This window comes from Gopherus flavomarginatus, chromosome 12, assembly GCF_025201925.1.
Source record: "Gopherus flavomarginatus isolate rGopFla2 chromosome 12, rGopFla2.mat.asm, whole genome shotgun sequence".
Classification (NCBI taxonomy): Eukaryota; Metazoa; Chordata; order Testudines; family Testudinidae; genus Gopherus; species Gopherus flavomarginatus.
In genome coordinates, this window is record NC_066628.1 from 2,603,962 (window position 1) to 2,667,779 (window position 63,818).

General features: G+C 55.3%; 3 protein-coding genes and 1 long non-coding RNA gene across 17 annotated transcripts; 2 read left to right on the forward strand and 2 right to left on the reverse strand.

Annotated features, from left to right (window-relative positions):
• Nucleotides 1-8,878: 8,878 nt before the first annotated feature.
• Nucleotides 8,879-42,630, reverse strand: LOC127032955 (uncharacterized). 13 transcript variants are annotated; one of them, XM_050920628.1, is made up of 6 exons: nucleotides 35,521-35,618; nucleotides 34,231-34,439; nucleotides 33,385-33,537; nucleotides 33,064-33,206; nucleotides 24,620-26,644; nucleotides 8,879-10,043 (listed from the first exon to the last, which is right to left on the reverse strand). In XM_050920628.1, exon 6 carries the CDS (start codon nucleotides 9,943-9,945, stop codon nucleotides 9,043-9,045), a length of 903 nt encoding a protein of 300 aa, XP_050776585.1. In that variant the 5' UTR covers nucleotides 9,946-10,043; nucleotides 24,620-26,644; nucleotides 33,064-33,206; nucleotides 33,385-33,537; nucleotides 34,231-34,439; nucleotides 35,521-35,618; the 3' UTR covers nucleotides 8,879-9,042. The 13 variants fall into 13 exon arrangements, 6 of the variants coding, with proteins under 6 accessions (XP_050776585.1, XP_050776586.1, XP_050776583.1 ...); XR_007768980.1 differs by having other exon boundaries at nucleotides 9,941-10,043; XR_007768979.1 differs by lacking the exon at nucleotides 8,879-10,043 and adding an exon at nucleotides 17,651-17,704.
• LOC127033099 (WAS/WASL-interacting protein family member 1-like) lies at nucleotides 38,786-40,648 on the reverse strand. Its single transcript, XM_050920902.1, has 4 exons — nucleotides 40,592-40,648; nucleotides 40,182-40,454; nucleotides 39,847-39,976; nucleotides 38,786-39,445 (listed from the first exon to the last, which is right to left on the reverse strand). The coding sequence occupies exons 1-4, from the start codon at nucleotides 40,597-40,599 to the stop codon at nucleotides 38,786-38,788; spliced, it is 1,071 nt and encodes a 356-aa protein (XP_050776859.1). The 5' UTR covers nucleotides 40,600-40,648.
• Nucleotides 42,631-46,139: 3,509 nt separating the features above from the next.
• Nucleotides 46,140-55,101, forward strand: LOC127032965 (uncharacterized). Of its 2 annotated transcripts, none has more exons than XR_007768986.1 (2): nucleotides 46,140-49,338; nucleotides 54,423-55,101. It is a non-coding gene; the product is annotated as an uncharacterized LOC127032965 (long non-coding RNA). The 2 variants fall into 2 exon arrangements; XR_007768987.1 differs by lacking the exon at nucleotides 46,140-49,338 and adding an exon at nucleotides 52,919-53,033.
• A 2,282-nt stretch (nucleotides 55,102-57,383) lies between these two features.
• Nucleotides 57,384-58,626, forward strand: LOC127033100 (myb-like protein X). Its single transcript, XM_050920904.1, has 2 exons — nucleotides 57,384-58,433; nucleotides 58,502-58,626. Exons 1-2 carry the CDS (start codon nucleotides 57,470-57,472, stop codon nucleotides 58,624-58,626), a joined length of 1,089 nt encoding a protein of 362 aa, XP_050776861.1. The 5' UTR covers nucleotides 57,384-57,469.
• The last annotated feature ends 5,192 nt before the right edge of the window (nucleotides 58,627-63,818 follow it).

The window sequence follows — 63,818 nt, forward strand, 5'->3', positions numbered from 1 at the left end:
GGATATTTCTGTGTCTGTGGGAGGGTGTTCTGGGGACATCTTGAGGGATCAGAAACAGCAAGTTGTGGCGAGAGACACAGGGAGGCAGGAGCCCGGGTTACTGTGTCTGTCTGTCCCCTTACAAGCCACCTGCTGGGGCTGCTGGGGGGGGATGAGTACAGGGCACTGCAGGGAGCCAGAGGATTTGGGGGGCTGGGTGCCGGCAGATAGGTTCACGGGGCTGGGATGCAGCTGGCAGACTCTGGAGGATGGGGGGAATCAGTCATGGGCTCTCAGCTCCCCATTTGAGGCACTGTAGGGATGAGTTTGTGGAGGACTCAGCCTCGCTGGGAGAATGAAGCCAGTGAAAAATGAAACGTTGGGGTACAGTTTTCCTTTACTTATGTAGAAGTGAGTCAGTTGGGCTCCGGGTTCACACTGGGGACACAGAGATCGGAATCTGGCCCTGATCTGCATGCCTAGGACGCCTGGGTTCCATCCTGGCTTTGGGAGGGAAGTGGGTTCTGGTGTTTAGAGCAGGGTGGAGTGAGAGCTGGAGCCAGGCCTCCTGGGTTCTCTCCTGGCTCTGGGAGGGGAGTGGGGACTGGTGGGTTAGAGTTGGGGGGAGGGGGCTGGATTAGCTGCAAACACAGGTGTGGGGGCGGGATTTTAATTACACTCAGGGCGAGGTTGTAGCTGGACTGGGGGATTGTATCTCCGCACCTGGCTCGTCTTCCCCCTTTGCTTGCAATAAACCTCTGGCTCTGGCTGGACCCCATGACGTGGAGCTGTTTCCAAGGGGCGAGACCAGAGACTTTAACTGCAGAGCCCGAACGGAGGCACATCCAACAAGCCACTGATTTCACAAGCCACGACTTTGAGTCTGGCCTCTTAAACTGAGGGGTGCTGCACTTAAACGTGCAGCAAACGGGTCGAACACAAAAAGGTTGGAGGAAAATGTTGGGAGAAAATGTTGAAACCAGTTGGGTCTGGCCCCATTTACTCCAATGGAGCGACGGCCGATCCCAGCTCGTGTCAGGTGTCCCATGGGGCACTCGCTGACATCGACCCTGATGCTCTGGCCTCGCGTTGTTCCCACCACATCCCCTCTCCCATTACTGTGGGGAATTGAGACGCAATACGGCACTCAGAGCCCGAGTAATTGGGGGAGGGGGCTTCGGCATCAAGGAACCCAGGCGTCCAAGCTGACTCTATGTCCCTCCCCACCCGAGAGAGAGGGAGGGTGTCAGGGAAAAGCCCTCACCTCCCCATCCCACCCTGCAATCCCCACTCCAGCACCCCACACATACCCAGCCCCCAAACCTTGTAACTAGCCCCCGACCTCCCATCCTCTGTATCCAGTCCCCCATGTCCTGTACCCACCCACCCCCTAGTGCCCTGGATCTAACGCCCCCATCCTCTGTCCCCTCATAACTAGCCCTCCCACCCACCTCCACAATTTCTACCCAGTCCCCTCCCCCGACACTCTACATCTAACTTTCGATTTCCCCATGGAGAGTAATTCACCTTCCTCCTGGGTTCAGTCCAACATGTGGGACGGGGATCGGTTTCACACTGCAACAGCTGGGCTGGCTTGTGTCCCTGAGGGGAACCCAGATGTTCGGGTCCGCCCTTCGTGCTATGTTTTGTTGCCCTTTTAAATGATTTGTTCTGTACACATGCACACACAGCGCCAGTGGGGGACTGTGACGAACTGGGAAAGTTCTTAATGTTTTCTCTGAGTACTGTGTTGGTGCCTCAGTGTCCCCATGGCAGTTCTTAATATCTGGCAGAGCAAAGGGCCAGTGCACCTAAATGCCTGACACTCTATCTCCTGGCAACTGATGGCCTGGGCCCCTCCTCTGCAAAGGTGCCAGCTGAAGGTGTTGGAGACAAAGGGATCAGGTGACCTCCTGGCCCGGGAAAGGGGCTGAGCAGAGAGGAGGGGCTGGGAGGGGTGGTTAGTCTGGAGCTGGCTGAGGGCAGACGTGGGGGTCTGGCTCACTGACCCCCAGAATGAACCCGGCTAAGGGGTCCGGTTCTCTGTACCTACAAGCTCTGTTTTAGACCCTGTCCTTGTCATCGAATAAACCTCTGTTTTACTGGCTGGCTAAAAGTCACGTCTGACTGCAAAGTGGGGGTGCAGGACCCTGTGGCCCCCCCAGGATCCCGCTGGGGCAGGCTCGCTGTGGGAAGCGCACGGAGGGGCAGAGGATGCTGAATGCTCCAAGGAGAGACCCAGGAGGTGAAGACGTGTGAGCTTCTTGCCCTGAATAAGTCTGCTCCAAGGGAGAGGAGGCTCCCCAAAGTCCTGACTGGCTTGGTGGGGAGCAGTTCCGGAGCATCGCCCGGGGACTCCGTGACAGGGACGCACACCAGGGCGCTGGAACAGGGGTGCTCGGGTGTTCCCATCATCCTGGGGATCAATGAGGGATGATCAGACTCCCCTGTGCTTGGCTGTTGCTGGTGCCTCTTGCCTACAAGCACTGAGCAGTGGGTTCAGACAGCCGGGGCTCCTGGCTGCCATCCCCCTCCTGCTCTAACCACTAGCCCCCACTCCCCTCCCAGAGCCAAGGAGAGAACCCAGGACTCCTGGCTTCCAGCCCCTCCCCTGCTCTAACCACCAGCCCCCACTCCTCTCCCAGAGCCGGGGAGAGAACCCAGGAGTCCTGGCTCCCACCCACCCCGCTCTAAACACTAGGCCCCAGTCCCCTCCCAGAGCTTGGGGGAAAGCTCACGGCTGCTCCTCTGCCCAGCGGGGTCCAACTGGGGAATCAGGGTCCCTGTGAGATGATTCTCATGGAGCAGGGAGTGAACCCAGCACCCTGACTCCATCCTGTTTCCTCCTAGTGAGGATACCTGGCACCTGGCCCTGGAACCTGCCCAGCTCTAACCACAGGTGTTGGGCAGCCCCGTCCCACTCCGGAGGCCAGGCAAAGGCTCCCTCCCCTGGCTACAAGCAGGAAATTAACCCAGGACGGCAGCTGACCCTCAGCAGAACCCTGGCCTGGCGCTCGTGTTACAGTGGGGGGGTCTAAGCCCCAGAGGCAGCCGCATTTGCTCACGGAGCCCCTGGAGAGGGCAGGGAGCAGCCTCAGCCCGACCCGACAGGGACGCTGAGCTGGACGGGCAGGGAGCCAGGGCTCAGAGACCTTCCTGGAGGGGCGGTGTGGCTGGGGAGCTACAGGTGCGCTGAGTCAATGCAATGAACCTGGGGCCCGAGAGGAGGAGAGAGGCTGGAGCCATTGTGATGCTTGTAAAGACTCACGGACTTTTTTTCAGGGGACAAAGCAACACGCCACATTTATTTAAAATGCTACACAAGCATTACAATCAGTGTGTGCATATATTTATACACACACAGACACAGACACACACACCACACACCGAAAAGGCTCTGCAGCTGGGGTTATAGGTACCGGTCCTTATCATTGCTCAAGTCAGCCCAGTGGCCAGCGCGACCGAACACGAGTGGTGAGCCAGGCCCCTGTCGGACACGTCTGATGCTCCGTCGTTGGTGCAGAACAAACCCAATGACTCCTGGCTTCCGCCCATCAGTGTCTCTCATGTAAATCTATGGATTTTGCAGTGTCCGCTGGGATTAGATAATCACAAATTTGCCGTTCTCACAGTGATCTTCCATCAGTGACGCTTGGATCCTTAATCACAAACTGGGCGCTGGGTGTTTACACAGCTGCTCCTCATCTTATACTTTGTTTTTAGTTTGGGGCGGTCGCCTTTGCACTTCAGGGCCATATTTGTACCACTTGGATCACCAAGGCCGGGTGGTGCTGGCCTCTGGATTTCCTTCACTCTTTCTCCTGTAATTAGGCTCATCTGCTACTAATATCCTATCTCTTATTTGCTATACACACACACACACACACACACACACAAAGACCAGCTACACATTTTTCTACCGAAGGAATTAGAGGACACAGCACAGGGGCTGTTAAACAATTTTCTAAGGAACAGGTTTGTAACAGAACATCATAGAATCAGAAAGGGACCTGGAGAGGTCATCTAGTCCGATCCACTGCAGTCATGGCAGGACCAAGCATCATCTAGACCATCCCTGACAGGCATTTGTCTAACCTGCCCTTAAAGACATTGAATGTTGGAGATTCCATAACCTCCCTGGGCAATTTATTCCAGTGCTTAATCACCTAGACAGTTAGGAAGTTTTTCCTAATGTCCAACGTAAACCTCCCTTGCTGCAGTTTGAGCCCATTGCTTCTTGTTTTATCATCAGAGGTTGAGGTGAAAAATGTGTCTCCTTCCTTCTTTTAACCTTTCAGGTATTTGAAGACAGTTATCATGTCCCCTCTCAGTCTTCTCTTCTCCAGACAAAACAAACCCAGTTCTTTCAGTCTTCCCTCACTGCTCATGTTTCCTAGACCTTTCATCATTTTTGTTGCTCTTCTCTGGACTTTCTCCAATTTGTCCACATCCTTCCTGAAATGCGGTGACCAGAACTGGACACAATACTCCAGCTGAGGCCTGATCAGCGCGGAGTAAAGCGGAAGAATTACTTCTCGTGTCTTGCTTACAACTCTCCTGCTAATACAGCCCAGAATGATGTTTGCTTTTTGTGCAACAGTGTTCCACTGTTGACATATATTTACCCTTTTATCCACTCTGACCCCCAGATCCCTTTCTGCAGTGCCCCTTCCTAGGCAGTCATTGCCCATTTTCTATGTGTGAAACTGATTGTTCCTTCCTAAGTGGAGCACTTTGCATTTGCCCTTATTGAATTTCATCCTGTTTACCTCAGACCATTTCTCCAGTTTGTCCAGATCATTTTGAATTCCTGTCCTCTAAGACACTTGCAACCCCTCCCAGCTTGGTATCATCTGCAAACTTCATAAGTGTGCTCTGTGTGCCCTGAGCTAAATCATTGATGAAGACATTGAAAAGAACTGGACCGAGAACTGATCCCTGCGGGACTCCACTCGTGATGCCCTTCCAGCATGACTGTGAATCATTGATAACTACTCCCTGGGAGCGGTTATCCAACCAATTATGCACTCACCTTAGCTCCATCCAGGTTGTATTTCCCTAGTTTGTTAGTTAGAAGGTCATGTGAGACTGTATCAAAAGCCTTTCTAAAGTCCAGGGATATCACATCTACCACTTCCCCCGATGCACAAGGCTCATTACCCTGTCAAAGAAAGCTATCAGCTTGGTTTGATATGATTTGTTCTTGACAAATCCAGGCTGACTGTTACTTATCTCGTTATTATCTTCTAGATGTTTGCAAATTGACTCCTTAATGATTTGCTCCATTATCTTACCTGGTACACAAGTTACGCTGGCTGGTCTGTAATTCCCCGGGGTTGTTCTTATACCCCTTTTTATAGATAGGCACTCGATTTGCCCTTTTCCAGTCTTCTGGAGTCTTTCCCGTCTCCCATGACTTTTCAAAGATAATTTCTAGTGGCTCCGATATCTCCTCAGTCAGCTCCTTGAATATTCGAGGAGGCATTTCATCAGGCCCTGGTGATTTGAAGACATCTAACTTGTCTAAGTAATTTTTAACTTAATCTTTCCCAATTTTTGTTTCTGATCCTACCCCATTTTCACTGCCTTCTTGAAATCCATTGTCTTAATTTTGCTGTTTTCCCTCCTACCAGTCCTTAGAATCATGAATTCAATCATAGATTCATAGACTCTAGGACTGGAAGGGACCTTGAGAGGTCATCGAGTCCAGTCCCCTGCCCTCATGGCAGGATCAAATACTGTCTAGACCATCCCTAATAGACATTTATCTAACCTACTCTTAAATATCTCCAGAGATGGAGATTCCACAACTTCCCTAGGCAATTTATTCCAGTGTTTAACTACCCTGACAGTTAGGAACTTTTTCCTAATGTCCAACCTAAATCTCCCTTGCTGCAGTTTAAGCCCATTGCTTCTTGTTCTATCATTAGAGGCTAAGGTGAACAAGTTTTCTCCCTCCTCCTGATGACACCCTTTTAGATACCTGAAAACTGCTATCATGTCCCCTCTCAGTCTTCTCTTTTCCAAACTAAACAAACCCAGTTCCTTCAGCCTTCCTTCATAGGTCGTGTTCTCAAGACCTTTCATCATTCTTGTTGCTCTTCTCTGGACCCTCTCCAATTTCTCCACATCTTGCTTGAAATGTGGTGCCCAGAACTGGACACAATACTCCAGTTGAGGCCTAACCAGCACAGAGTAAAGCGGAAGAATGACTTCTCGTGTCTTGTTTACAACACACCTGTTAATGCATCCCAGAATCACATTTGCTTTTTTTGCAATAGTATCACACTGTTGACTCATATTAAGCTTGTGGTCCACTATGACCCCTAGATCTCTTTCTGCCATACTCCTTCCTAGACAGTCTCTTCCCATTCTGTATGTGTGAAACTGATTGTTCCTTCCTAAGTGGAGCTTTTGCATTTGTCTTTATTGAACTTCATCCTGTTTACCTCAGACCATTTCTCCAATTTGTCCAGATCATTTTGAATTTTGACCCTGTCCTCCAAAGCAGTTGCAATCCCTCCCAGTTTGGTATCGTCCGCAAACTTAATAAGCGTACTTTCTATGCCAACATCTAAGTCGTTGATGAAGATATTGAACAGAGCTGATCCCAAAACAGACCCCTGCGGAACCCCACTTGTTATACCTTTCCAGCAGGATTGAGAGGCATTAATAACTACTCTCTGAGTACGGTTATCCAGCCAGTTATGCACCCACCTTATAGTAGTCCCATCTAAATTGTATTTGCCTAGTTTATCAATAAGGATATCATGCGAGACCGTATCAAATGCCTTACTAAAATCTAGGTATACCACATCCACTGCTTCTCCTTTATCCACAAGACTCGTTATCCTATCAAAGAAAGCTATCAGCTTGGTTTGACACGATTTGCTCTTTACAAATCCATGCTGGTTATTCCCTATCACCTTACCACCTTCCAAGTATTTGCAGATGATTTCTTTAATTACTTGCTCCATTATCTTCCCTGGCACAGAAGTTAAACTAACTGGTCTGTAGTTTCCTGGGTTGTTTTTATTTCCCTTTTTATAGATGGGCACTATATTTGCCCTTTACCAGTCTTCTGGAATCTCTCCCGTCTCCCATGACTTTCCAAAGACAATAGCTAGAGGCTCAGATACCTCCTTTATTAACTCCTTGAGTATTCTAGGATGCATTTCATCAGGCCCTAGTGACATGCAGGCATCTAACTTTTCTAAGTGATTTTTAACTTGCTCTTTTTTTATTTTATCTTCTAAACCTACCCTCTTCCCATAAGCATTCACTATGTTAGACATTCCTTCAGACTTCTCAGTGAAGACCGAAACAAAGAAGTCATTAAGCATCTCTGCCATTTCCAAGTCTCCTGTTACTGTTTCCCCCTGGTCACTGAGCAGTGGGCCTACCCTGCCCTTGGTCTTCCTCTTGCTTCTAATGTATTGATAAAAAGTCTTCTTGTTTCCCTTTATTCCCATAGCTAGTTTGAGCTCATTTTGTGCCTTTGCCTTTCTAATCTTGCCTCTGCATTCCTGTGTTATTTGCCTATATTCATCCTTTGTAATCTGACCTAGTTTCCATTTTTTATACAACTCCTTTTTATTTTGTAAGTCATGCAAGATCTCGTGGTTAAGCCAAGCTGGTCTTTTGCCACATTTTCTATTTTTCCTACCCATCGGAATAGCTTGCTTTTGGGCCCTTAATAGCGTCCCTTTGAAAAACTGCCAACTCTCCTCAGTTGTTTTTCCCCTCAGTCTTGATTCCCATGGGACCTTACCTATCAACTCCCTGAGCTTACCAAAATCCACCTTCCTGAAATCCATTGTCTCTATTCTGCTGTACTCCCTTCTACCCTTACTTAGAATTGCAAACTCTATGATTTCCTGATCACTTTCACCCAAGCTTCCTTCTACTTTCAAATTCTCAACAAGTTCCTCCCTATTTGTTAAAATCAAGTCTAGAACAGCTTCCCCCCTAGTAGCTTTTTCAACCTTCTGAAATAAAAAGTTGTCTGCAATGCAGTCCAGGAACTTATTGGATAGTCTGTACCTCGCGGTGTTATTTTCCCAACATATATCTGGATAGTTGAAGTCCCCCATCACCACCAAATCTTGGGCTTTGGATGATTTTGTTAGTTGTTTAAAAAAAGCCTCATCCAGCTCTTCCACTTGGTTAGGTGGCCTGTAGTAGACTCCCAGCATGACATCACCCTTGTTTTTTACCCCTTTTAGCCTAACCCAGAGACTCTCAACACTTCCATCTCCTATGTCCATCTCCACCTCAGTCCAAGTGTGTACATTTTTAATATATAAGGCAACACCTCCTCCCTTTTTCCCCTGTCTATCCTTCCTGAGCAAACTATACCCATCCACACCAACATTCCAGTCGTGTGTATTATCCCACCAAGTTTCAGTAATGCCAACAATGTCATAGTTGTATTTGTTTATTAGCACTTCCAGTTCTTCCTGCTTATTACCCATACTTCTTGCATTTGTGTGTAGGCATCTAAGATACTGGTTTGATCTTGCCTCCCAGCTTTGCCCTGACCCTCCTTTCTCTCTGCCATTATAGCCCGTGCTCCCTCCTGTTTCCGACCCATCTCCCAGGTCTTCATGTTCCCCATTTACCTGTGGGCTTTGCTCACCTGTCCCCGTCGATCATTTCCTGATCACTTTCACTCCAGCTGCCTTCCACTTTCAAATTCTCAACCGGTTCCTCCCTATTTGTCACAATCAAATCTAGAACAGCCTCTCCTCTAGTAGCTTTCTCCACCTTCTGGAATAAAAAAATTGTCTCCAATATCTTCTGAGAACTTGTTGAATAATCTGTGCCCTGCTGTGGTATTTTCCTAACAGATTTCTCCCCCCACCCCCACTTTGCCACTCTGGCCACTCTATGTTCCCCTCCCTGCTTTGCCACTCTGGCCGTGCTGTTTTTGTTTTGTTTTTTTCCCCTGCTTTGCCACTCCGGCAGCCCCCTCCCCCCCTTTTTTTTTGCTTGGGGTGACAAAAAAGCCAGAGCCGGCCCTGGCCTTCACCACAGGGGGCCGATGTTCAGGGCGTGGTGGGGCTAGTTGCCGTTGAGGAACCGCACGGTGCGGGCCCACAGCCCCGATGCCCGGATGCGGTAGTGGACGTGGCCGTCCCGGTCGTCGTAGACGTTGATCTGGTTCCCCCCAGCCCCCGCAGAGAACCTTAGTGCCTGCCCAGCGCAGTCCACCACCATCCTGGCGTCGTCCTGGATGCAGAACGGCTCCTCCGTGAATTTCTGCACCGCGAAATCCAGGCAGCCTCTGAGCTCCTCGGTCAGCGCCCCCCATGCCTGGAGCCGGTGCCGCACCGTCAGCAGCTCGTCCACGCTCAGCGGCTCCGGGCGCACAGCCAGCCTGGCCAGGTACAGCTCGGCCGTCCGCACCTCCACGCTGTACCGGATGCGGTGGTGGAGGAGATAGACCGAGATCTCGCAGTCCCCCTGGCCGGAGAGGAACTCCAGTGCTCGCCCCGCACACTGGATGCTCAGCCGGGCGTTTGCCTGGACCGCTGGTGGCTCCTTGCTGAACTCCTCCACGGCCCGATCGATACAGGCCCAGAGCTCGCTGCTCGCCTCGTCCAGGCCCTGCAGCCGGTCCCGGTGCCTCAGGAGGTTGGCGATGGTCAGAGGCTCCCGGAAGGACAGCAGGGCAGCGATGTGGAGCAGGGCGTCCCGGAGGAGGGTGAGGACACCCTTGGGGAGGTTCGGCGGACGGATCATCAGAGCCGTGGGGTCCCCGGCGCTCGGGAGGGAGAGGCCCAGCGTCTCCTGGTGCAGCATGGGAGCAAGGATGCAAAGGACAATGGAGACCAGCATCATGGCCAAGGCCACCATGAGACACTTTCGCAACAGGTGGCCCATCTGCCTCCTGACCCAGTCCAGGGGCCACCGGAGGAGCCAGTTAATGGCCCAGCTGTAGCTGATGGTCAGTGGATGAGCCATGGACCTCCAGTCCCTGCCCCACAGCTGGCTGGGTGAGGGGTCAATGCAACTCAGTGTCCGGATGACCAACTCAGCATGGCCTGGCCACGGCCTGAGCCCTAAGGAACGGGGAGGAGACTAGATCAGTTCAGGTGCCCCTCACTTCTGCCCCACAGCCCACTGCTAGCCCAGCCCTGCCCCCCAGACCTGCCGGTGCCCCTCACTCCTGCCCCACAGCCCCCTGCTAGCCCAGCCCTGCCCCCCCAGTCCTGCCGGTGCCCCTCACTCCTGCCCCACAGCCCACTGCTAGCCCAGCCCTGCCCCCCCAGCCCTGCTGGTGCCCCTCACTCCTGCCCCACAGCCCACTGCTAGCCCAGCCCTGCCCCCCCAGTCCTGCCGGTGCCCCTCACTCCTGCCCCACAGCCCCCTGCTAGCCCAGCCCTGCCCCCTCAGCCCTGCTGGTGCCCCTCACTCCTGCCCCACAGCCCACTGCTAGCCCAGCCCTGCCCCCCCAGCCCTGCTGGTGCCCCTCACTCCTGCCCCACAGCCCACTGCTAGCCCAGCCCTGCCCCTCAGACCTGCCGGTGCCCCTCACTCCTGCCCCACAGCCCCCTGCTAGCCCAGCCCTGCCCCCTCAGCCCTGCCGGTGCCCCTCACTCCCGACCCACAGCTCCCTGCTAGCCCAGCCCTGCCCCCTCAGCCCTGCTGGTGCCCCTCACTCCTGCCCCACAGCCCACTGCTAGCCCAGCCCTGCCCCCCCCAGCCCTGACAGTGCCCCTCACTCCTGCCCCACAGCCCACTGCTAGCCCAGCCCTGCCCCCCCAGCCCTGCTGGTGCCCCTCACTCCTGCCCCACAGCCCACTGCTAGCCCAGCCCTGCCCCCCCCAGCCCTGACAGTGCCCCTCACTCCTGCCCCACAGCTCCTTGCTAGCCCAGCCCTGCCCCCTCAGCCCTGCCGGTGCCCCCCAGCCCTGCTGGTGCCCCTCACTCCTGCCCCATAGCCCACTGCTAGCCCAGCCCTGTCCCCCTCAACCCTGACAGTGCCTCTCACCCCTGCCCCACAGCCCCTGCTAGCCCAGCCCCGGCTCCCCCCAGCTCTGCCTGGGCTGCAGTTGGGAGTGAGGGGCACCAGTGGATCTGAGGTGGGGGGGGGTCAGTGATATTCCTACCCCAGCACTTCCAGTGTCTGCTGTTCTCTCAGCACAACTTGCTTCTCTGGCTCTGGCTCTGCTGCAGGAGGAATTAAAATTCCCGCCCCCCCGCCACGTCTCCTGTTAGTTTCAGTTTCATTTCTTCCTCTGGAGCCAGAGATGGGGAGGGGGGGCAGGAGGCAGCTGGTTCTGGTCTGTCCATCCTCTCCCCCTTGTGATCTGTGTCTCCCTCTCATCGCCACCTGCCCAGGGGGCCCTGCCCCCTTTCCCGGGGGGGATGTCCCAGACTCCCAGCTCCATCTGGCTCCCCTGCGATTTTCCATTCACAGGAGATCTGGCTTTTTTCCTAATCCAGTTTTGATCTGATCTGGAAAACGACCCCCCCCGCCTGCTTTCAAATTCCCCACAAACCGCAGCCCCTCAAAAGTTTGAGAGCCAAAGGCCCTGAAAGGCTGGACCAGAGCCCTGCTGAGGGGGGTGAACGAGCTTTCCCGGGACAGGGAGCCGGGGAGGGGGAAAGCTTCAGGCCCAGGCTGTATTTACGGTACATGAACGCACCCCCTCTGCCCAGGAGCCCGCAGACCCCGCTGGGTTTGCCCAAGTGATCGGCTTCGGCTGGGGTCGGGTCACAAGCGACACTCATTCCTGTTCTGGAACTTGTTACAGGGGATGGACCAAAATATCTGGACACTGATATTTTAACTGCGTCGTTCCGTGTATTAACCTTAACGTGGGATTGTGCAGGTTATATCCTGGGCTCCCCCAGCCCTGCCGATGCCCCTCACTCCCGACCAGCAGCCCCTGCTAGTCCAGCCCTGCCGGTGCCCCTCACTCCCGACCCGCAGCCCCTGCTAGCCCAGCTCTGCCGGTGCCCCTCACTCCCAACCCGCAGCCCCTGCTAGCCCAGCCCTGCCCCCCACCCAGTTCTGCCGGTTTTCTGACTTTTAAACCAAGCCTTGTACGGCGGGATAATGTTCAGCATTATGCCAGGGTGGACAGAGACTCTTTCTCTGACCTGTGTTTTAGATGGTTTTGCTATCAGGTTTAATCCAACACGGAGATTTGAATGCGGGGCGGGGAAACGTTGTTCTCTTTTCTGTTCTTACCCTGGGGGCCGCCCTGAACTGGACTGAACTTGCTGGATGCCAGACAGCCATGAGCGGAAGGAGGGGTGAGGACAGAGGAGTCCCTGCTGGGAGGTGTGGAGTCTACCTAAGGGTACGTCTACATTACCCGCCGGATGGGCGGGTAGTGATCTATCCATCGGGAGCCATTTCTCACGTCTAGTGTAGACGGGATAAAATTGGTCCCCAATCGCTTGGCCGTCGGCTCTGGAACTCCACCGGGGCGAGAGGTGGAAGCGGAGTCCACGGGGACCCATGGGTTGCCGGTGGCTCAGATTCCCTCTCCCTCCCAGCGCAGCAGCCTCTCCGTCCCACGCGATTCTTCTCATTGCCGGCGGGGGCGCCGGGGGCCTGGCAGAGCTCCGCAGCTTCACTTAGCACACGTGGCACGAGCCCCGCGACGGCCGACAGCAGGGCTTCTGGAGCAGAGGTGAGCTGGGGGGGGAGCTGCCACGGGGGGGGGCACCTCAGGGAAGGGGGGTGCTGCTACGGGAGGGGGCACCTCAGGGCGGAGCTGCCACAGGGCTTGGGGGGGTGCAAGGTGGCAGTTTCACCCAGGGCGCGAAACTTCCTTGCACCGGCCCTGAGTGTAGCCAAGTGCTAACCCAGTCCAGGACTCCTGATTCTCCCAGCCCCCTGCCCCCCTGCCCTAACCCACCAGGCCCCACTGCCCTTCCAAAGCTGGGTTAGAACCCAGGTGTCCTAGGGATACAGCTCAGGACCAGATTTGGATCTCAGTGACTCTGGTGTAAATCCAGAAGCCAGTGGAATTGCTCCAGCGGAATTACTGGTGAAATCAGACCCAACAATTCATTTTCCACCAGCTCCATTCCCCCAGCGAGGCTGAGTCCTCCACACACTCATCTCAGCTGTGCCTCAAAGGGAGATCTCAGACCCCATGACCTGTTTCCTCTCCCACTTTCAGAGCTTGTGAGTTTGTTACCAAGTTCCCATCCATTCCCATCAGCCAGCAGCACCTGGAACCAGTGCGAGGGACCAATGGATCCCTGTGCCTCGATTTCCACCCGCCCGGGGGTGCTGAGCATGGAGAACATCGCCACGGTGCAGATCAGTTGGCATCTCTGGGTGGCCTTTCTCGCCCCATGCAGGAGTGTCTGGACCACGTGCTGCTGACGTTCAGCCGGGAGGTCGGCTACCTACAGGAGAAGACCCGGCTGGTGATCCACTGCGAGGGGCAGGAGCTGGTGTTCTTCTCGGGCCAGGGCAAGAACAACATCGAGGTCTCCTACATCCAGGGGGTGCCCCACTATTGAATGCAGCTTCCCCAGCAGAGACGTCGCCCAGCGGGATCTTGGTGCTGAGCCTGGCGAACCTGGGCAAAGTGATGGTTTCAGGCCCTGGCCGCAGGGCTTCGGGCTCTGGCCATGGGTCCTGTCTCCTGGCCGTGGGGCTTCAGGCTCTGGCCCTGGGTCCTGTCTCCTGGCCGTGGGGCTTCAGGCTCTGGCCCTGGGCCCTGTCTCCTGGCCGTGGGGCTTCGGGCTCTGGCCCTGGGTCCTGTCTCCTGGCCGTGGGGCTTCAGGCTCTGGCCCTAGGTCCTGTCTCCTGGCTGTGGGGCTTCTGGCTCTGGCCCTGGGTCCTGTCTCCTGGCCGTGGGGCTTCGGGCTCCAGCTCCCTTCTGCCTCTTCTGACTCCCCTACCCCATCACCCCTGACCCCGCTGCCTGCCCCAGATCTCCATCCATCCCCCCGTCGCCCTTGGCCCCACTGCCTCCCCCACACCTCCATCCATCCACCTGTCACCCCTGGCCCCACTGCTTCCCCCACACCTCCATCCATCCCCCTGTCACCCTTGGCCCCACTGCCTCCCCCACACCTCCATCCGTCCCCCCGTCACCCCTGGCCCCACTGCCTCCCCCACACCTCCATCCATCCACCTGTCACCCCTGGCCCCGCTGCCTCCCCCACACCTCCATCCATCCCCCTGACCCTCCTGCCTCTCCCACACCTCCACCCTTCCCCCTGGCCCCGCTACCTCCCCCCCATCTCCATTCACCCCCCTGTTGCCCCTGGCCCTGCTGCCTCCCCCAGAGGCCACCAAAAATGTGTTGTGAGAAGCCCTGCTCTGGAGTTACAGCAACGTCAGAGTTCATTCCTGAGCCCACGGACATTTCAGGAACTGGCTTTTCTTTTCCTCTCTCCTGGCCGTAAAACCTCAAGAGACAAAATCGCTGCTGCAAGCAGTGTACAAATGTGTGCATCATTCGGAAACTAAAAGTAAATGTCATGTGTTCTGGGTGCAGCTAAATCTTCTCCGCTGTCTGTGATTCTGGGAAGAGAGGGAAAGCGCAGAGCGTGTCTCGTCTCTTCGGATCGTCCCTGGCTGGGTGAGTAGTGAGATTTCTTGCTTTCTCGGTCTTTGTCTTTCCTTCTCGATTCTGCTTCCAGCTGACCTGAGGTGCATTTCCCGGTGGAACAGGCATATACGTCTTGCAAAATGTATGGTCATTGATGATTCCCTCCTTAAAACGTCAAATCAGGGAGCCAAATCCTCGAAGCTAACAGCTGCTGTCTTGGTCGATGGCAGGGATCCAGTCGGTAACCTCCAGAGCGAGGCTGATGTACCCCGAGAGCTTGAAGTGAAGAACCGTCTTCTACAGCAGGGAGCCAAACTTCACTCGTGTGCTCCTGAAAGAGACAAGGTAGGTGAGGTAATATCTTGTATTGGACCAAGCTCTGTGGGGGAGAGAAACAAGCACTTTCGAGCCACACCCAGCCCTGCTCTGGGTCTGGAGATGGGAACCAGAGAGTCTGAACTTCTTACAAAGCTGGTTAAGCCTCCGTGTTGTGAGGGCGTTTCTTCAATCACGGGCGGTGGGTATCACAGGCCAGGGCAGGCTTAAAACTCCCCTAACCCAGGTCGTGGCCCCACCCATGATCCCCCTCTCCCCCGAAGCCAGCGGGGGCTCGGCTTGGGCCGGCAGCCGAGAGCTTGGGGCTCAGATGGCTGGTGGTTTGGGCTGGCCGGCAGGCCAGGGTGACTCAAGCCAGTGGGTGGCCTTGGTTTAGGGCGGTGCTTGGGGTCGTCTGGCGACCCGGGGGTCAGGGCGGTTTGGCCAGGGCTCCTCCGGCCATGAGGGTGGGGCCTCCAGGCTCTGGTGGAGGGGGGGCTTGGGTGGGAGGAGCAGGGCTAGAGAGACTCGCCTCCTCCAAAAGGGAGTTTTCAAACACCTCCCATGGCTTTGGGGGTGACGAAGAGATCACAGATGAATCGATCGCTTTGTGAAGAGCGTTCACCCCCCGGGTGATGTTGTTTTTGTCTTTTACCCTCTGTGAGTTCACTCGAGAGTGCGGTGATTGTCTGGTGGTTGGGGCATTGCATGCCCTGGCCGAGGTACTGCAGGTTTTGTGGTAGGCAGGTGTGGGACTCTTGGATCCTTTAAGGTGTGTTGTGGTGTGTGTGGGGGAGGTACTGCTCATCGAAGCAGTGGAGATACAGCTGCAGGCTTTGCCTCTGTTGTCCTGACCCAGAAGTTGATGGCAAAGTTTTAAAGATCCAGGATCATCACTTAAGAAACGTGCACCCAGGGTATTACAGAGCTGGATTCCCTTGTACCTGGGAAGCGGATGGGATGTGAGCCGATCTCCCAGGCAAAGCTGACATGCGTGTGCCTCTCCTGACTCCATGAATTCTGTTTTCCCTGCTGGTCTCTTTGGTCTGAAATAAACGTGTGTTGCACTCCAGTGCTTACGAAAGACCCAGCACCCAGCAGCCTTGCTACTAGGGTTCACTTCCCCTTCCCTCGGTTGCTGAAGAAGCAAAGCGCACGTCCACACTGAGCTTGCAATCCCCAGGCAGCGAACAACCCCCGCTCATGATGGGTGCTCGTGTCATGTGAGCTGTCATGGGACAAGAGGGAAGGTCCTCTCCTGGGTCAGTAACTGGTTCAAAGACAGGAAGCAAAGGGTAGGAATGAATAGTCAGTTCTCAGGATGGAGAGAGGTAAACTGTATATTCCCACGGGCCATTCGTAATGATCATGCATGCCCGTGTCCCAGCTGCTGTCCTCCAACTTTGGGTAATTGTTTCCTGCCACCTTGTGTTATTGGCACTCGCACAAAGCCTGTGCAAATTAGGTATCAGCTCTCAAGAGCAAGTGGAGAATCCTGATCTGGTGAAAACTCATATTGACACCAGAATAACGACCATGTGAGGCAAGGGGAGACTCAGCCTCCTTAAGGACAAGAGAAATATCATTTCTATTCTTTTTAACTGCGTTGCAATTCCGTATGGTTAAAGGTTTTGGCCTGTAGTCCCACCTGAGCCCTCGACTTCCACCCCACATCTCTGCTGGTGCCCCTCAATCCAGAACGGCAGCCCTCCTGCTATCCCAGCTCGAGGTGCCCCTCCCAGCTCTGCCACTGCCAGCTCCATTCTTGTTAACACGCTCACCCTAGTGCTCCATTTCTGAGCTGTCGTAAGCAGGGACGATTTCCCTCCCCAGAACATATAACCGAAGTCTGTCTCCTGCAGCTCTGGGTTCTTCAGTAAACTCTGAAGTGGCAGGAATTCAAACTCAACTCGTTCTCTGGGAAGTCGCTTTGCAAGTCCTGCAACATCACTTGGCCATAAATGAATTGTTCAATGACGGGTTGATTTTGTTTTTGTTTTCAGGCCCAGCTGCAGCAAGGTGGGATCCTCTCGGTTAGTGAGCCAGAGTCTGAGTCAATTAAGACGGGGCCAGCATGGGTTCTCAGTTGGGCAAGACCCATCAGCTGAGCACTGGTAGCCTGCGGGAGGTGAGGAGGGAAATGGAGTCCAGCGACATGATGAGCGAATCGCTTGACAAGATCTTCCAGTGTGCGGAGGAGCATTTCGCCAAGGAGCCCGACTGCGTGAAGAACAACGCCAAGATGACGCTCCACTGGAACGGGAAATCGCTGGTGTTTGTGTCCGGCCGAGGAGTATGCGAAATTAATGTCTCGTATAAACAGGGCTCTGGGAAACCCAGCTATAATGTCACCTCGCATAGCTTGAATATCTTTCTAGGGAGGATATCAGCTGGCCTGAGGGTCCTGAGCCTCGCAAACCTGGAAGGAGCCCGGAGGAGCCTGGATTTATGGGAGGAGACACCGAAGAGTCTGAAAACCTGCTTTGACTGCACCATCTGGGGCTTCCGGAAGGAGCCCGCGTGTGTGCAGGAGAACGCGAAGCTGGTGATCCATTGCAGCAGGAGAAATCTGCCGTTCATCTCTGGGAAGGGCGAATGTGAGATCAGCGTGTCCTACAGTGATGGGAAACCGGTCTACACCGTCAACGAGCCCACAGGGGAGGTTTACCTGGCACGACTCGGCACCCGCCCTGCACCTCTGAGCGTCTCGAGTGTAGTGAGGGCTCGCAACAAGTTGGAGTCCTTTGGGGTGATGACGCAGGAGCTGAGGGGCTGTTTTGAATATGCTCTGGAAGCGTTGGAAGAGGCACCTAAGCGTGTTCAGGAGAATGCGCTGATGTTGCTCGATACCACCAGAGGCAGGATGATGTTCAAGTCTGGGAAAGGGGAGATTACAATCACCGTCTTCTCCATGAACGGGGAATTCACGCATGACGTCAAAATGCCCAAAACCAACCGCCCGCCGAGAAAGTGAGGAGGAAAAGAAAAGAAAATTGGAATTTGCCAAGAGGCTTTGCCCTTCAGAGCAGGATTCAACCTGAGAGTATCTTAGCTGGATCTAGTGTCACCAACTTTCTCCATTTCATTGCCATATTTTGTGTTATGCTCAAAGCCCCCAGCTCCAAGAGTCAAGTGATTTCCTGAGAATCTCAGCTTTCATTTTTTTAAAAATGGAGGTTGCGTGGAAAAGCCAGAAAAGTGATGCTGAAAATTGCAAAACCAGGCAGTAAATGAGCTGGATGAAACATGTGTTGTTGTTGTTGTTGTTGTTGTTTAAAATCTCACCATTTTTAAGCCAGTCTCCTGCTTTCTGGGTCCTGATTCGTGATTTTTGATCACTTGGGCTTGGCAAGACTGGGACTAAAGGAGAAACCAACACTTTTCCAAGGATTCCTTCACATCCTCCAGCTCCACGTGTAGAGATGGTTGAAGTTTTTTATAGAGAAACTTTTTTTCTAACCTCGACAAATATTTTTTTCACAGAATCCAAAAGATTTTTCCCAAAACTTTTTTTTTTGAGGAATTTGTAGGAAATTAATTGTACATGAACTTAAAAACACACACAAACACACTTTCTTTCAGTTTTCATTTTCCATTTGTTTTTGGTCACCATAGTGTGATGCAGTGCAGAATGAAATTGTGACCTCTACATCTAAAACAGGACAGGTCTACATTAGCTCCATGATTCGGGTTGGTCCAAGATTTTGTTTTGTTTTCTCAGTCACCTTTGCCTGAAAACCAAAAATGAATTTTGAGATTGACACATTTTCAGTTGTTAAAGTGAGTTACCCATTATTCAAGTAGAAGAAAGAGGTGTGTTATTCACTCATGTTGAACGAACCCAAGTTAATTACCTTCTGTTACGAGCTTTCACTGGAAAAAAGTGTGTTTTTACACCCGAATAGCAATTTTAATGTAAACTCTTTGGGTATGACTAGACTACCCGCCGTATCGGCGGGTAGCGATCGATTTCTTGGGGATCGATATATCGCGTCTCATCTAGACGTGATATATCTATCCCCGAACTAGCTCCCGTCGACTCTGGAACTCCACCAACCCAAACGGCAGTAGCGAAGTCGACAGGGGGAGCCGCGGACGTCGATCCCGCACCGTGAGGAAGAGAGGTAAATCGATCTAAGATACTTTGACTTCAGCTACGCTATTCACGTAGCTGAAGTTGCGTATCTTAGATCGATCCCCCCCAGTGTAGACCAGCCCCTAGTGATGTCAAAGGTGATAGTTTTTACCTTGCCATAAGAAGTTTAGGTGAACCAACATCCCCGAGTAGTGATGCATAGACAGATGGAGCTGGTTGGACAGACAGACAGAGCTGCAGCTGGATGTTTTAACTAGCTGATTACTGAGCACATTCTTCAAGATCAACTTTAAGATTCTTTTAACATCCCATCTTAATGAGGCAAAGACAGCTTTTAGGGTGGAGCATAACATGAAACATCCAAGCCGCTGGATGCTTCTTAATGACTCATGTTAGGAAAACACAATTAAGCCACGCTAGCCCTGTTAAAATCTTTGAGAGAATTGCTTGCAGCTTTGACTCTATGCACCCATTTACCTATTATTGAAATCCTTGTACTGGCATGTGTACGTATATTTACACCCACTTAGCTTTGAAATAGATTATCTGCTGAATATTGTCATGCTCTGCTTGGTTTGCAGGAGGCTAAGAGGAAATGAAAAATGTGTGGATGATTTTGAAAACATCTTATCTAGCTGCCTGTGCAACTGCACCATGGTTTATATGACTTTGAAACAATGACGTGTGCTGATGATGGGAGAATTTTAACAATAAAATTGTCCTACAAATATGATACCAGCCCTTTTTCCCGTCAGATTGTTACTTCTTAAAATTATTCTGCACTTATAACAACTTGCTTAATAAAAACCACAATAACTCTCTACTGATCAGAGCTTTCATGACTTTCATTTCTTGAGAGTGTGGGGTGGGGAGTGGGTTGTCCTTATGGTAGCCCAGATTTTGAAGATTCATGGTTAAAAATTGGCTATCAAAGAAAGAAAATAAATCAGGGGCATGCCCTTTCTTGCTTTTTGTTAATGGCAAAAAAAATGCAAGAGCTTTGTGATGGGGTGTGTTAGGCTCGGAGGTCCTACCGCACCACATGCCAGGAAAAGAGCAGTAGAATTGAGTCCTCCAGGTGGCCTAGAGCAGCTGCGGGGAGCAGCCAATCAGAGAGAGGCTGCAGGAAGCAGCCAATCAGAATCCAGCAGGCTCATATAAAAGGAGCTGCTAACGAGGGACGTTTCAGTTGCTGGCTGGAGCCAGAGGAGCAAGGAGTGTGCCCCTGGCTGGCTGCAGGGACTCAAGCAGGACTTCAGCCCCAAGCTAAGGGTGAAGGTGCTGGGATCGCGGGGAAGTGCCCCAGGGAACAAGAGCAGCAGCAGCAAGAGTTAAAAGGGACCCAGCGGGTGGTGGCTGTTTGTAGGGTCCCCGGGTTGGGACCCAGAGCACTGGTCGGGCCAGGGTCCCCCTGTACCAGCTGCTGGATGAGAAGGGGGGTTTAAATGAGCCTGGAGAGGGAGCTGAAGACCCAGAAGAGAATCAGCCTAGGTTGGACATGGACACCCCAAAATAGGGCCGAACTGAAGCAGTGGCTCGGTGGGAGATCTGGGGTCAGCCGAGGCTTGCCAGGGAGGAAGCCCCGGGGATGCTGCTCCACCCCAGAGCAGGGATCCTTCAAGAGACAGCCCCGCCGGGGGCTGAGGATGGAGCTCAGAGGCCGGGCTAGAGATGCTGATGGAGGATACGGTGGTAGGTGCTCACAAGAAGCGAGTGGTCCTCACTGCGGGCTTCCTGTCTCCTTCCTTCCTCCTCTGCTCCCTTTTTAATGGGTTCCCCCCTCAGGGTCCCCTCAGCTTCTGAGAGGGGATGTGCAAGGGCAGGTGTGTGTGTGTGTTAAACACCCCAGTTATCAACAGATCCTGGCGCCACGGCGACTGGACCTCTGAGCAACCAGGCGCCACGGCGACTGGACCTCTGAGCAACCAGGCGCCACGGCGACCAGGCCGCTGAGCAACCAGGCGCCACGGTGACCGGGCCGCTAAGCAACTAGGCGCCACGGCGACCGGGCCTCTGAGCAACCAGACGCCACAGCGACCTGTCCAAGAAGGAACCTGGCCTATGAGATGCCGGGGAAGCAATGAGGAGCTAAAAATTCTTACCCGGGACCAGACAGAGATGGCGCGAGTCTCTCCTATTTGGGGGCCTTATTTGGGTCTGGCTGGGGGCTTGGCCAAAGTGGGGGCCAGAGGGGCCTGGCTTGGGGGGGAGGGAAGTTTGGCTGGAGTGGGGGTGGGGTAAGGGGTCTGGCTCGGGGAGGGGTTGGCCAGAATTGGGGGGAGGGGACTGGCTGGGGGGCTTGGCTGGGGGGTGGGGGGCAGCTGGAGTGGGCAGATGGGGGCTTGGCAGCAGAGGTGGGGGCGAGGGAGCTGGATTGGGGGGGGCTTGCCCAGAGTGGGGAAGACCAGGTGACAAGCTTGGGGGAGCTTGGCTGGAGGTGGGCCCCTCGACCCCCAGATGTGTCTGGAGTCGGGGGTGGTCATTTATGGGGTCCCTGTAGCCAGAGTCAGAGTCCACGGAGGGCGAGTCGTCAGGGTGGCTTCTTTGCAAAAGGCCACGTGCCCTGGGCTGGGTCGGGAGAAACCCAGTCACGGGAGGAGAAATCAGGCTGGGTTTCCCCCCAGCTCTGAAGCATTTTTGCAGCAGGTCAGTGCTAGTGTTCACTCTCCACCAAGGAATCCCTGGCGGTGTTTGTTACAGAAAGGGGCAATTGGGAGGGAAAATTCATTTCTCTTATTTTAATTTGATGCTTTGAATGTTGTGAAATAGCAAACTATGTTAGCGAAATCCTATGAGCCAGTTTGAGTCACGAACTCGTCTCTTCGTTCAGCGTGATGAGGGGGAAACAGTCGTCGAGATTTTGCTGGCCTCGGTTTTGCATTTTTCGAGTAACAAGGCTTTTTGAATCTATCTTCTTAAACTGTGTGGTGGGCTGACTAGTGAACTGATTTCCGCAGAGGATGCGGAAGCCTCTGTCTGGATTCCAGGTGGAAATTTCTACAAGCAAGAGGAGGGAAGATGATGTTTCCTTGCTTTTGACTCAGCCGAGAGTATAGATTTTGGTGAGCAAAGACGGAGATTCAGGTAAACTCCACCTAAGGTCTGGGAACCCTGAATTTCTTCTCTCTGTGTTTCTGTGGGGACTGACCTGGCTAGATTCAATTTGGTTTCTTTATTTACGTTCATGTAGAACAGTGACAATAATGTAGGTGGATTATAAAGTGGCCACATTACGTTGTAGAAAAATTAAGTGATTATTATGTTTCTTTCTCATTACAAGACTTTATAAAGTTAGTACTTAAGAATTAAGTTCTTTCCTTTTGTTCTTTGTCTGGATTTGAATGCGGGGAGGCCGACCCTGCGTGATCCTTGCTCAAAACCCTCAGTGACTGAATTCTGGGTCCCCAGGTGCTTTTCCATGGGAGGCGTTTTTAGGGACAAGGAGAAGGGCAGCGTAAGCTCCAACCTAGTGGTAACCTGTGGCCCGCAGATCCCTGGGGGCCAGCAGACTCTGCCTAAGGTTTCCAGAGGGGTCTGCACTTCCATTTGGGATTTTTTAGGGGTCTGCAAATGAAAAAAGGTTGAAACCCCCACCAAGCTAGCCCACCCAAAGGTCACAAAATCTAGTGAGCGATTTGTGCTGACAGCAGCAGAGGGTGCCAAAGACCTCCCTCTTCGGGCACCGCTAGCGGGGTGTGCCGTGGGCCTCATTTTAGTGGAAATCCAGGCTTTTCCCATTCTCCGATTTTCACCAGAATCAACAGGGTCCTGCCCTCCATGCCCAGAATGTTCCCTGGGATTTGGGAGTGGATCGGAGGCAGTTTTCAAAAGTTATGTTGCAGACAGAGAGAGAAAGGCCATCTGGTTGGTCAGGGCTTCCCTTGGCCAGCTCCCTGGCTCTAACCACTAGACCCCTCTCCCCTCCTAGAGCTGGAGATAGAACCCAGGAGTCCTGGTTCCAGGACCCCGCCCCAGATAACGGCGAAGGCTGCCCATTAAGACCAGACAGCCCTGTTCACTAACCAGACACAGCTAAGAAGGGGACAGGCACTCCCCGTAACATACCGCCAGAAAGCAGGGTCTCATTGTTACAGCCTCCTGGTTTCTCTCAGGCTGTGGGGTGGGAGTTTGCTGGTGGGTGCTGCCCCTAGCACGAGGGTGTTATTGTTCTTCTCTGAGCCCTCATTTAAAGTGTCACACTTATTCTATTAATTGGGGGACGGGGGCTGGTTCCTTCCTTGCTTGGATTGACAGCTCCTACCAAACTGTGGTTCCCAAATCCCACCAGTACTTGGTGATAACTCGCTGGCTCTGCGTCAGAGACCAGCAACATTGCGAAGAATCAACAGCTGCATTTTTAAGCAGTTTGCCGATCTCCTTGACTCTGCGAACAGCGGAGAAGCGGGATGAATTTCTGAAGCACGTAAGACTGCTCGTGAGTCAGTATTCAGGCTATTGGGATCAGTAGGGAAGATTGTGTTGTTCGATTCATTAGCCATTTCCCTTAAAGCCTATAATCTCACCATTAGTATTAACGATTCAGAAAATGAGCAGCAAAATAATCCACCCACTTTCTGTTATTGGTGCACTAGGCGTTGGCTTGTCTTTGTCTAAGTTTGTTAATGCTCTATAGAAATCTCTCCATCTTCATGCATGCCTGACTATCTACCCATCCGCTCCCATCTATCCATCCTCACACATATGCATCCAATTTGCCTATTCTGGAATATCTCCATAGGCAGATGCTTTCGGGAATAAGCGTGTCCTGTTCCAGTTTGAAAAGTGGACAAGTTAAACACAAACGAGACTTATTCCAGAATAAGTATCCCCACACAGAATTACTCTAGAGTAGTTATTCCGCTTTACATCCTATGTTGGTCTGGAATAATTTTTATGGAGGAAAGAGACAACCTAAGCTATTCTCATGTACCCAGCTATTCCCAGTTCCTTCCATTTTTAGGGACCAGAACCCACATCTGCAGAGCTTGGGGAGGCTGATAGTCCCACACTGCCATCAGGAGCCCCTGTAACAGCACAGTTAGGGAGCAGTGTGCACAGTAGGCACTGCAGGAAATACCGCCCACGAGACCCAGAGTGACAGCAGGTCACTGATTGGCCAAGGGCCCCTACTTAACGCCAGGATTAAGCCCAGGAAGTGGTTTGAGCAACCGCACAGTTTGTGGCCTGCTGGGCTTTGCCTCATCTCCCGACCTTTGGTCTCTAGCTCCAGCCTGACTTGACCCTAATTCTTCCCCCTGGATTCTAACCTGGTAGCCGGCCTCACCCTGACTCTTGTTTATGGGACCTGGCCTTGCAATTCTTCCACCTCTGCCCTGGTGACTCCTGTCCATGGTGGGGAGACCTCAGCCCAGCTGTGACCACTAGGCCAGACCGACTACGCCCTGGTCACTTACACCATCCTTATATGTACTCATGTATCTATGCTCTGCTCTGTCTGTCACACTCTCTTTGTATCTTTATATATCTAACTCCCTCTATCTCTTAAATTGTCCCTCTCTCCGTACGTATCTAATCTTTCACTCTGTTTTCATATCAGTCTATCACAGCGTCTCCACACCAATCTATCTGATCACTGCTGTTCTCTTCCTCTCTGTCTGTATCAGGCTTTCATTATCTCTCATTTATTGCACCCTCCATATTATTCATTTATGCTTCTTTGTGTCTTCATACCTACATCTCACATTCTCTTCATATCGATCTATATCCACATCCTTGTAGCATCAATCCGTCCTTTTCACTTATGCTCTTTCAGGTTTCGCTTTTCTGCCCAGTATAGGTTTCTTTTGTTTCTTTCAAGTAAAGGTTTTTTTCCTTTAATTGTACATGCGAAGTAGCTGGAACAGTACGAAAGAGAAAATGGAACACGTGTGTGGAGCTGTGGATTGCACGGAAACTAGGTATGTCCCCAAATCATCACCTGTCGCTTGGTCAATACATAATTACCATGCTCAGAACGGAAGAGGGTGTGTTGGATTTTTGGTGCACGACTGGCCATTGCTTCTACGGCAAGGAATTTTGTCGCATACAGGCGCCAGATGACTAGCCCTTGGGAATAATGTGTATATGTTTTTGTGATATGCATTTGGAGCTGTTACAGCACCTCCTGAAATCAACAGACCTCTTGGCATTTGCTTCACTAGCTCAGGTTTTCCAAACCTTCTGTCACTTTTGTGGCTCTCCTCTGGACTCTGTCCAGTTGATCCACATCTTTCTTTTAGTGCGGTGCCCAGAACTGGACACAGGACTCCAGCTGAGACCTTGTCAGTGCCCAGCAGGGCTATGATCTCCTGTGTCTTACATTGGACGCTCCTGTTAATACACCCCAGAATATTAGGGGTTTTTTGCACCTACATCACGTCGTTGGCTTGTATTCAATGTGTGATCCACTATAACGCCCAGATCCTTTTCTGAAATACTTCCCCCTAGCCAGGCATTCCCCGTTTTGTATTTGTGCTGGATTCTGTTTATTCCATTTCTAAGTATTGAGCCACTAGTCGTCTCATTCCCATGGCTTTCTCAGCTACCGTAAGAGCTAGAAACTTACTTTGTACTTTGAAGGGAAGCTGAGATTCTCAGCTCGCTGATAAATGGCAGGAAAACTCCTTCTATTGTGACAGTTGTGATTAAATCACAAGAGTTGGCAGCACTAAATTTGTCTGGTTGGAGACGGAGGACTCAGTGGTTGGTGGACGTAATGTTCTAAAGCTAAGTGTTTTTTAAGGACGTTGCCTAATTTTCTGATAGATCATCATTTGGCAAATGAAGACTGGGATTGTAACAAGAATTATGATCACCTTATTCCTGGCTACCCAGGCCCACCATCCTGGCACTTTGACCACGTACTGAACGAGCCCTGTGTGGTCGGGATACACGTTGATTTCATTCTCCCCTTTTCCAGAGAGGAAGACCATCCTCGTTCCCACGGTGCTGATCACCAGCCGGGCGTTGTGCTGCAGGCACACCGGCTCCTTGGGGAATCTCTCCAGGGTGAGATCAAAGCATTGTCTCAGCACCTCAGTCATCTTTCCCCCGGCCTCCAGCCGGTTCTGCACCTTCAGCAGGTTCTCAACACTCAGCTGGTCCGGGTGGGAGCGCAGCCGGGATAGATACACGTCCATGGTTGGCTCTTTCACGTCATACCGGGGTTCCTCGTTGAGGTAATATACGTAGATCTCATGTTTCCCATCTCCGGATTTAAATTCCAGCGCGGTTCCTCTGCACTGGATCAGCATCTGGGCGTTGTCCTGTATGCTTGGGGGTTCTCTCATGAATTCCTGCAGGGTGAGGTCCATGCAGGCTCTCAGGTCCTCAGTCATTTTCCCCTGGGCTTCCAGTCTGCCCTGTGCTCTTAGGAGGTCGATGACACTTAACGGTTCTGGTTCTCCAGCTTCATAATTCACTGTCCCATGGGGAAAGAAAAGTACCGCGAGCCCTATTGCTGTAGGCAGCAGTAACAGCACCAATTTCTGATGTGTTTGGCTCAACAGCAGTCTCCAGACCCCCTTGACCACATCCTTCAAACCCCTGGTGAAGGACAGGAATACCGGCCAAATCTGAGTTCGGATGCAGGGCGCCAGGATGTTCCAGGTTCCCCACAGGAAGTGAAAGATCAGCCTCACGCAGCTTCTCAGCCCCAAGTTCATTCTGGTTTCCCCGGTTCCTCACGGCCCAGCTCACGCTCTGTTGCAATTCCTTAGACCTGGAGACAACGCAAGGGACAAGGGTCTCAGTTTGAGGGCAGTGAGGTCGGTGAATGTCACAAAACTTGGACCCGGTGAGTTAAGCATGATTTGTAATCGTGGGTGCCTGCTGTGATGCAGTAGGGACTGTCTGTGTGGGGAGTGGGAGAGCAGGGGAGGACTTTAGGGGATGGACGATGCCAGGGCTGTAACCTGAGCTAGGTAAGGGAGGGGAAAGGTCAACACCTTTGCCCGGGAAGGGGAACAAAGGAAGGGAGCGGCAGGAGGGAAGCAGTTGGAGTTTGGGCTTGGGGCTGTGTGGGCGGAATTCAGGGGATCCTAGCTGGGATCCAAGCACCCTGAAAGCCCAGAAGGACTCGGTGGAGGGGTCCTGACTGTGCCTGAAAGCTCTGCTGTAACCTGTGTTCCTGTTGTCCAATAAACCTTCTGTTTTACTGGCTGGCTGAGAGTCACTGTGGGTCCCAGGAAGAGGGGTGCAGGGCCGGACTCCCCCACACTCCGTGACAACTGGTGGCAGCGGCGGGATATACTGCACCCCGTGGACGGCGCTTCCTGCAGTAAGTGACCGGGGAGCAGTAAAACGAAGGGGTGGTTAACCCCTGGGAGTGTGTGCCCAGTGAGAAGGACTTTGCAGTAACAGGGTCCCCCGGGGGATTGCAGCGAGTGGTCCCAGGGGCGGAGGAGTCTGCAGCTCGACCCTGGCAGAGAGGTGGTGACCTCAAGAAGGGCTGGTGCACTAGGGGTCCCCCTGGAAACCGTGGGGAGCGGCGAGCACCCCGGCCTGTGAGTGGCCAGCAGGAAGATGTATGTCAAGCGGCGCAAGTGTGACCTGGTGGAGCTGTGTAAGCAGAGGGGGCTGCACCCAGGGAGGCTCAGCAAGGACCAGCTGATTTCCCAGCTGGAGCAGGGAGACCGCATGAATGAACGGAGCCCTGTCTCTGAGGGAAGCAGCCGAGAAGATGCAGCGCAGGCACCAGTGTCTGTCCCCACTGGGAGTGGTCAGCCGGCAGACGAGGGCTTCCCGAGACCCCCCCTTCCTAGGCGTAGAGGAAGGGCGGGGAGGAGCCCAGTGTATACCGAGGGCACCGTGACACCCCCGGCCAGCAGGGGAGCCCCACGGCGAAGCTCACCCCCCAGCAGGGGATCCTCCCGGCAACGCTCAGCATCCGTGGAGCGGATGCGGCTGGAATATGAAAGGGAGCTGAGACGGGAGGAGCTCGAGTTAAAGAGGCGAGAGCTGGAGGAGAAGGCGAAACAGCGTGAACATGAGGAGAACCAGCGTAAACATGAGGAGAACCAGCGCCAGCGTGAGTGGGAGGAGAAGGAGAAACAGCGTAAACATGAGCTGGACCTGGCCCGGCTGAGGAGCAGTGAGGCCCCGGCTGCGGTGAGTGAGGGGGGACCCAAGCCTACAAAGAGCTTTGATAAGCACTTGCTGCCCCGGCGTAAGGAGGGGGAGGACATAGATACCTTCCTGACGGCCTTTGAGAATGCCTGCGAGCTGCACAGGGTTGACCCTGCAGACAGGATCGCAGTTCTCACCCCCTTACTGGACTCCACAGCCGTGGAGGTGTACAGCCGACTGAAAGGGGCGGAGGCAGGGGACTACGAACTGTTCAAACAGGCCCTGCTCCGCGAGTTTGGGCTGACTCCTGAGATGTACCGGAAAAAGTTCCGGAGCCAGCGTAAAACCCGTGAGGTTACATACCTACAACTGGTCAACTGGGCGCAGGGGTATGCCCGCAAGTGGACAGCTGGGGCCCAAACTAAAGAGAACCTGCTTGACCTATTCATACTGGAGCACCTGTACGAGCAGTGCCCGTCCGACCTGAGGCTGTGGTTGATGGACCAGAAGCCGGAGAACCCGCAGCATGCAGGCCAGCTGGCCGACCAATTTGTGGACAGTCGGGCAGGGGATGGCAGGGAGGAGTCTCGAAGGAGCAGGCCTGCCTCAACGCAGAGAGAGAGTCAACATGGGACCTCCCAAAGGGGGCCTATGGAGAACCCCCCCAAAAGGGGAACATCCAGCGGCAGGTCCCTCCGACCCACTCAAGGGGACCCACGAGATATGGGCTGCTATCGCTGTGGCCAACGAGGTCACATACGGGCCCAGTGCCCCAAGCTCAGGGACAGACCAAGCAGACCCAACCCGCAGAGGGTGGACTGGGTAAAAACCCAATCGGAGGAGGGGCTACGTTCCCAGGAAAGGGGGGTTGGCAACATACCACCTGTTGATGCTCCCGGTTCCGGGTTTTTGGTTTACCGGGTGGGCGCGGGGCTGCCCCTCCGGAAAGAGTGCATTGTTTCCCTGGAAGTGGATGGGAGGAAGGTCACTGGGTACTGGGACACGGGCGCAGAGGTGACGCTGGCCCGGCCCGAGGTGGTGGCCTCAGATCGGATGGTGCCCGACACCTACCTGACCCTGATGGGCGTGGGCGGGACCCCATTCAAGGTACCCGTGGCAAGGGTACACCTGAAATGGGGGGCCAAGGAGGGCCCCAAGGATGTGGGGGTACACCAATATTTGCCCACTGACGTGTTAATGGGAGGGGACCTTGAGGACTGGCCTAGTAACACCCAGAGTGCCCTGGTCGTGACTCGTAGTCAGAGTCGGCAAATGGCACTGCTCCCCGACAACGGGGAAGGTACTCGACCTGAGGTGCAGGCCCCTAACTCAGGGAGCGGGGAACGCCCAGGGGCACGGTGCAGAGAGGCTGCGGCCTCAGACCCAGCCAGCAAGAGAGAGCCGGTCCCCATTCCTGTCCCAGCTGCTGAGTTCCAGGCCGAGTTGCAGAAAGATCCCTCCTTGCGGAAGCACAGGGACCGGGCTGACCTTAGTGCGGTACAGACCATGAGGAGAGGTTGCAAGGAGAGGTTCCTGTGGGAGAAGGGGTTCCTGTACCGAGAATAGGCTCCCCCAGGGGAAGTAGAGTCATGGGGGATCAGGAGGCAGCTGGTGGTTCCCCAGAAGTTCCGTCACAAGCTGTTGTACCTGGCCCAGGACATCCCTCTCGCAGGGCACCAGGGAATCCGGCGCACCAGACAGAGGCTGCTACAGAACTTTTACTGGCCTGGGGTCTTTACCCATGTCCGACAGTACTGCCAATCCTGTGACCCCTGCCAGAGGGTGGGGAAGGCCCGGGACAAGGGGAAAGCGGCTTTGAGGCCTTTACCCATCATAGAAGAACCTTTCCAGAAGGTAACCATGGACATAGTGGGACCTCTCAGCAAGACGACCCGGTCAGGGAAGAAATACATCCTGGTGGTCGTGGATTTTGCCACTCGCTACCCCGAGGCGGTGGCCTTGTCCTCTATCGAAGCAGACACAGTGGCAGATGCGCTGCTGACAATTTTCAGCCGGGTGGGGTTCCCCAAGGAGGTCTTAACGGACCAGGGGTCCAACTTCATGTCGGCCCTGCTCCGGTCCTTATGGCAGAAATGTGGGGTCCAGCACAACTGGGCCTCAGCGTATCACCCCCAGTCCAACGGGCTGGTAGAAAGGTTCAACGGGACGCTGAAGATGATGCTAAAAACATTTATGAACCAGCATCCGCAAGATTGGGACAAGTACTTACCTCACCTGCTGTTTGCGTACAGGGAGGTACCCCAGGAATCTACTGGGTTTTCACCTTTCGAACTGTTGTATGGAAGGCAGGTGAGGGGGCCCCTAGACCTGATGAGGGACGAATGGGAGGGGAAGGCCGCTCCCGAGGGAGAGTCAGTGGTGGAGTATGTCCTGACCTTCCGGGAAAGACTGGCCGAGCTCATGGGCCTGGCCAGGGAGAATCTGGCCCGAGCCCAGAGGAGGCAGAAGGTCTGGTATGACCGCACAGCACGAGCCCGTACCTTCGCCACCGGGGATCAGGTGATGGTTCTTATCCCCGTGAGGAGAAACAAACTCCAGGCCGCCTGGGAAGGGCCCTTCAAGGTTATCAAGCAACTGAATGAGGTAAACTATGTGGTGGAGCTGTCAAACCGGGCACATCACCGTCGGGTGTACCATGTGAACATGATGAAACCATACTATGACAGGGGGAATGTGGTGTTGGCCGTGTGTGGACATTGGGAGGGGCAGGGAGATGACCCCTTAGTGGATCTATTCCCTGGGACAAAAGCTGGTTCCCCCCTGGAGGCGATTCCCCTCTCTGAGCAACTGACCCCGGGCCAGCACGCTGAGATCAGAGGGGTGCTGCATCTGTACCGACAGCTGTTTTCCAACCAGCCTGGACGCACTAATTTGACTGTCCACCGGGTGGAGACTGGGTCACATCCCCCTATAAGATGCTCCCCTTTTCGGGTCACTGGTAAAACTGCCCAGGATCTTGAAAGAGAGGTCAGGGACATGCTGGCTTTGGGGGTGATCCAGCCGTCTTCCAGCCCTTGGGCCTCGCCAGTGGTGCTAGTCCCCAAGAAGGATGGGTCAATCCGGTTCTGTGTGGACTATCGAAAGCTCAATGCCATCACCGTATCTGATGCCTACCCTATGCCCAGGCCTGACGAGCTCCTAGACAAGCTAGGAGGTGCTCGGTACCTCACCACTATGGATCTTACCAAAGGCTACTGGCAAGTGCCGCTGGACGCAGATGCCAGGCTGAAATCGGCCTTTATCACCCCTCTGGGGCTCTATGAGTTTCTGACCCTGCCCTTCGGCCTCAAGGGAGCGCCAGCCACCTTCCAGCGCCTGGTGGATCAGCTACTGAGGGGGATGGAGAGTTTTGCCGTGGCGTATATTGACGACATCTGCATCTTCAGCCAGACCTGGGAGGACCACATGTCCCAGGTTAAACAAGTCCTAGACCGACTCCGAAAGGCTGGGTTAACCGTAAAGGCTGAGAAGTGCAAGGTGGGGATGGCCGAAGTATCTTACCTGGGCCATCGGGTGGGGAGCGGCTGCCTGAAGCCGGAACCAGCCAAGGTGGAGGTGATCAGAGACTGGCCTGCTCCCCAAACCAAAAAGCAGGTACAGGCCTTTATTGGGATGGCGGGGTACTATCGAAGGTTCGTGCCCCACTTTAGTGCCATAGCCGGCCCCATCACTGAACTATGCAAAAAGGGGAAGCCAGACAAGGTGATCTGGACTGAGCAGTGCCAGGAGGCTTTCCGGGCGCTGAAGGAGGCTCTGGTTAGTGGCCCAGTTCTGGCAAACCCAGATTTTGACAAACCCTTTATGGTGTTCACTGATGCCTCAGACACGGGACTGGGGGCAGTGTTAATGCAGGAGGATGAAAAGGGGGAGAGACACCCCATCGTGTACCTGAGTAAGAAGCTGCTACCCCGGGAACAAAGCTACGCAGCCATCGAGAAGGAATGCCTGGCCATGGTGTGGGCCCTTAAGAAACTAGAGCCATATCTCTTTGGGCGACACTTCACCGTGTACACCGACCACTCTCCCCTGACCTGGCTGCACCAGATGAAAGGAGCCAACGCCAAGCTCCTGAGGTGGAGCCTGCTCCTGCAGGACTATGACATGGACGTGGTCCATGTGAAAGGAAGTGCCAACCTGACAGCGGATGCGTTGTCCCGGAGAGGGGGCCCTGAACTTCCCCAGGTCACTGGGCAGAGTGACCCCGCTCAGTTCAGTCTCGAAGGGGGGAGAGATGTGATGCAGTAGGGACTGTCTGTGTGGGGAGTGGGAGAGCAGGGGAGGACTTTAGGGGATGGACGATGCCAGGGCCTGTAACCTGAGCTAGGTAAGGGAGGGGAAAGGTCAACACCTTTGCCCGGGAAGGGGACAAAGGAAGGGAGTGGCAGGAGGGAAGCAGTTTGAGTTTGGGCTTGGGGCTGTGTGGGCGGAATTCAGGGGATCCTAGCTAGGATCCAAGCACCCTGAAAGCCCAGAAGGACTCGGTGGAGGGGTCCTGACTGTGCCTGCAAGCTCTGCTGTAACCTGTGTTCCTGTTGTCCAATAAACCTTCTGTTTTACTGGCTGGCTGAGAGTCACTGTGGGTCCCAGGAAGAGGGGTGCAGGGCCGGACTCCCCCACACTCCGTGACACCTGCTAGGTGGAGCTCTTCCATATAGGGAATCCCCACAACCTATGGGCACAGCTGTGGGTGGGGGGAGGCCAGGGCTGGGCTGGCAGGGGCTGCGGGTTGGGAGTGAGGGGCACCGACAGAGCTGGGAGGGGCAGGGCTGGGCTAGCTGGGGCTGTGGGTCGGGTTTGAGGGGCACCAGCACAGCTGTGTGTGGGACTATCCAGGATTCGAGTCCCTGCCTGGGTGGCTAAGCACAGGATGATTCTTCCTCACACGTAACCACAATCTTCCGCGCCTCCTCTGCACCTCAACTGAAGCCGTCTCGGTAGCACGTGACACTTGCCAACTTCACCCCAGGGGTTCTCATGGCCACCGCGCGTCCCCAACTGCTGATGTTCCCAGTGCCCAAATCCCCCTCACCACAGCCTGTCTGAGCCTCCCACCTGTAATTCAAGCTCCTGGAGCTGCCTGCTGGGTCTGTGTGAGGAATTTTTCGTCTCCTCTGTCTTTGGACGCAGGGTCCCAGCAAAGAGGCCGTGTCCCTCCATCCCCAAGTGCTCTTCCGTCCTGGGACTGGTGTTTCCAGCTGGAACATAAGGGAACATGGTTCTGAGAAGGGCCCTGAATTTAGACGCCTCCTCCCCATCCTTCCCAGCTCCCCTGTGCTCTCCCCATCTCATGCCTCCTCCACGGTGACTGACTCGCCACCGAGTCCAAAGTCCTTTGCTTCTCCCACCCCTTGAGTTACTAAACAGGCCACTCACTTGGGCTCTGATGCCTAAGGGCCTTCAAAGATCTGTCCCAGAGCCTATGTCCAAAGTAGGGTTGTCGGTTTTGGTTGGACATATTCCTGGAGGTTTCATCACGTGACATCATCTTTCATTAAGTATCAGAGGGGTAGCCATGTTAGTCTGGATCTGTAAAAAGCAACAGAGATCCTGTGGCACCTTTAAGACTAATACATCTAATTAAGACCACCTTTAAGACTAATATCAATACATCTGTTAGTCTTAAAGATGCCACAGGACTCTCTGTTGCATCTTTCATTAGAGTCTGTAGGACAATCCGGAGGGTTGGCAATCCTGCGGGCAGCCAGAACGGGACTGGGGCCCAACGGGCGGCCGGAACAGGCCCGGGGTCTTAATTTAGCTCGTCCTACAGCTGGTACAGCCCTTCAGCCAGACTCTTACCCCTCACACAACTCCTCAAACTAAGTGTAAGGCTCACGGAGAAGCAAAGACATTCGCCTGCAATAGGAACTCCCTGCTCCTGGTCCCGCCCTGCAGCTGAGGCCTGTTCGTGGCGACAACACGGAAAGAGGGGCAGAAACGCGTTGAACGTTCAGAGCTGTCTTGAGGTGATGCTGAACGTGGCTATGCCCCGAGGCCCCCTGAGCGGTGGGACAGGACGGCAAAATGGCTTCTCTCGTCCATAGGCTTTGTGTTCCCGGCTCCCACGGGGCTCAGAGTGCAAGGGGTAATTCAGGCCACAGAACGAGTTAGCCTGTTCTCAAGGGGACACGGGGATGAAGGGACACGGGGACCATGGCAGAGCTGAGCTCGGACAGCCGGGGCAGACACGATGAGGAAAGGAAGAGGAATGTGACCTACCTGCCAGGTTTGGGGAAGCGTCTGGGGGGGAATTGTCCCAGCTTCTGTCCCCTGCTTCACAACAACCGACACTTTCACTTTCTCTCCAAATGTCAAGCTGCCAGACCCTTATTTATAGCTCTGAATAACACAGGCGCTGACTCCGGTTACCGTAATCGGAGCTGGGGGTTCCCCGAGCCAAACGGGCTGGGAGCCCAGCTCAAAGCTACCTGAGGGAGGGAGATGGGATGTGAGAGGGTGTGTGTATTGGGTGTTTAAGACACACACACACACCCCCAGCCAGCCAGCCAAGTACTCAAAAACCACACAGACCAACTTGCTGGCATGCAGCAGACACAGATCAACACACGTCGCTCACTCACAAAACCAACACAAATCAACCCCCCTATGCACCCACACAAAATTTCAACAGACACAATGAAAACAAAAACAAAATGCACACAGATGACACATCTACACAATCACACATACAACAGAGACACAGATCAACACACACACACACAGATCAACTATGCAACATATACATAACCATCCACAGATAACAAGATACACACTGCAGAGGCGAACTCAGAACTCACATGGCTCAACACACACTCACACAAACCCAACTCTTAGCTTTCATTTAAAACACTTCATCTCTGGCCTTCGTGGTGCCGATGAAAAATTCAGACTTGTATCACTGAGGCTGTGACATCTGTCTGAATCAGCAAGCAGCCTGCAGTAACATGTCTGAAGGCTGTGAGCTACCCCGATTCACTTCAGGAGGATGTTAACTCTGAAACCTAATGGCGACTATTTATATGGTTTGATTGTTAACTATTTTGCTGTTGTTCCAAGCAGTCAAGAAAGGAGGATTAGCTTATTCTAAAATCTGCACGATCTTTTATGAGAGACTTCAGGGTGGCGCTTGGGTGGTGGGCGGAGTTGAAATTGTGGGCGGAGTTCTGTTATCATTGGGGACAATTACAGGGATATCCAGTGGCCAGGTGGCTTTCATGACGCAAAATACTATTTATCCAGGACAAGAGCATTGCAGAGAAAACTGATCCTAAAACAATGAACAGTTTCTTCATGCTCAGGAGCCCAGCTTACCAGGGCTCCTGAGTGATCTAGAACATAGACTCCTTGAAGATTAGGCTTGGAAGAGACCTCAGGTCCTGCCATAAGGCCTAGTTGTGGCAGTCACAGTCTCACGCCCATCAGTTCCCCGGTGAGGTCTTTCTCCCTGTCATATTTAGATCCTTTCAAGTCCCCTCTCATCTTAAACTTTTTGAACCAGGTCACACCAACCTGGATTGTTTTTCCCCAAAGGGATGAAACTTCAAAACTCTTCTTCTCTGCATTGCTTTGGCATTCAGATCCCTCTGCAGAACCTTGCAGGAAGCCTGGAGCCATGAAGACAGCCAGTAACAAACCCAGCAAGAGGCACCGAACCAGCCCTAAGCCAAGGGAACTGCGGTTTTGGCATCTGGGTAACCAGGAAGGTGTTGTAGAAGCTGTTTTGTTGCTGCCTGGGTGTCCCTAATAAACCCCCATGTGACGAACTGGGAATGTTCGTAATGTTTGCTCTGAATACTGTGTTGGTGCCTCAGTGTCCCCATGGCAGTTCTTCAGTATCTGGCAGAGCAAAGGGCCAGTGCACCTAAATGCCTGACACTCTGTATCCTGGCAATTGATGGCCTGGGCCCCCCCTCTGCAAAGGTGCCAGCTGAAGGTGTTGGAGACAAAGGGATCAGGTGACCTCAGGGCCCGGGAAAGGGGCTGAGCAGAGAGGAGGGGCTGGAGGGGTTGTTAGTCTGGAGCTGGCTGGGGTCGAGGAGTGAAGTGCAGACGTGGGGGGTCTGGTTCACTGCCCCCCAGAATGGACCCGGCCGAGGGGTCCGGTTCTCTGTACCTACAAGCTCTGTTTTAGACCCTGTTCCTGTCATCGAATAAACCTCTGTGTTACTGGCTGGCTGAGAGTCACGTCTGACTGCAAAGTGGGGGTGCAGGACCCTGTGGCCCCCCCCAGGACCCCGCTGGGGCAGGCTCGCTGTGGGAAGCGCAAGGAGGGGCAGAGGATGCTGAATGCTCCAAGGAGAGACCCAGGAGGTGAAGCCATGGGAGCTTCTTGCCCTGAACAAGTCTGCTCCAAGGGAGAGGAGGCTCCCCAAAGTCCTGCCTGGCCTTGTGGGGAGCAGTTCCAGAGCATCGCCCGGGGACTCCGTGATGCCCCAGTTTAGGAGATCCTCTTCGCAGTCTTTGCCGTTTGCCCTGCTCGTGCCCTCTGAGTGGCCCCCCAGGACCCCAGTCAGAGGGTCAAGTTAAGACTCAGAAGCCAGAAAGTGAATTAACAAAACCCAGCATAGATTTCATTGGGGGGAAATGGTGATTTTTAAACCACTTGTGTGTGTCTGACAAGAGACACCCTTTATAACCCCCCCAGGCTGATTGTTTCTAATGGTCTCATAATCTGGATAGCTTTTGTTCTTGTAGGGCAGTGGTCTCCAACCATTTTACAGCCATTTGAGCATTGTTTCAGCAGCTGGGTCGTCTTCTCCACGGCCTGCAGTCAGCTCTGCACTCTCAGCAGGTTCTCCACACGGAGCCGTTCTGCGTGGGAGCGCAGCGGGGCCAGATGAACCTCCACGGTTGGCTCTTTCATGTCAGACCGGGGCACCCGTTGCTGTAATACACGTAGATCTCATTTCCCCATCTCCAGCTTTAAATTGTTCCTCTGCCCTGGATCAACATCTGGGCTTTGTCGTGTATACCCGAGGGCTCTTCTTTGAGCCCTTGCAGCCTGAGGTCCATACACGTTCTCAGCTCATTGGTCATTTCCCCCTGGGCTTCCAGTCTGCCCTGAACTCTTAGGACGTCGGCAACACTCAACAGTTCAGGGACGTCTGCTTTGCTTTTCGCTACCCTGTTGGGAAAGAAAAATCTCGTCCTGCAAAGGCCAAGTTCTGCTGAAGCCCAGGCTCCGTTTGGAGGCAGAACTCCAGGGTGTCCAGTTTTCCCGGAGCGGGTGGACAAGGCTCTGCCCTACAAATGGCCAAAGTTCATCCAATTTTTCTCAGGAGAGCCTGGATTCCGGTTCCTAGACCTCAGGGCTCAGCTCAGACTCTCTGGCTGTTTGTGTTTCAGCACCCGAAGGGGACACAAGGTAAAATGGTCTCAGTTTGGGGCGATAAGGCTGTCGAATATCACAGGGAGTATCAGTGTTGCCCCTAGATGGGGTGGGGGGAGAGAGACAATTGGAGGAAAGGAAGAAATCTCACCTACCTACCAGAGGTCACTGAGATCAGAATCTGGCCCAGATCAGATACCAGATTGACACTAGGGCCACAAGCTAAGAATCCGGCCCTGAGCTGGTCACTAAAGTTGGGTACAAAAGTCCCCTCCCAGTGGTCCCGGTTTGTTCCCCAAATACTGACAGAAAATCTCCTCACAGATCCCCCCTTTTCCTCTCTCGTTAGCAACTGACAGCAAACCTCCGTTTCGGAGGGAAGCCACTGCCCTGACTCATGGCCGCAGAAGCTGAGGAGGTTAAACGCTCTTTCCCTTTGGTTGTCAGACTCCACCGGCGTGGTGCTCTGCTCTGTTCAGTGTTGATAACAGTTTGCCCTGACCCAGCTGTCAAACATCAGCCCCACCCAACAACTGTGGGAATTTCCTGCTTCATCCTCCCCTCCCTTCCCTATTAGCGGGGCATTGCCAGGGACACCTGAATAGAGGGACCAAAGGGCTGTAACCCCATGACTTTTTTCCTGCCTTAAGAGTGAGTGATGTGGGGAGGAAACGGAGAGGAGCAAGTGGGGCACGGGTGTAGGGGGATGGGACAGCGCCAGTGATTCCCCCACTTCTAGGGAGCATCCGGCGCTCCTGCTCCTCGCTGCCCGGGGGAAAGGCAGACTGCGAGAGGGGAACTCATGAAGTTGCAGACTGTTAAAACTTGTCCCCCGTGTCCTTGGCGAACACACCTATTGCTCCCCTGTCTTCGGGACCAGCCTGTGTCTGAATGCTCAGTGATAACGTCGTGTGACGGGGCAGGATTCCAGCTAGAAGGTTTCTGCTTTTCTCTGGCTTCTTGGCTCATTTGCTGTGAACAGTGAAAGGGAAAGGGAAAATTGTCCCAGCTGGGGCGGGTCTGAAGCCTTCAGCCCACTGCACGCTGGACGAGCTGGAAGAAGTGGGAAAGTTTCGCTGCTGGCTGCCCCCAGTAAGCGGCACTGATGTTTCTCACATTTTCCTCTCTCCTGGCTTTTGCGCCGGTTCCCTGCAAAGTCCCAGGGCTGGCGCAGGGGTTAAACCCACGAAGGGCCCTTCTGATGATCTCGCCTGCACAGCACAGGGCGGGAAACTCTCCCCCCGGGATCCCGGCATGCAGCCCGTCTTTAGGAGGATGCTTTAGACAGGCCGGAGCTGTAAACACACTGTTTGATTTCTGGGAGCATAGATGGAGCCCCCTTCCTCCCCCGTTTCCTGCGGCTGGCGCTGCCACCTCCAAAGCAGGGCCTGCCTCCCAGGCAGGAACCACCTTTTCCGCTCTGTGGGGCCACGTGGGGCTGCAAGGTCACATGCCACTGCCCCCCTCCTCCCCCCACTTCTGTGACCGCAGGGCTGCGCAGCCCGGCTGAAAAGAGAAGCTGCTGCTCAGCAACCTGGACTTTGCAGCTGGACACCCCCTCTGGGTCCTAGTCCTGCTCTTTCCGCGTCCCGGGGGCCAGCCTTCATTTTGTGCAACAGTCAGTGCCCGCGCTGGGGTGGGGCGGGGTGGGGAGGGGGTGGGATGGAGAAGAGAAGGGGATGGGAATGTGGAGGTAGGACGGCTGGGGGAAGTGAGGGTGGGGGGAAGAGGCAGTGGGGAAGGAAGGGGTGGGATGGAGAGATGGAGCAGTGGGGATGGATGAGGCATGGGATGGGAAAGAGAAGGGTGTAGGGGAAGGGGGGATGGGGGAAGAGGCAGTGGGGAGGAGATGGGGCAGTGGGGAAGGGGCATCGGACGGGCGAAGCAGGGGCGGGAGGAAGAGGCAGTGAGGAAGGAAGGGGGTGGGGTGGGGAGGAGATGGAGCGGTGGAGAAGGGGCATGGGATGGGGAAGTGGGGGCAGGGGGGATGTGGGGGCCCAGCAGGCCCATCAAACCCTCACCCTGACAAGCCTCATCTCCCCTGCATCTGTACCATCCCGATGAGTGCCTCAGACACCCCCCCCACTGAGCCCCAACCACCTGCACCTGGACCCCCACCCGAGTGAACCCCCCACCTCCCCTGCCCCCCCCGCTGAGCCCCAACCCCTGCACCTGGACCCCACCCAAACGACCCCCACCTCCCCTGCACCCCCCCTGCTGAGCTCCAACGACCTACACCTGGCCCCCACCCAAATGAACCCCCCACCTCCCCTGCACCCCCCCGCTGAGCTCCAACGACCTACACCTGGACCCCACCCAAACGACCCCCACCTCCCCTGCACCCCCCCTGCTGAGCTCCAACGACCTACACCTGGCCCCCACCCAAATGAACCCCCCACCTCCCCTGCACCCCCCCCGCTGAGCTCCAACGACCTACACCTGGACCCCACCCAAATGACCCCCACTTCCCCTGCACCCCCCCCCCGCTGAGCTCCAACAACCTACACCTGGACCCCACCCAAACGACCCCCACCTCCCCTGCACCCCCCCGCTGAGCTCCAACGACCTACACCTGGACCCCACCCAAACGACCCCCACCTCCCCTGCACCCCCCCGCTGAGCTCCAACGACCTACACCTGGACCCCACTCAAATGAACCCCCCACCTCCCCTGCACCCCCTCGCTGAGCTCCAAAGACCTGCACCTGGACCCCACCCAAGTGAACCCCCCACCTCCCCTGCACCCAACCCCCCCAGAGTCCTGACCACCTGCACCTGGACCCCCACCCGAGTGAACCCCACCTCCCCTGCACCCCCCCCCGCTGAGCTCCAACGACCTGCACCTGGACCCCACCCAAGTGAACCCCCCACCTCCCCTGCACCCCCGCACCCGAGCTCCAACCACTTTCACTTGCTCCCCCCCTGCAGACTTCCATTGCCCCTGTACCTGGCACCTCCCTGTGCATCCAGATCCCCCACTGAGCTGCCTGTACCCAGACAGCCCCCCACAGAACCCTCTTATCCACCCCCCACAGATCCCTCTTACCCCCCCATCCACCCCCCACAGAACCCTCTTACCCCCCCTTATCCACCCCCCACAGAACCCTCTTACCCCCCTTATCCAGCCCCACACAGAACCCTCTTACCCCCCCTCTTATTCACTCCCACAGAACCCTCTTACCCTCCCTCGTATCCAGCCCCACACAGAACCCTCTTACCCCCCCCTTATCCACCCCCCACAGATCCCTCTTACCCCCCCATCCACCCCCACAGAACCCTCTTACCCCCCCTTATCCAGCCCCACACAGAACCCTCTTACCCCCCCTTATCCACCCCCCACAGAACCCTCTTACCCCCCCTTATCCACCCCCCACAGAACCCTCTTACCCCCACTTATCCAGCCCCACACAGAACCCTCTTACCCCCTCTCTTATCCACCCCCCACAGAACCCTCTTACCCCCACTTATCCAGCCCCACACAGAACCCTCTTACCCCCTCTCTTATCCACCCCCCACAGAACCCTCTTACCCCCCCTTATCCACCCCCCACAGAACCCTCTTACCCCCCCTTATCCAGCCCCACACAGAACCCTCTTATCCTCCCTTATCCACCCCCACAGAACCCTCTTACCCCCCCTTATCCACCCCCCACAGAACCCTCTTACCCCTCCCGAACCCTCTTACCCTCCCTCGTATCCAGCCCCACACAGAACCCTCTTACCCCCCCCTTATCCACCCCATACTACTTTACAATTCAGCAATTTCTTTTAACGATAACTAAATGTGGAAGCTCCACCGCGGCAGGGGGGAGCACAGGCGACTGTCTGCATGGTGGAGCTTCCACATTTAGTTATTGTTAAAATAAATTGCAGAATTGTAAAGTAGTACGCACACAATCTGATGCAGAATTCCCTCAGAAATAAGGGGTGCTGTACAGCTGTGATGGTGGGATTGTGAAGGGGGTGCTGGGCAGTAGGGGATCTGTGGGGGGGTCTCTGGGCGAGGGGGTATTGGGCGTAGGGATCTGTGGGGAGGTCTCTGGGCGAGGGGGCGCTGGGCGTAGGGATCTGTGGGTGGGGGAGCTGGGCGGGGGGTATGGTGTGCAGGGTGCTGTGCAGTTGTGGTGGGAGGTCAGTGGCAGGGTTCTCTGGGCGAGGGGGTGTCAGGCGTAGGGATCTGTGGGGAGGTCTCTGGGTTAGGGGGCGCTGGGATCAGTGGGCAGGTCTCTGGGCGAGGGGGCTCTGGGCGTAGGGATCTGTGGGGAGGTCTCTGGGCGAGGGGGTGTCGGGCGTAGGGATCTGTGGGGAGGTCTCTGGGCGAGGGGGCGCTGGGCGTAGGGATCTGTGGGGAGGTCTCTGGGTGAGGGGGTATTGGGCGTAGGGATCTGTGGGGAGGTCTCTGGGCGAGGGGGCACTGGGCGTAGGGATCTGTGGGGAGGTCTCTGGGCGAGGGGGTGCCGGGCGTAGGGATCTGTGGGGAGGTCTCTGGGCGAGGGGGTATTGGGCGTAGGGATCTGTGGGGAGGTCTCTGGGCGAGGGGGCGCTGGGCGTAGGGATCTGTGGGGAGGTCTCTGGGTGAGGGGGCGCTGGGGCGTAGGGATCTGTGGGGAGGCCTCTGGGCGAGGGGGTGTCGGGCTTAGGGATCTGTGGGGAAGTCTCTGGGCGAGGGGGTGTCGGGCGTAGGGATCTGTGGGGAAGTCTCTGGGCGAGGGGGTGTCGGGCGTAGGGATCTGTGGGGAAGGTCTCTGGGCAAGGGGGTGCCGGGCATAGGGATCTGTGGGGAAGGTCTCTGGGCAAGGGGGCGCTGGGATCTGTGGGGGAGGTCTCTGTGCATGGTGGTGCTTGTCGGGGGGGGCAGGGCACCGGGCAGGGGGGCAGTGTGGAATGGACACCCTGGCAGCAGAGGGCTGGACAGGCCAGTGTGCGTCTAGCAGTTGTGGGTTAGCGCCGCATTGCCCCCAGCCGTCCCCTCGCTCTGCAGACCACCCCCATCACGTGCCCTATTTCCCCAGTGGGGGTCCACAAATATGTTTGGTGCCGGGCCCACAAAAAGTTAGTCTGGCTCTGGCTCCACCCACATAGCCCTGAGCCCACAGTCCTCCGCCTCTAGAAGACACCCCATCCCCTAGGACGCCATTTTCACAGCCCCAGCCGGAAAACCCCTTTGCCACCCTACCGCGGGCAATGGGATGAGCGTGGGGCGTGCTAGGGTTGCCAGCTGGCCAGTTGTTGTGCTGCCTTGCCGGCTAAAAGATTTAACGTGCCAGGGTTTTGTGTTTTCACATTACAGCGCTCTGCAGTTCTCGCCTCTGGAGTCCAGACTGTAGTGCCGGGCTAGCAGTAAGGTAAGAAAAGTGACAACATAACATAAGTTTCAGAGCAGGAGCCATGTTAGTCTGTATCAGCAAAAAGAACAGGATCCTTGTGGTGCCGTAGAGACTAACACATTTATTTGAGCGTACGCTTTTGTGGGCTCCAGCCCACTTCATTGGATGCAGAAGAGCAAGGTGGAGTTTGGCAGGTGAATAAATATATACTTGCAGAGATGAGTGTGTAGCATTACTAGGCAGGTCAATACAATCAGGCGGGATGTGGCCCATTACTAACTATTGATGAGAAGTTGTGAATACGAAAAGGGAGAAAATCTTTTGGAGTGAGCCAGCCACTCCCAGTCTCTATTCAGGCCGGGTGTGATGCAGTCAAACTTGCAGATGGATTCCAGCACAGCAGTTTCTCAGCTCTCTGTGAGCTCAGATCAAGTGTGAGTAGTTTCTTGGCTTATCCAAGGCCAGGATCAAGTGTCTTTATGTTTTTGGTCTTTTAGCCTCGACTTAAAAACCTTGTCTATGTCTCTGGGACCTTGAAGTAAAAAAAAAATTAGCTCAGCAGTTTCACACCGAGGTCTGGTTTTGAAGTTTTTTTAAGTACGACAACTTTCAAGTTTGTCACTGAGTGTCCAGGGAGATTAAAATGCTCTCGTAATTTGTCTTATATTTGTGTCCGTGATGGGTCTCTAAAACAGGCTAGTAGTCGCTCACTATAGTGGCGCTGGGACCCGTTTTGCTGCTAGGGCAGTGGTGTGTGTGTGTGTGTGTCCTGAAGAAATTAAAGGAAAACGATCAGAGAAGGGAAGTGATGCTTGGCAGCAAGACAGCAGTGGTGTTCTGGGTTATCAATTTTTTTTATCTGCATTATCCATTTTCTTCATTATCCATATTTGCATTTCTTTTCAGAGCTCCTCTGCTTCTAGTTTCATCTCCAGTGTTTCCACCAGAATGCCCCTTCTTTTAAGGATCTAGCTCCCAGTTCAATTTTATATCTAGGTACCCCTTTGTAAACTGGCTTCCCCCACAAATAAAAGGGTTCTGTTCAGGGACGGCTCTAGGGACTTTGCCACCCCAAACACGGCAGGCAGGCTGCCTTTGGCGGCTTGCCCTCGGGAGGTCCGCTGAAGCCGCGGGACCAGTGGACTCTCCGCAGGCATGTCGCCGAAGGCAGCCTGCCTGCCGCCCTCGCGGCGACCGGCAGAGTGCCCCCCGTGGCTTGCCGCCCCAGGCACGCGCTTGGCGTGCTGGGGCCTGGAGCCACCTCTGGTTCTGTTGTGGATGATCTCCAGACAGATGGACCTTTTACCATAGTTAATTAATTGCTTTTGGTCCTACACAAAGGTCTGATGTTACCGGGAGGCCATGTTTGAGAACAGAATATGGTCCCTCTTCTTTCAATTTTAGTTTTGATCTTAGGGTTCCAAGGTTTTCAATAATATATTTGAAATTCTACTCAATTTAGAATGTCCATCGACCATTTGTGCACTGAAAATGTAAAAATACAGAAACTGCTGCTAGGAAACGCCCTTCAGTTGCCGCGTGCCATGAAACAGTCTTTTGGTTAAGGTCTAATGAAATATGATTCATGAGCATCACCCAAATTGTTGCAGGGCCACAAGGTGTGAAACAATTCCCTGCAGGGTAGTGGTGGGGTTTCGCTCTTTTCAAATCTATTTGTGTCTGTAGCGTAGCCCCTGGTACCACAGTGAGAGTTGCCCGGCAGGACTGTGTAAATCGGCCGTCGCTCCACCAGAATCAATGGGGCCAGATCCCAGCTGGGGTCACTGGGCGTCGCTCTGACAGCGGAGCGGTGCCGAGTTGCTCCTGTTGGGGATCTGGCTGTATCGGTTCGAGTGGCTCTTTGTCCCTCTCCATCGAGCCCCAGCTGAAAAGATATCGTTCATCTTCCAGGTTGCAGGAGGAGCAGCCGCTGGACGAAGCAGGAATTTCCCAAGCATGCTGCTCGTGCATTTCACCTCGCCTTAGATCGTCAACAGAGAACCAGCGTTAGGGGCACCGGGCAAACCACGGCCGGCAGCTCAGCGTCATTGCGGCTGGAGAACCTGAGTCCCTCTGGAACGTGTCCCGTGAGCTGAGGCAACAGGACCCGAGGGGTCTGGAAAGGCCAGGTGTGAAATCACAATGTGTCATAGCAAAGGGAAACCCCACTACCATGTCGCTGAGCCCACAGGGGATGTGTACCTGGCCAGGTTACTCTCCTGTCCCCAGCTGCTGAGCACGGAGACCCTGCAGGATGTGCGGGATGCACTGGAGACTCAGGGAGTGCTGGACGAGGAGCTGGGAGCCTGCTTTGAGCGGGCCCTGGCAGAGTTTCCCCAGGAGCCCCCGTGTGTGCAGAACAACGCAGAGATGGTGATCCAGAGCGATGAGACTGAGCTGACGTTCCTTTCTGGGAAGGGCAAATGTAAGATCAGGATCTCTGACAATGGTGCCTGCTATGAGGTTAAAGAGCCAACGGCCCGGGTGTACTTGGCCAGGTTAAAGTCCCGTCCCCAGAAGCTGAGCACCAAGTCCCTGCAGGGTGTGCGGGATGCGCTGGAGAAGTGGGGGTTGCTGGACGAGGAGCTGGGAGCCTGCTTTGAGCGGGCCCTGGAGGAGTTCTCCCGGGAGCCCCACTGTGTGAAGCGCAACGCCCGGATGGTGATCAGGCATGAGCACACCGAGCTGGTGTTTGTGTCAGGCCAGGGGCAATGTGAGATCACTGTGTCCGAAGGTGAGAGGGAGCCCTGCTACGAGGTGAAGGAGCCCACGGTGACGGTGTATCAGGAGAGGTTACGCTCCCGCCCACAAAGGCTGAGCGTGGGGAACCTGCAGAGAATTCGCGACAGGCTGGAGTCCTGGGAGGTGATGACCAAGGAGCTGAGACGCTGCTTCGATCTGGTGCTGAGGGAATTCCCCAAAGAGCCGGAGTGCGTCCGGGACAACCCCAGGATGTGCGTCGCCTGGGACGAGACGAAGCTGCGACTGGTGTCTGAAGATGGGGACTGCGAGGTCTCCGTGACCTGCTGTGACGGGAAGCCCAGCTATGAGGTGAAGGTGAAGAGCTGGGCGATGTATTGGGAGAAGATGCGTCTCTCTGAATGGCTGCTGAGCACTGAGAACCTGCAGAGTGTGCGGGGAGAGGTGCGGGGTCTATCAGGGGCTCCCGAGAAGGTCAAGGAGGCCTTGAACGTGGCCGTTAGGGATTTCTCCGCTGAGCCGGGCTGCCTGCAGGAGAACGCCCGGCTGGTCATTGAGTGCGACAAGGGTGAGATGGTCTTTGTCTCCGGGAAAGGGGAGAATACAGTAGACGTGTGCGTCATCGATGGGAAGGTCAGTTACAATGTCAGAGCCACCAAGAGGGTGGCTTTCCTTAGGATGTTCCTGAAACTACTCCCCAAGATCCCTGAGGCCTTGAAGATGCTCATCCCCATCTTAGCCCAATTCCTGCCGATGGTGTTGGGAGCGCCGGGACAGAGCCCAGGCACAGGTACGTGACCCCTGGATCTGCCCCAGGCCCCACCTGCACTCCATCCCTTCCCCCAAGGCCACACCTCCACCCTAGTCCCACCTCTTCCCACCCTGTTCTGCCCTTGTCCCCCAGCACACCACATCTTCTCTCCCCTTCCCCCCAACCTCCTGCATGCCACCAAACAGCTGTTTGCAGCAGGTGGGAGTGGGGTGAAGGGAGGAGGAGGTGCTGATAGGGGGGCTGCCGGTGGGTGCTCAGCACCCACCATTTTCCCCCCATGGATGCTCCAGACCCAGACTACCCACAGAGTTGGTGCCTATGAACCCAGGAGTCCTGGCTCCCAGTCCCCCCTGCTCTAACCACCAGCCCTCCCCTCTCCCAGAGCCAGGGAGAGAACCCAGGAGTCCTGGCTCCCAGCCCCCATGTGACCAGGATAGGAGGATACTGAGGGGATGTTATGCCCACCTCTATTTCACTCCCCTTCTCCCTGCTCCCTCCCCCTCTCTCTTTGCAGAAGCCTGGCTCAAGATCTGCCTTGTCAGACAGCCGTCCTCAGAGCTCAGCCAGATCGTGAGGTCTGCATCAGCGTTCCTGGTGCCAACATGATGCGGCACAAACAGACCTCAAATCCGCCGCGACTGTGTATGGAGAATGTTAACAGCTATGGCACTGTCCCACCCCCACATCAAAAATCTGCCGCTCGGTTCCCCTCACACTGACACGGCCAAAACATTTAGCCACCGACCTGTGTGCACCCCCATCTGATGCCTCTTAAATTCCATGCCCCCTAGACACTCAGCCAGTAGAAGGCTGATGGTGCACCCCCAACACACAAGACTTACGGTCTATAGAAAGACACCCAAATGGAAACTGGGAGCTCATATTCCTCCAGGGATATAATCTGTGAATCTAAGGCCAGAAGAAACTACCATATCTACTCCAACCTCCTATGTAACACCAGCCCGAAGACTTCCCTGAATTAATTCCTCTTTGGACTAGAGTAAGATCTCTTAGATCAACTTCCCATCCCTGATTTTAAAATGACCAATGATGGAGGTGGTTAGAAAGTACAATATATAAATCAATTTCCTTTCGCTTAGCTAAGCGTATCCCCGAACCTTTAAACTGCTGTTGGTCAGCTAAGTCAGGAAGTTTTTAGGAAATCCACCTATCTGTATATTTCTTTCTCTAACCTCATAAGGCGCTAAAGAACTCACCAAAGATCAGCCGTCTGTGAACGTGTCGACATGGGGAAATCAACCAGCGTAGTTATAGGGAATAATTAGATCACTCTAGCAACACCAGCATGATTCCCCATGTGGCCAGTCTGTACTTGACGGTGTGTAAAGAGGAGAAATTATGTAGCGGTATAAATTTCCATTCAATTTCCCCATGTAGACAAGCTGTTCGACCCTAAATCTAAGTGCCTATTTTCCTGTGGAGATTGATTCATTTCTAGCCCATAGGGCTGATTTAACCTTTATTGTATTCAGCTGTAATGCAAGGAACCTACAGGCCTGTACCCTGTAAGACATTGGCTTCAGCAAGTTAGCATAAGTCTAGTTAAATAGGGTAGGCCTGCGACCTGTGGCATAGAGAGAGGGCCTAGAGGTTCCCTCTCAGTCTGAGGAACTACACCTCTACCCCGATAGAACGCTGTCCTCGGGAGCCAAAAAATCTTACCACGTTATAGATGAAACCGCGTTATATTGAACTTGCTTTGATCCACCGGAGTGTGCAACCCCCGCCCCTCCCGAGCACTGCTTTACCGCGTTATATCCGAATTTGTATTCTATCGGGTCGCGTTGTATTGGGGTAGAGGTGTAGAGAATGAGTTGGGGCCAGAAAAGGTTAAGCGACTAGCAGGCTAAATGGCCCAAATTCTACCTTGAAAGACATTATAAAAGTATGTGCATTATAATTAGGCTATTCCTTATAAATAGCTAACGAAACCATGTTAGATAGACTAGAGCTTTCAGATGTAGACTTGTACTGGTAGAGAATTGGAAGAAGATAGTGATTGTATTGATCTGTGTTTCCCGATATCTTGTTAGAGGTTAACGATGTAACCAGACAATTCCTGTCTGTTACTATGTTCTACTGATTCAGGGATCAAAAGGGGATATTAACGTTTAGATGGAACTTGGGTGTGATAATACCATTGTCTCTATTTCTCTTTGAAGTCTGTAGTGAACTATGAATTGGCTTAATGGAGAATTACCTTATGCTGATGAATGCAATCGCCTTTGTATACATAGGCAATAGGAGGTTTTACTGCAAAGCCGCAATGTATATTACCTATTCTTCACCCAAGGAATAGCTGCTGTCACGAGGCTATCCATAGCCTGCCAGCGATTTATAAAAGAACTCTCAGGGCCCCATCCTGTCCTCTCAGATCTGCTTAAACTTGGTCAGGGAAAGCTTGAGCTGCAAGACAGAGGTGTCCAGCTCCAGTCTGGATCACCCTGCTGCTGCTCGTGGAAAAATTTGAACAAACTCTCTCTATGGACTGTCTAATTGGATTATAAGCCAATGAACTGATTCTGGGAAGAACTTCTTTGCAAGCCAGCACCCCACCATCTCTACTATGAACCTGCCCTAAGAACGCTAGTCATATCTGTAGGTACAATCTTTTAACCACAATACGCTCTTCCATTTCTTTTTTTTAATAAACTTTAGTTTGGTTAATAAGAATTGGCTGTAAATGCGTATTTGGGTGAGATCTGAAATATTCATTGACCTGGTGGGTGACGTGTCCGATCCCTTGAAACTGGTAGACCTTCATGTGTGATGAACAAGATTTTCAGTAATCCTCACCATATTTGCCTTGGCTGTCTGGGTGGGAGCCTGTGATGGGGTGCACTTGCCCCACACTGGAGAGGAAGGGGTTAAGCCAGCACTCTTGGCAGCAGAAGCCACGCCCCCTCGCCCCTACTGGGCATGCTCCAACCGCGGCTGCTGCGGTATAAAAAGGAGCAGCTCAGCTCAGTCTGGGCTGACCGCCGAGGGGGAAGGACGCACTGCGCCAGCTCAAGCCTGGGAGCAGCCAGAACCGCAGACCGTGGGAGCAGGAAACGCCAGGACCCAGACAGGTGCTCAGGAACCTGTGGACGCCCCAGGGAGATTTCAGTGTCTGGGAGCAGCGCCGCCCAAGGGGCCTGGAGGCTCCAAGGGTGCCTAGTCTTCAGCTGCAGGAGTCATGGTAAGAAGTAGCTCAGGGAGGGACTAGCCAGTGTCCCTGCAACTTTGGTGTGTTTCAGGGGGATTCCCTGCCCACTGGGTGGCAAACCCATTTGCCACTACAAGGCCATGGGATGGGACCCAGTGGAACAGGGAGGACCCGGGTCCCCCTACCCCAGCCACCCTCTTTGGGGGGCAGCCCACCAACCCCCTCCTATGGACTCCGGCCATTGGTCCACACTTCACTACAGCCAAGGGGAGCCCTACTGACTCTGGTCATGGGGCCGCGTGGTCCTGAGGCTGAGGGCAGCCATATTGACTAAACCACAGGGCTACCACACCCTTGCCCCATCCCACAGTGGCGGGGTGTACTTGCCCCGTGACAAAGCCCCAGGCTGGGGTGCTTTAAGGGAGTTGTGGTTTTGGCGTCTCTGTAACCAGGAAGGTGTCGTAGACGCTGTTTTGTTGCTGGCTAAGTGAATCTAATTATTAGATTAAACCCATCAGTTTTGGGGGGTCTCTGCCCTGTTCTTTGATGTTTGTCCTGACTGAGCGTTCTCAGCGTCCCCCACCCCACCCCCAGGCACAAACGGTATCAGAGTTAAAATAGCATTAATAGGCTAACTTATAGGACTAGGGCACCGCAGTATTATATGGGTGAGGAAGTTAGATCTGGGCACGGAAGGCCGAGCGTTAGCACAAACATTCACAATGGTGCTCCAGCCCTGCCGCAGGGCAAACCGCTGTGTCGAGGGGAGATTTTCCCATTACGGAGAGCTTACCTTGGAAGAGCCCTTCCCACCACTTGACCTTTCAGCTCTACTGTTCTCTGCCATCAACCTTGGGCATGGGGGAACCTGGCCCGTCAGACTCTCTGGGCACGCCAGAGGCAGGACTGGGCCTTCATCACTTACCACCAGGGCCTCCAGGAAGGGTGTGAGAATGCAGGTCCAAGAGCTTATGCAAGGAATGGTGCCACATATCCCTGAAGCTATCCTATTCCTATCTTCATATGGGGCTTGGCGCTTTTCTGGATTTATTTCTTGGCTTAATACAGCTCTCTAAGGCTGCACTTTGCCCTCAGTGTGTGTGCCCTTGTCATCCACCCCGAGGGTCCCTGCACGATACTGAACTCATGGGTTTTAGCTCTGAGTTGTCTGCTTCTGGGACAAGAACCTTCTTATCTTCTGGTCACCTGGCCAGCGATACAAATACTGTTGACTGTTAAAAAGGAGGCGGCAACAGGTCGTATCCTTATAGTTGATTGCACAGCGAAACTAGATTGCACAGACATGACTGGACAACTGCTGCTTTAACCCTGTTAGGAATGGCCTGCTCTTTGAGCCAACGAAAACGGGAGGATTCATGAAGGGGATTAACTGATGCCACCAAAACCCATGCCAAATATTTTCACTCCCAGTTGAAAACCCTACTTTTGTCCATCTTTATGAACCGATACGCATTTTCTATGTGTGTTTAAACTGCCCCGTGACTTCTGTTTGGTGTTGCTTGGGGGTGACTCGTGGGAGAGGCACAAGGGGTCAAGTGACCCCAGCAGCCAGCCCAGGTGGGGAGAGGAAGGGGCGGGGTCAGAGCCGAAAGGGAAGTGGTGGGGCCAGAGCCTCTTGTCTTCCAGCCACACTGCCCACCCAGGCTCAGCTTCTGGGGACAGGAGCAAACTCTGAGCATGCCAGGAAGGGTTGGGAGAGGAGTCATGGGGGGAGCACATGGGGAGGTCACGTGCCCCACCTTTAGCTGGTGCCCCCCTTTGTGTCCCTCCCATGAGTCACCCCCAACTACAAAATGAAATCAAAGAAATGTTTGTAAAAAATACTGACCCAATTTAGAGGAACTAGAAGGTTCTGTTCGGTTTTTCTTTTTGAACTGTTGCCTTTTATTTTATTTCTAGTGAATTGTGTAATGTGGTCTGACACCACCGGGGGTTCGGCTCTGGGGCCTGTAGTTTCAAGCTCAAGCAAGTGAAAGTCACGGCCGCTACTTGCTGCAGATGTGGCGTCTCTAGGAACGCACAGAGACCAAGGGCAGTGACCACACAGACATTCACAAGCACAACGTCTAGTTTGTTGTACAACTTTTTACGCTAGTTACAGTTAAAGTTATGATTACCCAAGCCCATAGAAATCCTAGACCAACCTATGCACACATTACACCTATAAACATCCTCACATCCTTAGCGATATTCTTTGGGGCTGATGGCTGCCTTGCCAACTGACCATCAGCAGAGCAATGGTTCCTGCTGGAGTTTTCCCGTAGGGAACTCAACTTTCCCAATCCGGGCACCCCCTCTTTTATAACATGATTCTGACCATACCTCATACCCTGCAGTTAGAACACGTGTTAGAACAATGCGACTACCGGGTAGCTTGTGGTCAAAATTAATCCTACAATTCATTTTTCGCAATAAGAACATAAGAATGGCCTGACTGGGTCAGACCAAAGGTCCATCTAGCCCAGCATCCTGTCTTCCAACGGTGGCCAGAGCCAGATGCCCCAGAGTGAATGAACAGAACAGGGAATCATCAAGTGACCCATCCCCTGGCAAACAGAGGCTAGGGACACCATTCCCGCCCATCCGGGCATGTACCCATTGGTACATCTTTTCCCCGTAATTTTATGGCATCAGCTTATTATTCAGTCACTTACTTATGTCAGCATTTCTTAGCTCTAAGACTAAGGCCCGGTATGGCTAAGCTACAATTTTACAGCCTGCAGGTCTTGCGTTTCAACTCTACTTACCTAGATACTCAATAGGTAATTATCCCTTCTGACAACTGATCAATCTTATACTTCCAGAATCCTACAACTTAACCCTATTTAGCGAACAATGATAAGGAAATATGGAAATATGGAAAGGTAGAAGCACCCAGCTTTGGAGTGTTCAAAGGAGCAAATTCTTGTTAGTTGTGTAGGTTGATGCAGACACCCCATGAATGGCAAAGGATGAAACTGAAACTGAAAAATCTTCCCATGAGAGAATCACATCCGGAAAAGAGCTCTGCAAGTTTCTCTCTTTCACCCTGATCCCAGTAAAATAAACTAACTCACCCACCTTGTCTCCCTGAATCAGGCGTATTTCTGGTACGCCACCGCCATCTCCTGGCCATTGTCTGGAGCACCAGAGAAACCAGAGAGCACCTAAGTGACAAGTGTCGGATAGAAAGCAGAGGGCAGCACTGTCTATCGGGTATAACAACCCTGAAGTCTTTGAGAGCCTCAGAAGCTGCTGAGCTCAGAGTTGCGACCAGATTCCTGTGGCGCGTCAGACCAGCTTCTTCCATCCAGCCCAGGGTTACCAGGAACATGTAGCCGTGAGAATTCCTTTCAGAGGTTGCATTTCTCCTTGTTTTAGACCAACTATTTGAAAGCTGCCTTGCCAGAGTTTCATTTGCTCCACAGTGAGATCCCACGGGATTTCCAGAGCTTCGCAGAGTTTCCGGCTGGTAGATCATCTACTCTGACCTCCTGCATAATACGGGCCCCTAAATACCCAGACACCCTTGTATTGAGCTCAAGAACTTGTGGTTCACAAATGTGTATCCTCCAGAAAGGCAACCGATCCGGATTAGAAGACATCAGTTCCCTTGATGTTAAACATTTGTGCCTTGTTCCTCCTTGGCATTTGTCTGGCTTTAACCTCTCAGCCATTGGTTCTTAATCGGCCTCTCTTCACGAGATTAAAGGAGCTTTTCGTACCAGGTATTTTCTCCTCATGAAGGTTACTTGTACATTAATCAAATTGCCTCTTGATTTTCCTTTTGTACTCAATTAAACGGCGTGAGCTCCTCCACTCTCTCATGGCAAGGCATTTTCTCCACCCCTTCTGTAAGCTGGCGGTGGGTTATAGGGATAAGATAGAGGTAGCTAGCAGGCTGTTATGTAATGTCCTGCAGGCCTAAGGCCTGAATCACAATCAACTTAGCATAACCGAGGCCTGAGGAACCGTACACACCTGGTGTTCCAGGAAACCGAGGGGTACGTGATGGGAGAAGGTGAAGAGAGGATTTCAGGATTTGGGATCTCAGGGAAAGTTGCCAGGCTGTTGAGCATAATGGAAACCTACCTGTGCTAACCACAGCTGCACCATGGCAACTAATTAACCCAAATGCTAATGAGCAGGAGGTAGATGGTCAATTAGCATATGGAAGTTAGGCACCCCATCTTAGTGTGGAAGTACGAATAAGGCAAAAAGGGGGAAACCAGCACTGCCTACTTAGAAGGTAGGGCGGGCGAGAGCCCATCTTAAAGTTACTAGCCAGATCCAGTGTGGGTGGCTTTGAGAAGGTCTCAGATGGAGTAAAAGCTGTTAAGGGATTCACACAGCCCTATGAGCAAGGGGCTGGGTTTGGCCAGTGGTGTTGGAACAGGAATGTCTCCATGTAGAGTCTGTGAGTGAAAAGTCTGTGTCTTGGGTTCAGAGGACAGATTTGGTTACTGGTGTGTCAAAGCAGAACAGTTTTATGGCTGAAGGCGTGAGAATGCAGGGGAGAGCGAGCAAATTCTCACCCTCAGACCCTCTGGATTTGTGTGGTATCTCTGTAAGACAGAGTCCAGCCTTGGAATTGGTAGCAGCTGAGAATCTAAAAGCTCGTGTCTGTGTTGATGCAAATTACCTGACTGACTGGGGGAGAAAGAAGACTTGCCACAAATACTTCTGTTCTTTTTGCTAACAGCTGTTAGCACAGAGAGCCCCCGCCCCCATCAGCCAGTGAATTCTGTTAAGCAAGAGGAATCGGGGTTCAATCCTTCAGGACGAGGAGGAAAGAGAGAATTTAATTTTGCAAAGGGAAGCCACAGGGTAACCCTAAAATGCCCAAACCCCAATGGTATTGGGTCAAAGGTGCGGCATGACAAATGTGATTGTAGATGGACACTTGCGATACATTTGTTGTTATTGCTAATGACGGTTTTTGTAACTAATGTGTTGGTATTACCAAAAACTGTGAAAATGTACAATGGGCCTAATCTTTTGGCAAATCCCTTAAACGTGCTAAGGGTGGTACATAAGGACACGCTTGCTGTTAAAAAGCCTTGTAATGCTGATGTTTCACAGTTAGTGCCTGTAACAAGTATTGGGACTTTTCACAGGGGAAAAGACATTCCAGACCCGATGTGCTGTATGGAAAAGGGAAACTGAGGCACCCGACCATATTGCTTTGACGGCTAAATGCCAAGATTCCTGTACTATGGACAACATTGTCCCGATATTAATTGGGTTCCAAAGATTTGCCAGAGCTTGTGTGGATAAAGTAGCTGTATGATGTTCTTTAGCTCTTGGCAAGATCCCATGAGACATACAGGAATCCTGCTGCAACAGCGGATGCAATCCACTATTGTTCTAACCAAGTTTTACCTTGAGTTTGTAAAGAGATTCAATCATGTTATTGAACATGACTTGGATAAACCATTTCTGTTACACACTGGTACGGCTTCTAACCCAACACTAGCTGCAGTAAAACAGACTCAAGGATGGACACAAGCTCATTGTGTCAACTGCCCCTTTTAATCGACCCGGTGCCTTCCAGCTGCGCGCCGCCCCACTTAGCGCTCTCCCCAGGGTCAGATTAAGTCTCCTGTGGGCCCAGGGCATTTAGATTTTGTGGGGCCCCCTGTATTCACATCTTTTTCCTAATTTAAAAAGAAATGATCACAGTCGTGGCATCAAGGCTACTAATGCTGTATTCAACTTGCCTTTTAATTAACATCAAGCCGTTCTGGGGTTACATTTCAGCCTTCAAACGTAGAATACAGTTACGTGAATTCAGAATAGCCTACGTCTTATCTTAGAACAGCGTTATAGTCGTTTCTTTCTGGGAGGGAGTTTGGGTGCAGGAGGGGGCTGGGGCAGGGGGTTGGGGTGTGGGCTCTGAAAGGGACTTTGGGTGCAGGAGGGGGCTGGGGCAGGGGGTTGGGGCTCAGGGGGTATGATGTTCAGGCTCTGGGAAGGACTTTGGGTGCAGGAGAGGGCTGGGGCAGGGGGTTGGGGTGCAGGGGGTATGATATGCAGGCTCTGGGAAGGACTTTGGGTGCAGGAGGGGGCTGGGGCAGGGGGTTTGGGTGCAGGAAGGGGTGAGGGCTCTGAAAGGGAGTTTGGGTGCAGGAGGGGGATTCTGACCTGGGGCAGGGGGTTGGGGGCAGGGGGCATGATGTGCGGGCTCTGGGAAGGACTTTGGGTGCAGGAGGGGGCTGGGGCAGGGGGTTGGGTGCAGGGGGTATGATGTGCGGGCTCTGGGAAGGAGTTTTGGGTGCAGGACGGGGCTCCAGGCTGGGGCAGAGGGTTGGGGTGCAGGGTGGGGTGTGGGCTTTCGAAGGGAGTTTGGGTGCAGGAGGAGGATTCTGACCTGGGACAGGGGGTTGGGGGGAAGGTTGGGGTGCAAGGTGCAGGCTCTGGCTGCTGGCACACCTCGGCACGGGAGAGGGACAGCGTGTCTCCGTGTGCTGCCCACGCCCGCAGGCGCCACCCCTGCAGCTCCCATTGGCCAGTTCCAGCAGCTGGCCACTTCCGGGAGCGATGTGGGGCCACGACATGCAGGCAGCCTGCCAGAGCCCTGCTGTGCCGGGCAGCTCCTTAGCCCAGAGTCCTGGACTGCAGCTTCTAAAGCCCCTGTGTTAATCCGGCCCTGGCTCTCCCTCTGAGCCAGCCCGTTACCACGCTGAGCAAAGTGGATTAAAGCCCGTTCCTTAGGGTTGGGCTGTGAAAGCAAACCGGCCAGCTGCCGGATTTATAATTTTGACACACACACATTGTGCTGGTGGGGAGTTCAGAGAGACAGCCCCTGGGTATAAACTGAGCAAGGTAGTTATCTCCTTAAGCTATTAGCAGTATAGGGTTTATGGTACACAGACCAGCAGGTTTAATTCCAGCCAGCAGGGGGCAGCGGGAAAACATGCATGCACCCCTGCCACGTCCCACCCACACAGCCAGCCCGTAGGGGACGAGAGGAAAACGCAATGCAGTCAGTGACGCCAGGGCTGGATTCTGATCTCAGTAACCCCAGCGTGAATCCGGAGCGACTCCAATTCAGCACTCTTTATACTGGAGAGAAACTAGAAATCCACCCACCCTTCTCCAGACAGACCCCACCTTTTCCCCATCCTTCAGGGCCTTTCCCTCCGCCCCATCCCTGGGTTATAACAATTTAAAATGACCGAAAAAAGGCAAAGCAATTCGATCTGGCCTCTGGTTACCAAGCGCCCCTTTAAGAAGCAAGGGGGAGGAGCTTTTTAAAGGCAATGGCTAGCTCGACTTTTTTTGTCCTCCCGCAGAAATGATTTCCTCTTCCCTCCCGGCTTGCGGAGCAGGGATTAGAGGCCCCGGGCGAGCCAGGCCCCCAGCATGGCCAGCCCTGTGGCCAGGGAGAGCTGGGCCCCGGCGCCCGTGCCCGAGTTGCAGAATTCGCCCTCGCAGCACTCATAGTAGGTGCTGTAGGTGACACCAGCGAAGGACGAGGTGCCGTTGGTTTGGCATTTCCCCTTGTCAACGCAGTCCTTCTTCATGATCAGCTTGTGGTCGGCTGGGGGCAGAGAGCGAGAAAGGGGGAATGAGAGAAGGAGAAAGGAGAGAGAGAGAGAGAGAGAAAAAATGAGGGAAGGAGACTGGGCCCAAGAGAGAGCGACGGAGCCAGAGAAGGGGCAAAGGGGATGGGGACCGAGCGAGGGGGACGGAGCCAGAGAACAGGGGAAGGGGACACGGACAGGGACCGAGAGAGAGCGACAGAGCAGGAGAAGGAGGGAAGGGGACGGGGACCGAGCGGGAGCGATGAAGCCAGAGAACGGGACAGGGACCGACAGAGAGCGACGGAGCTGGAGAAGGAGGGAAGGGGACAGGGACCGAGAGAGAGGGAGCCCCAGGGAGGAGGAAGGCAACAGAGCCGGAGAAGGAGGAACGGGACGGGGACCGAGAGGGAGCGATGGAGCCGGAGAAGGAGGAACGGGACGGGGACCGAGAGGGAGCGATGGAGCCAGAGAAGGAGGAAGGGGACGGGGACCGAGAGGGAGCGATGGAGCCGGAGGAGGAGGAAAGGGACGGGGACCGAGAGGGAGCGATGGAGCCGGAGAAGGAGGAACGGGACGGGGACCGAGAGGGAGCGATGGAGCCGGAGTAGGAGGAACGGGACGGGGACCGAGAGGGAGCGATGGAGCCGGAGAAGGAGGAACGGGACGGGGACCGAGAGGGAGCGATGGAGCCGGAGAAGGAGGAACGGGACGGGGACCGAGAGGGAGCGATGGAGCCGGAGAAGGAGGAACGGGACGGGGACCGAGAGGGAGCGATGGAGCCGGAGAAGGAGGAACGGGACGGGGACCGAGAGGGAGCGATGGAGCCGGAGAAGGAGGAACGGGACGGGGACCGAGAGGGAGCGATGGAGCCGGAGAAGGAGGAACGGGACGGGGACCGAGAGGGAGCGATGGAGCCGGAGAAGGAGGAACGGGACGGGGACCGAGAGGGAGCGATGGAGCCGGAGAAGGAGGAACGGGACGGGGACCGAGAGGGAGCGATGGAGCCGGAGAAGGAGGAACGGGACGGGGACCAAGAGGGAGCGATGGAGCCGGAGAAGGAGGAACGGGACGGGGACCGAGAGGGAGCGATGGAGCCGGAGGAGGAGGAAAGGGACGGGGACCGAGAGAGAGCGATGGAGCCAGACAAGGAGGAATGGGACGGGGACCAAGAGGGAGCGATGGAGCAGGAGAAGGAGGAACGGGACGGGGACCGAGAGGGAGCGATGGAGCCAGACAAGGAGGAACGGGACGGGAACCGAGAGGGAGCGATGGAGCCGGACAAGGAGGAACGGGACGGGGACCGAGAGGGAGCGATGGAGCCGGAGAAGGAGGAACGGGACGGGGACCGAGAGGGAGCGATGGAGCCGGACAAGGAGGAACGGGACGGGGACCGAGAGGGAGCGATGGAGCCGGAGAAGGAGGAACGGGACGGGGACCGAGAGGGAGCGATGGAGCCGGAGAAGGAGGAACGGGACGGGGACCGAGAGGGAGCGATGGAGCCGGAGAAGGAGGAACGGGACGGGGACCGAGAGGGAGCGATGGAGCCGGAGAAGGAGGAAAGGGACTGGGACCGAGAGAGAGCAATGGAGCCAGAGAAGAGGGGTAGGGGAGGGAGCAGGAGAAGGAGGGAAGGGGACGGGGACAGAGAGGGAGGGAGCCCCAGGGAGGAGGAAGGCGACGGAGCCAGAGAAGGAGGAATGGGACTGGGACCGAGAGAGAGCAATGGAGCCAGAGAAGAGGGGTAGGGGAGGGAGCAGGAGAAGGAGGGAAGGGGACATGGACTAACAGAGAGTGACAGAACCAGAGAAGGAGGAAACGGGACGGGGACCGAGCGGGAGCGATGAAGCCAGAGAACGGGACAGGGACCGACAGAGAGCGACGGAGCTGGAGAAGGAGGGAAGGGGACAGGGACCGAGAGAGAGGGAGCCCCAGGGAGGAGGAAGGCAACAGAGCCGGAGAAGGAGGAACGGGACGGGGACCGAGAGGGAGCGATGGAGCCGGAGAAGGAGGAAGGGGACGGGGACCGAGAGGGAGCGATGGAGCCGGAGAAGGAGGAACGGGACGGGGACCGAGAGGGAGCGATGGAGCCGGAGAAGGAGGAAGGGGACGGGGACCGAGAGGGAGCGATGGAGCCGGACAAGGAGGAACGGGACGGGGACCGAGAGGGAGCGATGGAGCCGGAGAAGGAGGAACGGGACGGGGACCGAGAGGGAGCGATGGAGCCGGAGAAGGAGGAACGGGACGGGGACCGAGAGGGAGCGATGGAGCCGGACAAGGAGGAACGGGACGGGGACCGAGAGGGAGCGATGGAGCCGGACAAGGAGGAACGGGACGGGGACCGAGAGGGAGCGATGGAGCCGGAGAAGGAGGAACGGGACGGGGACCGAGAGGGAGCGATGGAGCCGGAGAAGGAGGAACGGGACGGGGACCGAGAGGGAGCGATGGAGCAGGACAAGGAGGAACGGGACGGGGACCGAGAGGGAGCGATGGAGCCGGACAAGGAGGAACGGGACGGGGACCGAGAGGGAGCGATGGAGCAGGAGAAGGAGGAACGGGACGGGGACCGAGAGGGAGGGATGGAGCCGGACAAGGAGGAACGGGACGGGGACCGAGAGGGAGCGATGGAGCCGGAGTAGGAGGAACGGGACGGGGACCGAGAGGGAGCGATGGAGCCGGAGAAGGAGGAACGGGACGGGGACCGAGAGGGAGCGATGGAGCCGGACAAGGAGGAACGGGACGGGGACCTAGAGGGAGCGATGGAGCCGGACAAGGAGGAACGGGACGGGGACCGAGAGGGAGCGATGGAGCCGGACAAGGAGGAACGGGACGGGAACCGAGAGGGAGCGATGGAGCCGGAGAAGGAGGAACGGGACGGGGACCGAGAGGGAGCGATGGAGCCGGAGTAGGAGGAACGGGACGGGGACCGAGAGGGAGCGATGGAGCCGGAGAAGGAGGAACGGGACGGGGACCGAGAGGGAGCGATGGAGCCGGAGAAGGAGGAACGGGACGGGGACCTAGAGGGAGCGATGGAGCCGGACAAGGAGGAACGGGACGGGAACCGAGAGGGAGCGATGGAGCCGGAGAAGGAGGAACGGGACGGGGACCGAGAGGGAGCGATGGAGCCGGAGAAGGAGGAACGGGACGGGGACCGAGAGGGAGCGATGGAGCCGGAGAAGGAGGAAAGGGACGGGGACCGAGAGGGAGCGATGGAGCCGGAGAAGGAGGAAAGGGACGGGGACCGAGAGGGAGCGATGGAGCCGGAGAAGGAGGAAAGGGACGGGGACCGAGAGGGAGCGATGGAGCCGGAGAAGGAGGAAAGGGACGGGGACCGAGAGGGAGCGATGGAGCCGGAGAAGGAGGAACGGGACGGGGACCGAGAGGGAGCGATGGAGCCGGAGGAGGAGGAAAGGGACGGGGACCGAGAGAGAGCGATGGAGCCAGACAAGGAGGAATGGGACGGGGACCAAGAGGGAGCGATGGAGCAGGAGAAGGAGGAACGGGACGGGGACCGAGAGGGAGCGATGGAGCCAGACAAGGAGGAACGGGACGGGAACCGAGAGGGAGCGATGGAGCCGGACAAGGAGGAACGGGACGGGGACCGAGAGGGAGCGATGGAGCCGGAGAAGGAGGAACGGGACGGGGACCGAGAGGGAGCGATGGAGCCGGACAAGGAGGAACGGGACGGGGACCGAGAGGGAGCGATGGAGCCGGAGAAGGAGGAACGGGACGGGGACCGAGAGGGAGCGATGGAGCCGGAGAAGGAGGAACGGGACGGGGACCGAGAGGGAGCGATGGAGCCGGAGAAGGAGGAACGGGACGGGGACCGAGAGGGAGCGATGGAGCCGGAGAAGGAGGAAAGGGACTGGGACCGAGAGAGAGCAATGGAGCCAGAGAAGAGGGGTAGGGGAGGGAGCAGGAGAAGGAGGGAAGGGGACGGGGACAGAGAGGGAGGGAGCCCCAGGGAGGAGGAAGGCGACGGAGCCAGAGAAGGAGGAATGGGACTGGGACCGAGAGAGAGCAATGGAGCCAGAGAAGAGGGGTAGGGGAGGGAGCAGGAGAAGGAGGGAAGGGGACATGGACTAACAGAGAGTGACAGAACCAGAGAAGGAGGAAACGGGACGGGGACCGAGCGGGAGCGATGAAGCCAGAGAACGGGACAGGGACCGACAGAGAGCGACGGAGCTGGAGAAGGAGGGAAGGGGACAGGGACCGAGAGAGAGGGAGCCCCAGGGAGGAGGAAGGCAACAGAGCCGGAGAAGGAGGAACGGGACGGGGACCGAGAGGGAGCGATGGAGCCGGAGAAGGAGGAAGGGGACGGGGACCGAGAGGGAGCGATGGAGCCGGAGAAGGAGGAACGGGACGGGGACCGAGAGGGAGCGATGGAGCCGGAGAAGGAGGAAGGGGACGGGGACCGAGAGGGAGCGATGGAGCCGGACAAGGAGGAACGGGACGGGGACCGAGAGGGAGCGATGGAGCCGGAGAAGGAGGAACGGGACGGGGACCGAGAGGGAGCGATGGAGCCGGAGAAGGAGGAACGGGACGGGGACCGAGAGGGAGCGATGGAGCCGGACAAGGAGGAACGGGACGGGGACCGAGAGGGAGCGATGGAGCCGGACAAGGAGGAACGGGACGGGGACCGAGAGGGAGCGATGGAGCCGGAGAAGGAGGAACGGGGACGGGGACCGGAGAGGAGCGATGGAGCCGGAGAAGGAGGAACGGGACGGGGACCGAGAGGGAGCGATGGAGCAGGACAAGGAGGAACGGGACGGGGACCGAGAGGGAGCGATGGAGCCGGACAAGGAGGAACGGGACGGGGACCGAGAGGGAGCGATGGAGCAGGAGAAGGAGGAACGGGACGGGGACCGAGAGGGAGGGATGGAGCCGGACAAGGAGGAACGGGACGGGGACCGAGAGGGAGCGATGGAGCCGGAGTAGGAGGAACGGGACGGGGACCGAGAGGGAGCGATGGAGCCGGAGAAGGAGGAACGGGACGGGGACCGAGAGGGAGCGATGGAGCCGGACAAGGAGGAACGGGACGGGGACCTAGAGGGAGCGATGGAGCCGGACAAGGAGGAACGGGACGGGGACCGAGAGGGAGCGATGGAGCCGGACAAGGAGGAACGGGACGGGGACCGAGAGGGAGCGATGGAGCCGGAGAAGGAGGAACGGGACGGGGACCGAGAGGGAGCGATGGAGCCGGAGAAGGAGGAAAGGGACGGGGACCGAGAGGGAGCGATGGAGCCGGAGAAGGAGGAAAGGGACGGGGACCGAGAGGGAGCGATGGAGCCGGAGAAGGAGGAAAGGGACGGGGACCGAGAGGGAGCGATGGAGCCGGAGAAGGAGGAACGGGACGGGGACCGAGAGGGAGCGATGGAGCCGGAGTAGGAGGAACGGGACGGGGACCGAGAGGGAGCGATGGAGCCGGAGAAGGAGGAACGGGACGGGGACCGAGAGGGAGCGATGGAGCCGGACAAGGAGGAACGGGACGGGGACCTAGAGGGAGCGATGGAGCCGGAGAAGGAGGAACGGGACGGGGACCGAGAGGGAGCGATGGAGCCGGAGAAGGAGGAACGGGACGGGGACCGAGAGGGAGCGATGGAGCCGGAGAAGGAGGAACGGGACGGGGACCGAGAGGGAGCGATGGAGCCGGACAAGGAGGAACGGGACGGGGACCGAGAGGGAGCGATGGAGCCGGAGAAGGAGGAACGGGACGGGGACCGAGAGGGAGCGATGGAGCCGGAGAAGGAGGAACGGGACGGGGACCGAGAGGGAGCGATGGAGCCGGAGAAGGAGGAACGGGACGGGGACCGAGAGGGAGCGATGGAGCCGGACAAGGAGGAACGGGACGGGGACCGAGAGGGAGCGATGGAGCCGGAAAAGGAGGAACGGGACGGGGACCGAGAGGGAGCGATGGAGCCGGAGAAGGAGGAACGGGACGGGGACCGAGAGGGAGCGATGGAGCCGGAGAAGGAGGAACGGGACGGGGACCGAGAGGGAGCGATGGAGCCGGAGAAGGAGGAACGGGACGGGGACCGAGAGGGAGCGATGGAGCCGGAGAAGGAGGAACGGGACGGGGACCGAGAGGGAGCGATGGAGCCGGAGAAGGAGGAACGGGACGGGGACCGAGAGGGAGCGATGGAGCCGGAGAAGGAGGAACGGGACGGGGACCGAGAGGGAGCGATGGAGCCGGAGAAGGAGGAACGGGACGGGGACCGAGAGGGAGCGATGGAGCCGGAGAAGGAGGAACGGGACGGGGACCGAGAGGGAGCGATGGAGCCGGAGAAGGAGGAACGGGACGGGGACCGAGAGGGAGCGATGGAGCCGGACAAGGAGGAACGGGACGGGGACCGAGAGGGAGCGATGGAGCCGGACAAGGAGGAACGGGACGGGGACCGAGAGGGAGCGATGGAGCCGGAGAAGGAGGAACGGGACGGGGACCGAGAGGGAGCGATGGAGCCGGACAAGGAGGAACGGGACGGGGACCGAGAGGGAGCGATGGAGCCGGACAAGGAGGAACGGGACGGGGACCGAGAGGGAGCGATGGAGCCGGAAAAGGAGGAACGGGACGGGGACCGAGAGGGAGCGATGGAGCCGGACAAGGAGGAACGGGACGGGGACCGAGAGGGAGCGATGGAGCCGGACAAGGAGGAACGGGACGGGGACCGAGAGGGAGCGATGGAGCCGGAGAAGGAGGAAGGGGACGGGGACCGAGAGGGAGCGATGGAGCCGGAGAAGGAGGAACGGGACGGGGACCGAGAGGGAGCGATGGAGCCGGAGAAGGAGGAACGGGACGGGGACCGAGAGGGAGCGATGGAGCCGGAGAAGGAGGAACGGGACGGGGACCGAGAGGGAGCGATGGAGCCGGACAAGGAGGAACGGGACGGGGACCGAGAGGGAGCGATGGAGCCGGAGAAGGAGGAACGGGACGGGGACCGAGAGGGAGCGATGGAGCCGGAGAAGGAGGAACGGGACGGGGACCGAGAGGGA

Coding starts and splice junctions, on each gene's coding strand:
- LOC127032955 (XM_050920626.1), bottom strand. CDS start 26,588: ATGAACTTGGGGCTGAGAAGCTGCGTGAGGCTGATCTTTCACTTCCTG.
- LOC127033099 (XM_050920902.1), bottom strand. Junction 39,977..40,181: donor TTCACTTGGGTGGGGTCCAG/GTGCAGGTCGTT, acceptor AGTGGGGTCCAG/GTGTAGGTCGTTGGAGCTCA. Junction 39,446..39,846: donor GTCGTTTGGGTGGGGTCCAG/GTGTAGGTTGTT, acceptor GTGGGGGTCCAG/GTGCAGGTGGTTGGGGCTCA.
- LOC127033100 (XM_050920904.1), top strand. CDS start 57,470: ATGGAGCCGGAGAAGGAGGAACGGGACGGGGACCGAGAGGGAGCGATG. Junction 58,434..58,501: donor AATGGAGCCAGAGAAGAGGG/GTAGGGGAGGGA, acceptor CCCAGGGAGGAG/GAAGGCGACGGAGCCAGAGA.